The sequence below is a fragment of the Echiichthys vipera genome, assembly GCF_963691815.1.
Source record: "Echiichthys vipera genome assembly, chromosome: 11".
Taxonomy (NCBI): Eukaryota; Metazoa; Chordata; class Actinopteri; order Perciformes; family Trachinidae; genus Echiichthys; species Echiichthys vipera.
In genome coordinates this window covers 27,463,670-27,535,758 of record NC_139836.1, presented here as the reverse complement: position 1 = coordinate 27,535,758, position 72,089 = coordinate 27,463,670, and the positions used below count along the sequence as shown (strand labels likewise).

At 42.2% G+C, this 72,089-nt stretch overlaps 3 protein-coding genes across 5 annotated transcripts; 1 reads left to right on the top strand and 2 right to left on the bottom strand.

Annotated features, from left to right (window-relative positions):
* Positions 1-1,854: 1,854 nt before the first annotated feature.
* ppp1r35 (protein phosphatase 1, regulatory subunit 35) lies at positions 1,855-4,614 on the bottom strand (the record flags this gene model as incomplete). The annotated part of the gene is made up of 5 exons (XM_083922488.1): positions 1,855-2,147; positions 3,082-3,172; positions 3,250-3,365; positions 3,546-3,654; positions 4,387-4,614. The coding sequence occupies 5 exons, from the start codon at positions 4,612-4,614 to the stop codon at positions 1,858-1,860; spliced, it is 834 nt and encodes a 277-aa protein (XP_083778614.1). The 3' UTR covers positions 1,855-1,857.
* Positions 4,615-18,398: 13,784 nt separating this feature from the next.
* On the top strand, positions 18,399-29,563 carry degs1 (delta(4)-desaturase, sphingolipid 1). The gene is made up of 3 exons (XM_083922434.1): positions 18,399-18,603; positions 21,608-22,350; positions 27,767-29,563. Exons 1-3 carry the CDS (start codon positions 18,522-18,524, stop codon positions 27,911-27,913), a joined length of 972 nt encoding a protein of 323 aa, XP_083778560.1. The 5' UTR covers positions 18,399-18,521; the 3' UTR covers positions 27,914-29,563.
* A 4,233-nt stretch (positions 29,564-33,796) lies between these two features.
* On the bottom strand, positions 33,797-71,753 carry nvl (nuclear VCP like). 3 transcript variants are annotated; one of them, XM_083923522.1, is made up of 25 exons: positions 71,648-71,703; positions 70,496-71,005; positions 69,193-69,270; positions 68,729-68,799; positions 67,690-67,742; positions 67,253-67,343; positions 67,082-67,148; positions 64,190-64,435; positions 63,196-63,295; positions 61,560-61,636; positions 61,268-61,402; positions 59,637-59,738; positions 57,571-57,688; positions 55,388-55,532; positions 54,052-54,352; positions 52,328-52,534; positions 50,570-50,674; positions 49,603-49,665; positions 47,076-47,195; positions 45,479-45,578; positions 42,188-42,294; positions 39,005-39,081; positions 38,253-38,344; positions 36,437-36,534; positions 33,797-33,950 (listed from the first exon to the last, which is right to left on the bottom strand). In XM_083923522.1, the coding sequence occupies exons 3-25, from the start codon at positions 69,247-69,249 to the stop codon at positions 33,906-33,908; spliced, it is 2,577 nt and encodes an 858-aa protein (XP_083779648.1). In that variant the 5' UTR covers positions 69,250-69,270; positions 70,496-71,005; positions 71,648-71,703; the 3' UTR covers positions 33,797-33,905. The 3 variants fall into 3 exon arrangements, with proteins under 3 accessions (XP_083779648.1, XP_083779647.1, XP_083779649.1); XM_083923521.1 differs by lacking the exon at positions 70,496-71,005 and having other exon boundaries at positions 71,648-71,753; XM_083923523.1 differs by lacking the exons at positions 70,496-71,005; positions 71,648-71,703 and adding an exon at positions 71,192-71,288.
* Positions 71,754-72,089: the final 336 nt, after the last annotated feature.

Sequence of the window (72,089 nt, the reverse complement as noted above, 5' to 3'; positions counted from 1 at the left end):
GAAACTGGTTGTTTGTGTAGGAAGACGTTTCATGTCTTGTCTTTTATGATGTCAGTATGAATGAATATTCATTGTGGGCGTTTCATTGAATATTTATAGGCATCTATGGGTGTGACATGAAGTTGGAAAAGCTGCACCACATATAGAGTTGATTGTGATTTATAAAGGGAAACCGGCGTAGGACATGTGTCCACACTGTTTTATAAATCCCAATATTTGTATGCGCATGCACGTCCTATGTTTTGTCCGTACGCCACCTTTGAAGTGAATCCTACAGTTTTATAAATGAGGCCCCAGGACATTTTGACTGGGGCGGCGAAGGTGAGACACAGAGCCAGAGTGGGGTGGAAACGACAAGGCAAAGAAACCTGTGCATTATTAACTAATGCAGAGATGATTCATAATTTAATTCCCAAAATCATGTTAGCATCCATTCAATTCAATTCAATTCAAAAAACTTTATTTGTCCCCGGGGGGCAATTCAAGGCACACAGAGCAGCAAATCACGACAGTGCAATTATACAAAAAACATTTTAACCTAACACAAGAATAAAGTGTAAAAGAAGAGTAAGTGTCAGTGTCAGTGTCATTGTATGTTTTTATTCAAGAGCAGGTTGATGAAGGGGGTGACTTGGCTGAGAGCTGGAGGGTTGCTGGTTCGAGTCCCTGTGTGGACCATGAATGGAGCGTGGACTGGTGGCTGGAGAGGTGCCAGTTCATCTCCTGGGAACTGCCGATGTGCTGTTGAGCAAGGCACTGAACCCCCAACTGCTTTGGGCACCGGTCACTGGCAGCCCCCTCGCTCTAACATCTCTCCATTAATTGCATGTATATAGGTCCTGTCTGTGCATGTGTGTGTATTTCAGGCCTGTGTGTGTGTAACATGAATAACAATAATAGCGTGAAAAAAAGAAGAATTCCTTTATTATTTCCTAATAAAGGAATTCTTCTTCTTCTAAAACCTACATTAGAGCAGCACTAACATGCAGTTACCATACTGTATACTACTTTCAATTCCACTTTAACCAAACACAGTCTGGGAAGCCTGAGCGTGATTATTTTTATTCATATTTTTAACGAGTAGTTCAGTTCAGGACAGGCTATTTGATACGTTTCCAGTTGAGTAAAGCCCTCATCACTTATAATAATGATAATTATCAAAAATAAGTTTATATATTCCCCAAAGAAATTTCAGTCAAAAGCAACTGGACTTGGTTATTTGTCTAGGAAGACGTTTCACCTCTCATCCAAGAGGCTTCATCAGTTCATGTACGCATCTGACCAGGCTGGGACCCCCATTATGGTGTTTCATACACAGTTAGAAATGACACCTGGAGACCATTAGTCTGATCATTTATGAAAAAAACATCACCTGAAATTGACTCTACCTTATCATTTACGCGGTTGTCTCGTCTCCCCTCACCAAGGAAGAACAGTCTTTGCTGCTCGGCTTAGAGATCTAGTTGGTCTCATGGAAACATCTTCAATGAGCTAATAATTATAGTAACGTGCTGCATTTTTTGGCAGTATCGTTAACTGCGTTATAACAATAGGAAGAATAATCAATTTGATTACTCCTTACTGAATAAAATGCATGTTTCGAACAGACACTGTACTAGTCCACAACAAACCCTTCTGATGGAAGCATCTGTAGCACAGCATCACTCATGACATCTTCAGTTCAGAGTGAACATGTTTGGAAAGACTTTATTGGGGGGGAGCTCTTCACAGGAATAAAAACACATCCGCTTATGGCAGATAGTTATTATTCAATAACAATACTTAATTAATAAATATATATCATAATAATTATTCAATGACAGCACACGGATAACCGATTCGATGCCTGTACGTGTCTCAGTATCTACCTCTTCTGTAGAGGTCAAAGGTTGAGAGGGCGGGACGTGGCGACGGGCAGGGCTTGCAGTTGACAGGCTCCTCCTCTAGTGGGACGGGCTTCTGTCGGAGGTGGTCAGAGGTCATGAAAAGGAAAAGGGAAGGCCCATCTGCTGCCTTTGTGCCATGGTCAGCCGGGGAGGGGAGCAGCGTCGGCCTTGGCTGCAGCATCTGGCTGTTCAGCTGATTCTCCTGCACGTTGACACCGACCAAGGAGGTGAAGAGAAGCTGAGAGCGCGAGACATTCACTTCTACACAGACAAAGAGAGAGAGACAGACAGACAGTGGAAACTTTAACAAGGTTGTGAAATACAAAATGTTTTTGGACCGACTGGAGTTTAAGTTGAAAGTGAAATCTAAAGAAAAAAAAAAAAAAAAAAGCTATATTGTATCAGGGATTAGTTTACTAATAAACATCTTAATGTTTAACACTTTCTGCTTAAGACACAGTTTGTTACATTGTCTGACTTAAATTTCTGCACAACAGTTGACGAGTTATATTCAAGAACTTTATTGTCATTGTGCAAGCTCAACAAAATTGTCATTGTGTCTTCCTCAAATGGTGTATACTACACTTACTTACAAATGATAAAATAGGGCATGTATGTTCTGAAGAATAAAATATATAGAATAAGGTATGTCTTACAAGAATGAGCTCAAACAAGGCACATATGTATAGTGTAAGCAGTCAAGTACAAAATCAGCAGGTTGAGGTTATCCTCAAAGCAATTTCAGTCAAAAGCAACTGGACTTGGTTATTTGTCTAGGAAGACGTTTCACCTCTCATCCAAGAGGCTTCATCAGTTCATGTACGCATCTGACCAGGCTGGGACTGGCTAATGCTAACGGCTAACGCTAACGGCTAACTCTAACTGCCAGTCAAACTCCTCTGCAATACTTGTTTTTATGGTGTGATTTGCTGGAGGGGACGGGTTCAAACAGGCTCAAACAGACTCCGGTCTTCTGTAGCTACTGGGACGGGTCTGACCAACCTGGCAACCCGACTGCTAGAATTATTTTTTGTTGTTAGGCGTACCCCCCCCCTCCCTGGAAAAGGTGGATGTTTAAAAGTTCAAAGAAACTTTGTGACAGTGAAACCTGGCTTTAGGCTCAGCATACCTCACTAAAACATTAAACTAACCTGCAATAAGGCAAATGAGCAGTACCCTGTTTGTGTTACTGTACCTTCAGTAGCTCTGGTGTTGATCAGGTTTTTGGTCCTCTCTGACCTCCGTAGAGTCTCCTTAATGGCCTTCTGGGAATTAAACTCCACCCCCTAAAGGAAAACAGACAGGTTACCATGGGAATGATGATGATTTATTGATAACCTAGAGATTGATAAACAGTCTGAACCTGCAGTGACTGTAGCTCAGCCTTCAGAGCCAGAGTGGTGTTTAGTCCCGCTTTTTCTAGATAGCCTGGATCCAAATTGGCTACTGCAGCAGGTGGCTTCACCAGCTGTCTGGGGGCTTCACCAGGCATGGAGAGAAAGAAAATACAGTTAGGAACTTTTGACAGAAAGTCATGATACCTCTTGTCCATCACTAGCTGGTGTAAACACTGAAACACTGCAGCACTATGCTGTCAATCTCAGCCGAGAACAGAAAATGGAGTCACATTATAATCAATAACTGTCAGACTCTGGTTACCATGGGGACATCCTCTGCTCCTTCTCTGACCTCTGACTGGCTCCTGGGGCAGGGCATCGCTGCTCTGATCCGGTGTTACCGAGATGACTATTGGCTCTTCAAAACACACCTGGAAGAGACCAGACAGGGGACGCCCTGTTTCAGTAAGTGGGTTTAGGGAAAACTCTGGGTTAGTTCACCCTGAGATGAGAGAAACTCTAGATTCTAAATTTTCATTTCCAGAAAGAGAGGTACGCTGAACTTGTTTCATTTACTCTTGATTCAGTCCAGATCAAAGCATGAATCGAAAAATATATAAAAAAAACATACTAAATGTCAAAGCTTATACTGGAAATGTAATATCTTTTTTCCAACTATTGATGATAATGTGCAGTAGTAATCAGTGGATCGGTGTGTTGTGGTAATGAAAAGTTAAAGTTGGTCATTGCAGAACTGTTCTAAATATACTGGTCAGATTGGTTTGTTACCAGCCCAGAGCTGAAACACTCGGCCAAGCCTCCACAGTTTAGCAGCAGTTGTGTGAAGGTGACATGAGGCTGTAGAAACATTTGGTACCACACACACACAGACACACACACACACACACACACACACACACACACACACACACACACACACACACACACACACACACACACACACACACACACACACACACACACACACACACACACACACACACACACACACACACACACACACACACACACACACACACACACACACACACACACACACACACACACACACACACACACACACACACACACACACACACACACACACACACAAACACAAACACAGACACAGACACACAAACACACAAACACAAAGTCCTCACCTGCATGTTCTCCTTTCTTCTCGTCTGTCCCTCCCTGTGCTTGAGGTGTGTTCGCTCACTTGTCTTTCGAGAGCAGGGCTTCGGGTGTGTGTGCTTGACCTTCGGTGCGGGGCTGAGTGTGACGGACAGGTCGAGTTCAGGACAGAGAGTCAGAGAGGAAAAGGAGGAGAGAGGGAGGGGGGCAGGGTGAGGAGCAGGGAGAGGAGAGGGGAGGGAGGTGGAACTCATCCTGATAGGAAACAACAGTCAGACATTGATTTTCAATGGAATACTCCTTTAAAGAACAATCACTATGACAAATGCTGTAGACATCATCATCACAAAATGACTTACCCCTCCCAACCCCATTCAATCAAAAATGAAGTGAAATAGTAACTAATACTGACTTTAAACTCCACTTTGAATCAGGAAGTAACCAGTGTAGCATGAAAGCATGGTGGCTCATAGATTATAGTATATAGTGTGGTGGAATTAGCAAACTAGCAGCCACTCTTGTCACAGTTATCTTTGCTCGACCACACACTCCCGATCCAGAATCTAGAATCGATTGCTTTTCCTTGGGTGTAAACACTGAATTTCATACATTGAATTTTGCACCTGGATTTGGTCTGTTGAACATGAGCCACATATTCTGGGAGGAGCCAAAATTAGGAACATATTGTTTAATAAAAGAGTGTTACAGTTTAGAACCCTATGTAAATTATAACTTAAGTAAAGGCCAATGACCGCTGTGTGCACAGTTACGCTCCCACTAGCTCTGCAGACAGGCAGGTTCAGTGATCCCCCACAAATGAGCCATTTCAGTAGAAAAGTCTAGAATTTCTGATATTTATTGTGAAACAATTTGGAGTTCCTGAGCAGAGCAAGTTTGTTGAGGTCAAACTATGAATATGAACTAATGTATGCCCATAAACATAAATAACCAAGTAATTTGAAATGAATTATTGTTGTACCGAATTACATTTCCGATGGTAGCAATCTACTTCTTAAGAATTCAAATGCATAAACAATATTCTTAGGGGAAAACTTGCTGACATAACATTCTAATAAGGATAGAAAGTGCTTAATTTGCAACACAAACCCTTATTCATCCCGGACACACCTTTTACTCTTGTGAACACTTGTGTGAAAGACATTTTAGGCAAAAACCATAGACTTTGATCATTGTTTTGTTTTTTCATGTAGCCCACATTGAACCAGGTCCAGAATCAAAACCACTAGGCTATAAACCTTTTCAAAGACATAAACATTCTAAATGTGTCCTAGTTTATTTGCTGTTGCAGTGTATGTCAATAGCAACAGCTGACAGGAAGTTAACAAGGACCAAGGCTGTTGCCTAGCAATGGAATTCCCTCTCAGTTGATGTCATTCACATTCAACGCGACAGGAATCGAAATTGGACACATTTACATAAACATTTTAATGTTTACGTCGACATAATTGCTAGGCAACAGCCTTGGTCCTTGTTAACTTCCTGTCAGTTGATGTCATTCACTTACACTGTGACAGGAAATAAACTAGGGACCATTTGGAATTTTTAAGTCATTGACTTGTCAATGACGTCGGTCTGGTGGCAACTTTGGGTTAATCTGTTCGTTAAAATTTAAAGGTTAACGAGTTGCACTGTATTGTAGTCAGTTAGCAAATGAAACCAGTCTTTAACCTGTTAACGCTTGAATTCAGATAGCTAAAGTTAGCTTAGCTAGTAGTTACACTACCCTGGTAACGTTGGTGAGTAAAGGCAGTTGAGTTAGCTAGCTGAGTTCCTAGTGACCAGTGTAATCCTGACATCATTTAGATTAGTCCTGTGTTAACGTTTGTGTCTGTGTGTGTAAAGTAAACGGTAAATATTGAAGCTACAGTTTGCCTGTAACACTAACACATCCACATCCTTATTCGTGTGTCGTTACCTGATATATCGCGAAAGCAAACGATCCTCGGCAAAATCCCCTCCTCTGTCCTTCTCTGAAGATAAGCTTTAGGTTTTTATTGTCCGAAATCCACTGCGGTCACTTTCTCCTTTAAATTTCCCTCTCTTCTTCTTCTTCTTCTTCTTCTTCTTCTTCTTTCTCTCTCTCTCTCTCTCTCTCTCTCTCTCTCTCTCTCTCTCTCTCTCTCTCTCTCTCTCTCTCTCTCTCTCTCTCTCTCTCTCTCTGTCTCTCTCTCTCTCTCTCTCTCTCTCTCTCTCTCTCTCTCTCTCTTCCTCCTCCTCCTGTTTAACGGCGGGTGGCACTATCTTTAAAGTTGCATTACCGCCACCTACTATGATGGAGGGTGGATCAGACCCTTCCCATTGGAAAGGAAATAGAAATTTAAAAAATGAACATATATAATTGACATCAACATAAAAAATAATAACAATACAAAATGTACTTTAATATTTAAAAAATCAAGTAAGGCTTTACGGTTTTCCTATTTGCCTTTCTTCCTTAACCCTCCCGTTCTACGTAAAAACTCCCTAATTTGCAATCTTGTAAGGTCTTGTGAAAAATGTTGTGTTTTTTGTGTCTTGTGCTTGGACATGGAAAAATGGCTTCCCTAGAAAATTGGAAAAGTAGCCTTGGAGAGGCTACATACACTTTTTTAAAAATAATACAATTTTTTAAAATAATACAAAAATTAAAATAGATATTTTTCCATCTTGAATTACACATTTGATTTTTTTTCAATTTCTGAAAATTAGAAAACTAGAATAGCTGTGTTGGAAAAGTGATGAGTCCCTTTAGAATAACCCTTATAAACATTCTCAGGTATAACCACCTATAAGGTATACCTAAGGTATATAGGTATAAGGTAAATGGCCTCCCCCTGACATCAACTGTGGTGGTTATGATTTTACTTCAGAATAAAATCAGCTGTTCCTTCAGGATTCCACTCCTAGTACTTCATGGTAACACAAAGAATTCACCATGGTTGGAAAGACGCTTTTTAAAAGAGCTCCAGGATAAAGTTGTGGATAGGCACAAGCAGGGCCGGAGTGGGACTCATTTTCAGCCCTGGAGTTTCATACCTCAGACCGGCCCACTTTAGATCACGACCTATTATATTAAAATAATGTAATTATAACTTTATATGTTAAGCATACAATAGCGCACTGTTCTCTAAAGCCTTGTAATTCCTACTGTAATTCTTACTATTACTAATGATCAAAAGTATAACGGGCCACTACTATCATTGGGGCAAAGAAAGTGGTTTTATTGGAACTGATGCTTGCTTGTTCACACACTAGCTCACCTGATTCTTCCTCACCACTGGCTCCTGGCTCTGCCTCTGACTCTAAATCATAAAAATGTTCATAAATCTCGTCACAAATCTCCCCTTTTTCAAGTCAAAAATTCAAGTCAGTTTCATTATTGTAGTGCTGAATCCTCTATCATCATCAATTGCAATCTGGGTCCAATCAGCTCTCGTTTACATCTTCATGCAGTGTTTCTTTACAGCCTGCGCGCAACGTGATTCCCGGCCAAACGTTAGCGATTGGTTATGGCAGATCCAGAGTGGCACTGGGCAGATCCAATAGTTTTAAATTTCAACAGACACCTGCCTGCCAAGTTAGTTAAAGTCTATCAATTGAGTAGGTCCAGACTCTCTGTGCAAATGAAATGAAGTACGAGTCTGGTAGGACCAGGCTAGGTCTACACCATGCTCTTCATTATCTCATCTCATCTCATCTCATCTTCATCCGCTTATCCTGGATCAGGTCTCAGGGGCAGCAGCTTTAGCAGGGGACCCCAAACTTCCCTTTCCCGGGCCACATTAACCAGCTCTAACTGGGGGATCCTGAGGCGTTCCCAGGCCAGTGTGGAGATCTAATCTCTCCACCTGGTCCTGGGTCTTCCCCGAGGCCTCCTCCCAGCTGGACGTGCCTGGAACACCTCCCTAGGGAGGCGCCCAGGGTTCATCCTTACCAGATGATCCTGAACCACCTCAATATTCACTTAATGAGCAATCCTACCTGCACACTCTGGACCTGTGGGCTGATGGCTGGTGCTTGGTGATGCATCTTGTATCTGAAGGGCTACAAATCCCCTAAAGTTTGTGGCCAGTTATGTGGCGTTGCATCATAATAATATTTAAATTATGTAACGTTAGGTTAGACAGGCTATAAGAAATTATTATGTCAATTATTAGTAACATTCAGGGTTGCCGCGGTATGCGGTATTACCAGTGGTTGAGGCCAACACCGAGTTATTTTGTATTATTTTTTTCCAGTAATAAAAAAAAATCCGGTCTTGTGTGGAACGCGGAAGACCGGTTCCACACAGCAACGCCGGTAAACAAACCCCGGGAAGCCCAATCCCTACGAGAGCTCCTCGTGCTACGGCCATCCGGAGGCGCACAGAGCTTTTGGCCGTGATATTATATATAAAATTATATTATACTATTATATGATCGTTATAAGACGCTGTCACCGAGAATTTGCGCGCTGCCAGGCGCTGTCACCGAGTGTGAGAGGAGAGTTGCCGATTTTTGCACATTTGGCTGCATCTGTCTCCAGGGCTTTTCTCTTTTTAATCCTCGCTTTTTCTGCGCCACCCTTGCTCTTTTTATTTTCCATTTTGGGTTATTATTTTCCTTGTACATCTGTGGTTGGAGCTAGGCAAACACCACTGAAGTGTGCGGACTAGTGCACGACACGTACGTTACATCAGGCTGCGTCTGCGTCTGTGTCTTGTCGGTGGGCGTGCCCTTAACCTGCGTCCGCGTCCCAGTTTCATTGGCATGATCTAACAGATCGCCAGCTCCCTGGTATGACCAGCGACAGCGGTAACAGCATACACGTGATACCCACTCCACTCAGTGCCATGACTGAACACCGGCACAAAATAAATAAAAATAATAATTGAACACCGGCCCTCGCGGCCCAAAAGTCAGACCGGCCCACCGGGAATTGTCCCGGTCCTCCCGATTAGCCACTCCGGGCCTGGGCACAAGTTAGGAGAAGGATCTAAGGCTTTAACTCTCCCTCTGAGGACCGTTCAGAGTATTGTCCAGAAGTGGAAGGCATATGGATCCACCCAGACCTGGCCTAGATCGGGCCGCCCCTCCAAACTGGAGGACCTAGCCAAGAAAAGATTGATCAGGAAAGCTACCAAGAGGCCCATGGTGACCTTGAAGCAGTTAAAGTCTGAATGGCAGCGGTTGGTCGATCTGTGCATGTGACAACAATTTCACAAGCTCTAAATGTTTGGCAGGGTGGAGAGAAAGAAGCCTCTTCTGAAAAAATGTCACACTGAGTCTCGTAAAAATAAAAAAATAATTAAGATTCTGATGCCATGGGGTTTGTATGTTTGTCAGAACCCAAACACAGCACACCACCCAAAACACCCCATTCCTACAGTGAAGCCTGGTGGTGGCAGCATTATGTTGTGGGCTTGTTTCTCTTCAGCAGGAACTGGGCAGTTGGTCAGGATTGAAGGGGAAATGGATGATGCAGAGGGAGGAAAACCTGCGCACTCACACTGTTGAAAATGGGCATGTGATTCACCTTCTAGCATGACAACGACCCAAAACACACCTCCATAAAAACAACCCAGTGGCTAAAGGACAGGAAGGTGAATGTCCTAGAGTGGCCCAGTCAGAGCCCTGACAGGGCTCTCTGTGGATGGACAGTTCTGCAGTTCTGCAGGAAGAATGGGGAAATATTTCCCAATCTAAAAAAAGTACACAGCTGTGCTTAAACTAATTTGTGTTTGTTAAAGTTTTTGAATGCAGGAGGTAGAACATGGTGATGTGGAAGGAAATATGGGCACTATCACATGGACACTATTTAAACATTCATGACAAGGCTTTGAGTGGACATCTGAAACACTTGCTGTAAATGTCATGTTTCTACTGTGACTGTGTTGATGATCACAGGGAGGACATTAACAGCCTCACACATACCCTCACAGATTACATTAACTTCTACGTGGAGAACACTGTACCCACCCAGGACGCTGTTTCTCTAACAACAAACCGTGAATTACTCCTTACATTAAGCTCTTCCTAAAGGAGAAGAAGAGGACTTTTAAACGGCCCATCCACACGGAGACGCATTTTCCTGTAACTGCACAACTATTGTATTGTTTTGGCCTTCTTCTGAAACCGGGTCCCAGAGTGGGTGGATTTAAAAACGCCCCCCTTGCCTTGTCGTCTGATGGTGAAGCCACGTACTTTGTTAAAAGATGATGTCATCTCCCGACCTCTCGACCCTATAGCCTTCGACTTCCAAGCCTGAGGCATCACATAACAACAATGTCAACAGTGTCGGCGTGGTGCTGCTGCAAAGAGGAGAGAGGGGGAGGGGGACCTGAGCGGCCGTAGAGTTGGATTACTCTGAGCAGCATGCATGGATCATCTGGTTGATGATGGTGTGTTAATGCGCCACTGGTCTCCTGGCTCCGGTTTTGCGCACCAGTCTGTGCGCCAAATTGTAGTCCCACAGCCATTCCGTCTGCAGGTCTTGAGTCTGGCTCATGACCACAATATGTCCGGCCATTTAGGTGTCAAAAAAACATATCAGCGTATCCTCCGTTATTTCTTCTGGCCGAGACTGAAATCTGACGTCATGAAATTCTGTCGTTCGTGCCACACTTGCCAGATCTCTGGTAAACCCAATCAGGTGATTCCAGCTGCCCCATTAAAACCAATCCCTGTCATCGGAGAACCGTTCGAGCATGTCATTGTTGACTGCGTGGGGCCCCTTCCAAAAACAAAGTCCGGTAATCAATACATCCTCACCATTATGTGTGCTGCCACCCGTTATCCTGAAGCAGTCCCACTGCGCTCGTTGAAAGCCCGAGTTATTGTAAAGGCACTAGTCAAATTTTTTTCCACATTCGGCCTTCCCAGACATATCCAAAGCGACCAAGGCTCGAACTTCATGTCCAAAATCTTTGCCCAGGTCATGATCGAGTTGAATGTTAAGCACCGTACCTCCAGTGCTTATCACCCAGAGAGCCAGGGTGCATTGGAGAGGTTTCATCAGACACTCAAAAGTCTGCTTCGAAAATTCTGCACTGAGTCAAACCGAGAATGGGATGAGGGGCTACCACTACTGTTGTTTGCAGTGAGGGAAACGACACAAGAGTCTCTTGGTTTTAGTCCGGCCGACCTAGTTTTTGGGCACACTGTACGCGGTCCGTTACGTCTGCTCCGGGAGAAATGGCTCTCGGAGAAATCCGACTCCAGAAAAAACATTCTGGACTATGTAAATTCGTTTCGAGAGCGACTGCACCATGCGTGGGAGTTGTCCCGTGCCTCACTCTCAGCCGCCCAAAACAAAATGAAAGTTCGTTTTGATAAAAAATCTGTTGCACGAGCCTTCCAGTCAGGTGACCGTGTATTGGTTTTGCTGCCCATTGTTGGCTCGGCTATGCAAGCCAAATTTTCAGGACCATATCTGGTTGATCGGCAACTCAGTGAGACGGATTATGTAGTCCGAACACCTGACCGCAGAAAGAAAACTCGCGTATGCCACATCAACATGCTAAAAAAGTATGTTGGTCGTGAGGATTGTGCCGACCCGTCTCCCGTTATTGCGCCTATCGTCTCCATGTCTGTCATACAGCCCCCATATAACGCCACGGATGACGGGCTGAATGACAGACATAACTCTGTCCCTTGTGCGCGCCTCCGAAATTCGGAGATTGTGAGTAAGTTAGATGTCTACCTTGAGCATCTGTCCGATTCCGCCAGGTCCGATATTCGTCGTCTCATCCAAGACTTCCCGAATCTCTTTGGTGATATTCCCACCCAAACTAATGTCATCAAACATGATATTGAAGTGGAAAATCACAAACCTATCAAACAGCGTGCTTATCGTGTCCATCCCAATAAACGTGCCATGATGCAAAAAGAAGTACAGTACCTTCTTGATCACGGTTTCGCCATCCCAAGCAGTAGCTCTTGGAGCTCCCCTTCATTACTTGTCCCAAAGTCAGACCAGACCCAACGGTTCTGTAATGATTACCGTAAGGTTAACGCGGTAACTAAACCAGACTCCTTCCCGTTACCACATATGGACGACCTCATTGATCGTGTCGGATCTGCCAAGTACGTAACAAAACTAGACCTCCTGAAAGGGTACTGGCATTAGCGCCTTTGTCACGCCTGATCGCTTCTTACAGTACACCGTCATGCCGTTCGGACTGAGAAATGCACCTGCCACCTTCCAGCGGCTGATGAGCACTGTTCTGGGTGGTGTGGGTAACTGTGAAGTCTATTTAGATGATGTTGTGGCATACTCATCTATATGGACCAAACATGTACTAACCCTTCGCACGATTTTCGGTCGGTTGTGTGCCGCCTCCCTTACCCTTAACCTGTCAAAATGTGAGTTCGGAAAGGCCGTAGTCACATATCTGGGCAAACAGGTGGGGCAAGGTCAGGTTTGCCCCGTGAGAGTAAAAGTCCAAGCCATCCTTGATTTTCCGGCTCCTAAAATGCGTCGTGAGCTCCGTCGGTTCCTTGGGATGGCTGGGTACTATAGGGCCTTCTGAAAAAATTTCTCTGAGGTGGTAGCTCCTCTCACGAGCTTAGTAAGCCCAAAAACCCCGTTCAAGTGGTCGGAGAAATGTCAAGCGGCATTCGAGGCCGCCAAAGCTCTCCTCTGCAGCGCTCCGGTGCTGGCCGCTCCAAACTTTGTGCGTCCCTTTAAGCTGGAGGTAGACGCCAGCGCGCTCGGTGCGGGCGCGGTGCTCCTGCAAGAGGATGAGTGTGGCGTCGATCACCCGATTTGTTATTTTTCTCGGAAATTCAAAAAACATCAGCTACACTATAGCACAATCGAGAAAGAGGCCTTAGCCCTTCTCTTGGCGCTACAGCACTTCGAGGTGTACCTAGGATCCAGCTCGGTGCCAACAGTCGTGTGCTCTGACCACAACCCGTTAGTGTTCTTGAAACAGATGCAGAACAGCAATCAGCGTTTGATGCGCTGGTCGTTATTAGTCCAGGATTTCAACATTGAGATCCGTTATAAAAAGGGGTTGGACAATGTCATGGCTGATGCTCTATCACGTGCGCTGTGAATCAAATATTTATTAGGGGATAAATGTTTGATTTTCAGGTGGGGAGGTGTTATGACCCTGGGTCATTAGTTTGTGTATTGTTTGATGCTGCTCTGTCCCTCCTCCTCCTCCTAGTCTGTGAGCAGTTTGCTCTGAGTGTGTGTGTGTGTGTGAGAATGATTGATAGCAGGTTGGACCTGCTCATTGGCTGGAGCTGCCTGATTACTGCTCCAGGATTGGCCAGAGGCAGGAGAGGAGCCTTTTTGAACCTTCGGCTGGCTGCAGTCTTCCTCTCTCCAACCATTCACCCCCGACCAACTGGGACTAGTGTCTAGCTTGATCAAGTTTTTGTGTTTGTGTTTGTGTCTGTGTTCGTGTATGCTGTTGAAAATTTGTGAGTATGGAAAATTGGTTTTGGTAGCCCAGTAGGAGGGAGAGGCATTTTCTTTAACCCGTTTTTCTCCTGTTTTACCCCATGTAGGAGTTAGGTAAGGTTTTGTCCTTTTGTTAATATTTTTATTTGCATAGGGAAGGTAGGGAGACAGATTCTTTTGTTTGTTGTTTTGCTTCATCTCCCTCTGAAGATAAATAAATGGCTACATTAAATATAAATTCCTGGTGACACTGGCCTTCTTGGGAGTGGGAAGAATGGGGAGAAGCAACATCATGTTCTGTCTCTGGTTCCCCTAGACCAGGGGCGTAACAGAATGAATTAAGCCTACCACATATTTCTACCTGTTCACTGATGGTCTAAATAAGTCGCTTGATTTGTCACTAGTCCCTTTATAGAGATAAAGTAACTGAGAACGTCTGAAACGTCTAGTAAATATAAGAGTACGTCCACATGATCGAAAACAACCTTTTTTTTCTCTGTCGTTCTTAAAAAGTTTTCCGTCCACACGGCCTCGACTCAAGAAATCTCTGCGTCCACATGAAACCAGTGAAACTGACTCCAAACGCCGTAGTACACATGCCAGGCCTGGATGTGGAGCTGTAACTGGCACAGAAATACACCAACAGAAGAGAAGAAGAGACGGGGAGACGCTGTGGAGAATCCAAACATCGGAGAGTTTCTCTCCAAATCTGAAGACTTCCCAAATCCTCCTCCATCCTAGAGACAAATGTGTCACTGTTTCTGGTGTTAGTGGAGACTTTTGTGCTGTTTGGACTCTGATGCACCAATCACTCTGCAGTTAGTGTCCTCACTGGGCAGAGGGTGCTGCTGGGAGCCCCTTCCCCGTCCCAAAGCACTCACAGACGGGCACTTTCTCACTGGATTTAGAGACTTTTCTCACCTTCTTAGAACTTTATTTATAAAAAGAGACTGGCGACCAATTTAGCGACTTATTCAGAGCATCAGGGAAAAGGAGAAATCTGTGCTGGGCCTAATTCATTCCCATGCATGTCGCTCAAAGTCCAGTTCAGTGAACAGTCTCTGGGTCCGTCTCTCTCCTCTCACGCAGTAGCACTGTTGTTGTTATGTGACGCCGCGGGAGTTAGAGTTCAGGGGTGGGACGATGATGTCATCGTAAAAAAGTACGAGGTATGAAGATTTGAAAACGCCACAGGGGGAGATTTCAAATCTTCCCACTCTGGGACCCAGTTTCAAAAGATGCCGTTTTCAGGCTCCGATAATGCCGGCTGTGTGTGGATGATCGGCAAAAAGCATACTACAATTGTGCTGCTACAGGAAAACGTGTCTCTGTGTGGATGGGCCCTATATCCAATGAGAAAGTGAGCGCCTGTAAGTGCTTTGGGACGGGGGAGGGGATCAAGGCAGCACCCTCTGCTCATTGAGGACAGTAACTGCAGAGTGATTCATGCTTTCAAGTCAGAGTCTCCAAAACACCACAAAAGTCTCCAATAACACGAGAAACAGTCGCCAGATTTGTCTCTAGTCGCTTTTGGAAAAAAAGTCACCAACAGGATTTGGAAAGTCCCCAGATTTTATGAAAAAGTCGCCAGCATCTCCCCGTCTCTCCTTCTCCGTTGTTGGTGTATTTCTGTGGCAGTTACAGCTCCACATCCAGGCCTGGCATGTGTACTACAGCATTTTGAGTCAGTTTCACTGGTTTCGTGTGGACGCAGAGATTTCTTGAGCCGAGGCGGCGTGAACGGAAAACCTTTTAAGAACTGGGGGTGGGAAACAGATTGTTTTCATACGATCTGTTTTTCAAACAGTAGGGATCTAGTGTGCCCTAGGGCAGCTGCCTCAGACCTTTGCTGTTCACTGTGTTCATTAATGATTGTGCTTGAGCTATTAAACGTTTTTATGCAGATGATTCATCCTTGTATTGTGCTGCACCCTTACAGTATGTAGGTAGTTAAATGATGTCCTTTATAAGGAACTGCAAGTTGTGCATGACATTAAGGAGCTAGTCCTTAATATTCCCAAAACAAAAAAAACATTTTATTTGGTTCAAGACTTAAATTAATAATTTGACTGCGGAACAAGTGTAGAATGTCAAACTTCTTGGTGTAATATTGGATTCTAGGTTATTCTTTGGTCATCATATTAATCCAATTATTTTAAAGAAGGGAAGACCTGTCGGTGTCTCTTTTCTTTTGTTGCTTGTCCCCTCTTGTGTCAGATTGTGCAGTTTAGTATTGTGTCACCTTGAGTCTGTGGTCTGGGCATCTGCTGCTAAAGGCGAGCTCAGAAAGCTGCAGATTGCTCAAAAAAAGCTTGCATGGTTGGTGTTGGGTTGCTCTACCAGATCAAACATTGACCGCATTCATGATTCCCTCTCATGGCTGACAGTAAAAAAACGGCAATCATTAAACACAGCTGTAATGTTTAAGAAAAGTTTAAGTCAAGTATATAACAAGTTGACAAATTATATTTGAAAGTATTGTGCACGATCATGGCTCTAGAGGGTCCAGCAACTGCCTCATCCAAGAACAAATGCCTTATCACAATCTTTTATCTAGAGAGCCATAACTCTCTGGAATAATCTTCCTCATTACGTCTGTGGTACTGCCAGTAAATAGGTATTTAAAAGGACACTTAAATCTTGTTGTAGGTTGTAAATGCTGTGTGATTTAAAATCATTTCATCAGAAGTTGTAGGATAGTTGTACGATAATTGAGAGGGGTGTTTTGTATATGATGTGATCGATTGTTTTGGGTTTTTTTTTTTATACTTCTTGTGGAGCCCAAGAACACTAGTATGTGGCTACGGTACCAGCTAATGAGGATCCCTAATAACGAAGATACGTTTTCTTCAACAGATTTGATCAGTCATCTGCCCCTCCCCACATGCAGACATCCCTGCTGAGACCATTGTCACCTCTCAGCCTCACCCCCTCCCCTGCTCCCAGCTCCACAACACTCAGCCTTCCCCACACCTCCAGCCCCCAGCCCTCCTTCTACAGCCTCACACGCCCAACCCGCCAGGTGAAGCGAGAACTGGAAGGCTAAAGATGTGGAAGGCAGCAGGACCTGACGATATCAGTCCATGGCTCCTGCCCTGATCGGCTGTGTGGGATTCTCCAGCTCATGTTCAACCTGGGCCGGAAGCTGGGGAGAGTTCAAGAGCTCTGCAAGACATCCTGCCTGGTTCCTGTGCCCAAGACGTCACTCCCCAAGGAGATGATTAGCTACAGACCGGTTACAGAATCTGATCCTCGCCCGTCTTGGTCCCCTGGTGAGCTTGTTGATGGACCAGCTGCAGTTTGCCTACCAGTCTGGCATTGGAGTGGACGAGGCAGTCTTATACCTCCTTCACAGATCCCTCTCCCACCTGGAAACAGCTGGAAGCGCTGTGAGGATCATGTTCTATGATTTCTCCAGTGCCTTGAACACCATCCAGCCCGCACTTCTGAGAGCAGAGCTGGAGCACAGTGATGTAGACCTTTATCTCGCTGCCTGGGTCCTGGACTACATGAGGAGTAAGAGCTAGGCAGGCAGGTCTAAACATCCTCCATCCAGGTGTTGAACATTGACACTGTGGACTCATACAGGTACCTGGACTTTGATATAAAGAATAAACTGGACAGTAAAGGGATGATAACACACTGTACAGGAAAGACCAGAGCAGACTGTGAAGGAGAGGTACCACAGATTTGTCCTTCCTGCAGCAGTCAGACTGTACAATCAGCACTGATTTCATTAAACACACTCACACACACTGTTGTTGACACACACACACACACTGTTGTTGACACACTGTTGTTGATACACACACACAAACTCTGGTGACAACAAACAAAACTGCACTCTGCACTGTTACACCTTTTTTTAATTGTTTATTGTTATATGTATATATTGGTGCTATGAGTAATTTGTATATATGTTGTCATATTTTTATATTTTATATGTATATATTGTTGGATCTATCCACTTCGCTGCTGCGTTGCAACAATGTAAATGTCTTACTTGTGAGAGGCTATCTTATCTTTGTTTGTTTTCGCTGTCTGCTTGCTTTATTTATCTTTTAGTAGGCTTACATTCCTCAACTATTTTACTATTACTTTTCTTATTTTATCCTGATGCTGTGTGGGGATTGTGTTACTGACTTTTATGATGTGGTTTTGTGTTGTTCAACATTTAATTCATAAATACATACAGTAGCCTAGTAGTGGAATTTAACCAACCTAGGCCCTGTTAAATTGTGTGAATGGTTAGATCGGTGTGAATGGTTAGATCAGATTAGATGGTATGTAGATGTCCACTGCCATCAGTGTGAATGTCTGTGTGAATGGGTGAATGTGACAAGTCATGTGAAAGCGCCTTGAGTAGTCAGAAGACTAGAAAGGAGCTATAGAAGTACAAGTCCATTTACCATTTAAATTGCATTAAAAAAGACTGCTGGTTTTCTTATCGGATCCTGGTTAATCTAGCCTAACCTACCGCTGTAGCATACTATTGGTCAAATGGGACGATCTGTTCTGGTTATTCCAGAGAAGCTAATGACTTTGGTAGCATTAAATAACTGCACCAGCCTGCACTGTGAAGCTGGTAGGAGGAGCTGCAGAGAGTGGGCAGACCTGGCTGATGTTCGGTCAGGTCTGCCAGGCGGGACCGAGGAGAGAGCAGAGGAGGACGGAGAGAAGACAAGAAGCAGAGGAGTCTCTTTTTAAAACTGCCTTGTGATATATAGTTTCGTGTTTGTCTAAGAAAGTTGTTTCACACAGTCATCAAAATATGGGGAATCGGGTCGCCCGTGAAGACTACGAATGGGTGTACACGGACCAGCCGCATGCCGACAGGAGAAAAGAGATACTGGGTGAGTTAGCTTATCCGATAGCAAGTTTTCAATAAACTTATAGTTAACTTAGACAAACTATGTTAACTCGGCGTGGTGGTTATGTCGACGAATAATGTCATGGTGCATAAATACTGCCTTCATATCAGCTGACTCGGTTTGCTAATGCAACTAAAAGCTAACGGTTCCATGTCCGCCTGTGTATTTATCTAACACTACAACGTTAGCTAACATGGGTTAGGTTTGACGTGTATGAATAGTTTACGCCATTTTAATGCCACCACCGCCGTGGCTGATAGCAATACATATAGATAGTTAAGTTATATTCGAGGTTTAACGTTAGGTGCAGCTAGTTAGCTTAATGAACGTTAGCCATGTAACCGTACAGCCACGGAAACGGGAGTCATTATGCCACTCCCTGAAATGACATTAGCTAACTCACTTCTGAGCTTCCCACTGTGAGTTAAAGCTGTACTAACGGTTTCGATACTACCGTAGTTACATACGCTTACACCGTAGCGCAAGACTTTTACACGTACGTCGTGTTTTGAGCATTCCCCCCAAATCACTTGTGCGCAGCTCATACTAAGGCCATGTCAGTAACATTATGTAAACAACGAATTTAAATATCTATGGCATTAAGCAAGCTTGGCTAAGTAGATATCGAGAACAAATGCATAAAAACAGTGAGCCGGTCATGCTCAGCACTAGCTGCACTAGCAGAGAAGTAGACTAACATAGGGTGCATTCTAAATTCCACTCTTTTACCTAAACTATTGCATGTACATTATGTTCTGTATCTGCTTTTTCTCATACTTAATTTAAGTTACATGATGTTGTGTACATGCAGCAACCACATCTCTTGTTTTTATGTATGCATCAGTCCATCACATGTAGATTGTAGATATTAAAGAGTCTGAAAGTGTGAGGAACCTATTGTTTTTGAAGAAATGATTATTGGTATGATTAGCTTATTTTTCACAGAAATTGGCACACCGGTCAGAAGTGGCAAAAATTGCACATTTCTGCAGCGATTGACTGGGTCCGGGTGTGGCCAGCAGGCTCCATAGCGGCATCTAACCTATATTATGGATGGGATAAAGGTCCTTTGATGTTCATGAAAGTTGCCGGCATCATTGCTCTCATAGAAGAACATAATTAAAGTTGTAATCTGTAAGACTTGAGATGTGTTGTTTCTAGTGACCGCTTTGGCGGTAAGATGTAACTGCAGGCGCACCTCTGGGACCTCATCTTTAGGGGGGGTATGCATTCAGTCAGTAAAAATGGTGAAAATGGCTGTCCCTTTTCTGGTCCAGTGGTATGCCTGTTGCAGAGCTCACAACCAAGACAACCCCAAACAGAAAAAAATAGATTATTTCCTGTTCAGGCCTTGTATGAACCTTAAAAAGAGCACAATAGGTCCCCCTTTGACTGTTTCAACTGTATTTCTAACCAAAAAAATTCTGAGACATTTTCACTGTGGGCCAGACTTTTACCTGTTCTACTAGCCAAATATTTGACTTGAAGAAGGTTAACTGACGGAACCATCACTGTCATGACAGTGCAATATTTAAAAATAGCAAACATCCATAATTCCTGGTTAGAAACAGTTAAACAGTACAGTAAAGCAGCTGGTGATTCTAATGGACAGGTCACTGCTGTGTAGCGTGCATGCAGGCAGACCTCTATGCTAGGGTCTTAGCCTGTGGATTTAACCACTCAGTAAAATACAAGAGCAGATGAAATTAATGTTTGTGTGAAATCTCAAAAACAGCGCCCATCAGCACCGCCGCTGTACAAGGATTATTAGAGGAACACTGATAAGAATGTATTGAAACATTTTAGAAAAAGCAAAAAAAAAAAGATTATGATGATGATCTTATGGAAACGCACCTGATTTGTGTTCTTTTTGACATTTAAAACTGTCAAAATTATCTTAACAGATGCATTGAACCATGGCTAGTGAGAGCAAGAGAAGTTACATAGTGTTAACGTTTTGAATGTAGCAATGCAGTATGTGTATAGTTAATTTAGTATGGGTCAGTGAAGAAATGCTACAACTCCTCAAGACCCAAGCAATGTCCCCGTGCCTGTACTTGCTACTGGCAGAATAAAGTGAAGGGACCCCTTGAACGTCAAGTTAATTTTATTGAATTGTATTTTCTGGATAGCGTCAGATCACAACAGGAGTCATTTAAGGATCCCTTTCCTATGGAACATCCTCTACTTTGTCCTTTTAGTAAACAAACTAAACAGCCTTATGTTATTTATCTTATTTACACGACAGTATGTATATTCTGTCTCTACATGGTTCCGTGTTTATAATTCTCAAAACTCAGACAGCGTTGGAGATTCACTTGTTCAAAGATCGTTTGTTAAATTGTTTGGGAAGATGCTCCACTTCTAACAGGAAAAACGAAACTGAAACTTATCAGAGATCCTTTAACATTTAGTTTGAGAAGATGATTTTCTCCTACAAAAAACAACTCAAACTGAATTAAACAAACTGAAATTCTTTCTTAAGTTTGTTGTGCTTGAAACTATAAAGTGATTTTTGATTTAACTTTGTTCTGGTTCTGTCGGAGAACATTATTTGGACCTTTTGGACATTAATTATTTAAAGACATTTTCTGATGCTGAGTGTAGCTCATTGTGTGATACTGATTTAAGATGAGTTTGCATTGTGGCTCTGATTGTTGCTGTATAATTGTGATCCTTCTGTCTGGTGATTTTCAACACATTTTAACATCGATTCATTTATCCATGTGGGGATTGACCTTTAATATGAACCTAACCATTGAATTGTCTGATTAAACACCGACTGGCACGCTAACAAAAGAACATTTAGGCAATCTGCTACAGAGCGTTGGAAACACATAAAAACCTTAATTCCTAAGTTTGATGCCTGCCCCTCAAACAATTAGTGTGATTCCCTCATTTAAATGTTAGTTACCTTGTGTAATCAGATATATTTCAGTATGAGTCACCATAGAGTTAACTCAAGTATCTTGTTTTTCTCCTACAGCCAAATACCCGGAAATTAAGTCGTTGATGGGTCCTGACCGAAGACTGAAGTGGATTGTGTGCATGATGGTGGCTATACAGTTTTTAGCTTTCTACATGATCAAAGACTTGGACTGGAAATGGGTTTTATTTTGGACTTATTCCTTTGGCAGCTGTATCAACCACTCTATGACCCTTGCTATTCACGAGATCTCCCACAACACCGCCTTTGGAAACAACAAGGCCATGTGGAACCGCTACTTTGCCATGTTTGCCAACCTGCCCATCGGCCTTCCCTACTCGGCCTCCTTCAAACGCTATCACCTAGACCACCACCGCTACCTGGGTGGAGACGGGGTAGACGTGGACATCCCGACTGAGTTTGAAGGCTGGTTCTTCTGCACACGTTTCCGCAAATTCATCTGGATTATTCTCCAGCCACTGTTCTATGCCATCAGGCCCCTCTGCATCAACCCCAAACCCATCACTCAGCTAGAAGTGACCAACGTTGCCGTCCAGCTCACCTTTGACATCCTGCTCGGTTGGCTGTGGGGGGCCAAGCCTGTGTTCTACATGCTGGCTGGCTCCATGCTGGGGATGGGTTTGCACCCAATCTCTGGTCACTTCATAGCTGAGCACTATATGTTCCTTAAGGGCCATGAGACCTACTCTTACTACGGCTCCCTCAACCTACTCACCTTCAACGTGGGCTACCACAACGAGCACCATGACTTCCCCAGCATCCCAGGATGCAGGCTCCCCATGGTTAGTACAACTGTGTGACTATGACTGTTACCCACAGGTGGAATAGAATGTGCTGTCAGCTGCATTTCCATGAGATTAGAAAGTAAAAAATAATTTGGGTGGAGACAAATGTCTAGGCAGGCATTTTAACAAAATCCGATGACAAACACAGCATGTTCAACCATGTTACTGTGTGAGAATGGTGTTTCTCAGAAAGTCTCTTTTTATTATTGTTCTATGATAACCGTTACACAAACATAGTTTTTGCCCTGCGTTGCGTACGGCCATTATGCACGGAGCTTGCTGGCTGGCTCCTGATTCAAGCTCCTTCTCCTGTATCGGATATTCACTGTTGCTTAGTGCCAAATATACGGAACTCAAAGTGGTATTCAGGATAGCCCTAGTGGTATGTTAATCTGTTAAGGTTTTTTTTTTCCTGCCTGAAGCTCATGAAAAAAAACACAAAATTGTGATTGTTGCGGCAAGCACTTTCCTATCGCTCATTGTTTATTCACCGTGTCCTCGAGTGTGTGTCCTTCGACTTCACGGACAAACACACAATTACAGGTGAATTTATGATTAACATTTTTTATTTTATTATTTCAACAACCCAACAATAACAACAGTAACCCACCCCTAAATGAAACACGAAACCAAAAAACAACATACCCCTCCCACGCCACCACTATCCATGCTGATCCCTTTCTGGTTACAAACATCCAACATTGTGCTCTGTCTTATATAGCTATTACTCCATCAATGTACACAAAACATAATAAACCAGAATAGAATAGAGACATAAAATAACTCCAAACGAGATTGTTACAACACTACATTAAAAAAATAATTGTTAAAACAGAAACAACAAAAGCCAAACAGAATACAAAAGAAATTAAAGCTGCAAGCAGCATTGAACGAGCCCTCGCAACACACGAGCGTCGGGGGGCCGGCAAGTTTCTAGGACCCAACATACATTCTCGCAACCTGGACAAGTTTTCTGCACTTTCGAGTGTAACAAGTGCGCTAACAATGCATTCAAGTGCGCAAAGTAATTGGTTTGAACATGTGTCCACATTTTTGTGCATCCTAAAGGCCTCAAACATGTGTTCGTAAAATGAAAATTATTGCACAAAATCCAAGATGGCTGACTTTCTGTTAGGCAGAAAATTTGAAAGGTTGTGAACAATCCTCAGTCATTAGGATCTGGTTCTTCCAATAAATGTGTGTAAGTACTGCACAGATTCACTCCCCGATTATTAGGGCAAAGTCTACTTGCCACTGTGACAATTTCATTATTTATCGATAGCATAGGCACTGTGCTACTGTTGTTGATAACTTATCTGTGCAATTGCAAAGTGCATATAGATAAATAATGAAATTGTTATAATGGCCCCCACACATCACCTAACAGTCTACAGTCTGACGTGATAGGTGTTGGTTTGCGGGGGCCACAGACTAGTTGACCTTAAGGTAATAGAATAGATTTTGAGATTGTGAGATTTTGAAACAGTAGGAGAGACATTGCTGCATTTATGCGTTTATATATTTAGTTGGCAAAAAGGTAAACAATTGTTTGCCTTCTAGGTAAGAATATAAACACTTATACATTATCAAATCTTAGAAAAGATGAAGAAAATAGGTTTTCTTTCACTAGAATACGCACAAACAGCAATCACTGAACTGACTGAATAAAGGCTACATCAGGGTTATTCAAGTTATGTGGAATTGGGGCCGGTTGATGAAATTGATCTAAAATGAGGGGCCGTAAATATATGAGCATCGCATTAATGGATATTGTAAAACGATACTGTGACATAGGAGTACATACAGTATAGTGTCTTAGTTTTATCAATGTAAATATTAGTCATGACCTCAAAGTGCAACAAGCTTGTCAAAACCAATCCTTGTTAAATGAACAAACCTGGTAACCAGAGGTTTTCACTCAATTATTGGACTAAAGGAAAGTTTGAGGCTCTTGTCCTTTACATGCTACTTTATTCTTCTACTCCACTATAAATCAGAGGAAATATTCTACTTTTTACTCCACTACAGTTGTCTGATTACTTCAGTTACTAGTTACTTTACCAGGCTGACAAGCACATATGAAACATTAGTTTATTTATCAAAAACTGGACTGACACAAATGAACGAGAGTACAGAGCAGAGACAGAAACAAAAACTTCTCTGTCCGTTCTCTGGTGAACTGGCGGTCTTCTGTGTCAACTTTTCTTTTTTTCAGAGTAGAAAGAAATGATGTGGTAAAACCCCCCCCCCAAGAAGAGTGAGAGTGCATAGCGTTGTGGCTACGCGCCTATAGGGCACGCATTGAGCAAGTCTCCCAGCGCGCCGGGATTTGACGCGCTGAGACGGTAGCACTGAGACGGTAGCACTGAGACGGTAGCACTGAGACGGATACGAGAGAAGACAGCGGTCATGAAGGCTTACGCTATGTTGCACCTCATAAACCGAAAGGTACACACGTGTCCCAAACCGTGACATGTGTACTGAACGGGACGGATTTTATTAATAAACCGTTTCACCGCTAGTAGATAAACAGTGTTTTTAAGGATATTCCTTTAAAATGCATACTAAAGTTTAGTAAATGCTTTATGTGTGTATGTTTATACTCTTTTAAAGATTAGAAAGGATTTGATTTACAGATTCCATTCGGCAAAATAAAACCCCAACCACAGTCACGGCTTGCATAATACAAGCAGAAAAAGAACCTAAAATCTTCAGCAGTAAAGATAGGAGACGTTAATAAAACAAGTATTATATGTGACATACAAGAGCTATAAAGACAAGCCGCGTGTGAGGCACATGAGAAAAAGGCTATACAAAGGGTCAAACTCTGACACTATAGTTGATTCACCTTAGAGTCAAGGCCAGCACAAAGTTTTTTTAGGAAGGATTTCCTGTACGAGCCCAAAGTTTGTGCATTTGGTATGTTAGTGTCTGCATTGCCTTAAAGTGAAATTCCAGCGTAAAATCATCCCATGGTCTTTTTCGGCAAATACACTCATCAAATAAGCCATCAAGACAATTATTTTCGTGTAACAACTATTAACGGAGAAATCCAGGAGAGTCGCTAACAGCTGGTCGTGGCTAACCGTGATTAGCTCGGGGCAGTACGGTGAAGGCATTAAAACGTCTTTTTTAACCACCTATACTGCTGAAAATAACAGCAAACCTCTGCAGCAGCATGAGAAGAGTCCCTACAGAGAAAACAAAGCACCAATGTGCTCCTTCCTTTGCGATTGACTTTGCTAATCCACTTGAATGGACTTTACTATGAGAGGAGCTGGTATAGGGGCCTGTAGGTAAGTCTTTAAAACACTCTTTTAATAAACTCTGGGGTCACTAACTACGTTGTTGCTGCTTAGTTTTCTATGTAGGGACTCTTCTCATGCTACTGCAGAGGTTTGCTGTTATTTTGAGCAGAATTAGTGGTTAAAAAAGATGTTTTAATGCCTTCACCGTACTGCCCTGAGCTAATCACTCTTAGCGACTCTACCGGATTTCTCTGTAAATAGTTGCTACATGAAAGAAATTGTCTTAATGGCTTATTTGATGAGTGTATTTGCAAAAAAAGATCATGGGTTGATTTTATGCTGGAATGTCACTTTAAGGGGCAGTAATTTTACTGTTAAGAACCATGTAATGTGCTAATTATTGGCGCAAATAGAATTTTGATGAAAAAAGACTTTAAACCCAAGTAGATATGCAACCATTATTCATTTATTATTGGAAATGTTGTCCATATACAGTATGTTAAATTCTATACTTCCCTGTTACAGTGCACGCAGTAGAGTTCAGCTCTCTTCCAGGTGTGCCACCCTCCCCCCTCCCTAACAGGGAAGAGTAGAATCTTACTCAATTGTTCGTACCAGTAGAGCCCTGCACGGGACTGTTTTCTTAATCGCACACCCACTAACAGTCAACCATGCATACACGCCTGGCTCCACAAGAGTTCATCAGTGTTCAGGCTCCTGTCATCTAGCCTTGTGAGTCCATCCTGATCCCTGAGCTCCATTGTATTTTACTCTCAGATCAGTCTGGTAACGTGCGGCAGAGTTTGCCAAGCGACCAAACCAATCAGTGTTGGTTTTGAGGTGGACTTAAGTGACGAAAGGAGAAGAAACTGAGTGTAAACAACATGGCGGCTTCCACAGATGAGATGAGCAGCTATGGAGCAGCCGCTCACTAACTCTTTTTTCTCTGGATCCTTCTGTTGAATATGGACCGGGCTCCTGAAATTGGGCCTTTGATCTGTAAATTCACGTTACACAAATGGCAAATATCCTTTACATACATGTTGTTTATGTTGTCTTTGCCTCTCTGTTTGTTAGTATGTCATACGCTTCGTTGATCTGATGGTTTATCCAATCAGCAACCAGTATTTCTGCCTCTTTCCAAAAGTTCTCCAAAGGAGAGTTCCCAGATGGTTCTGCTGAGCAAATGCAAATTATGTGAATCAATCCATCTGATGGAGTCAGGTTACCTGTCCCCCATTGTTTTTAGTGATACTTGTGTTTTGATAAAACAGCGCCCTGCAGGCGTAACTGTCCAGCAGAAAATGTGTACAATGCATTGAATTGAGTATTATATGAATTTAATAACTTCTCTGCTTCTGAAATCAGGCATGGTGCCCTGCAATAGAATTAAAATAAGAATTTAACATGTGCTCTTTGGAGAATTATGCGTTTGCAGAATTACAGGGGATGCATGGACACATTCAGCAATCAAGCAATGGTGACTCTAAATTCATTGGAACATTTGGTCAGCAATCAGAGATGCATTGTGATTTCCCTTGTTTTTTTATGGAATTCTGCTGATACTGACACCAGCTCAGTAGGACTGTGCAGGTGGCTGTGTAGTCTGACATAATCTTCTTTACCACTGAACCTGCTCCCATGAGATCCCAATGCAGCAGTCTACCTCCAAGCTGCCAGATCTTTTCAGATTTCAATACACTTCAATTCATTTATTAGGCAACTACAGATTTAGACCCCCAAACAAATGTTTCAAGCATGAAACCATTAAGTCTATCCGGCTGTTAAGACGGGACCTAACGCCCTTTCAAAATGGGATTTCTGGTTCCAAGCCGTCCGGTTCTCCAACGCAGCAGGCGTGTTCCTTGCTGTTTGAACAGATCTGAGTTTTTTTAAAAAACAACGTAATTGTCATTTGATCTCTTTCTTATCAATGAAAAATACGTCTAACTGATGAAAGAGCTGCTCCTAATTGTTCACACATTCGGCCGTTGTCTGTTTTGTTTCAATGGAGCGTTTGGACCCGAAATCATATTTTGAAAGGGTGTTACGTCAAACTGAACAGCCGGATTGACTGTTAAAATGGATGTTTTTAAATCTAAACCTAAATGTCTGTTAAAGGTGTTATTCAGCAGTTTGTTCTTCTGTTTCTTCTTGGTTTCCAGGTGAAGAAAATAGCAGCAGAGTATTACAATGACCTGCCCCAGTACACGTCATGGGTGAAGGTGCTGTACGACTTCATCATGGACGATACTCTGAGTCCGTACTCTCGAGTCAAGAGGAAGCTGATGGGAGACGTCAAGCAGGAGTAACTTCACTGAGAGCTTCTCCAGAACAAAGCTGGTGTCCACTTTGACAGCAGCCCAACTCACCATTTTATAAACTTAACAGCTTCTGCATATTAATAAATTCAGCATTGGGAAATAGGGGTGGGAATTGTGTAGGAGTGCAGTAAAACATTTCAGTTACTAGTAATCGAGGTCGGCAAACGCAAATATGATGTCAGATTAAAAATCAGTTTGTTAGTGTGATTATAGACGGGACATAGGACTGGTTGCACAAAGACTTGGGCTTCAATGTGTGTTTCTGTAGAATGTGTCACAGACATGGAAAATGGATAGATAGATAGATTTACAACACTTTTTCCTGTCTGGAAACATTCAAAAATATGACTCGGGTTGTTTTACTATTTACTCCTGTGTAATGAGTAAATGGTAGAAAACTGAATAGACTTTTGAACTCTACGGTAAGAGGACAAAAGCGTGAATGCGGATTTGCTATTGGTTGACTGTCTGTGTGTATCAAAGTGGACCAAAGTTGAACTCTGAGTGAATCCACTCATCCTTAAAGCAGAAGTTGAAAACTTTCTGTACAAAAAAAAATCTCTAAATTTCACATTTGTGTTACTCTCTGTCTGCTCCTCATGGCATCTGCTAGATTCCACCACGCCGACCTACAAAGTCCAATCAGAGCTGAGGACCCTCTGATGTGGCGTCAGACTGCTCTGAGCTCTGACCAAACTGTGAAACTGGACCGTGCAGATCAAATATGAATCAGGATTCTGTTACTGTATTGCATATTTCTCTGTTTTCAGAAACATATTTCCGTGTACCATAGAGCTGCAAAAGGAGAGTTTTGCTGGCCCTGAGCCATGCGTGCGTGTGTGCGTTTGACTCAACTTGGTCACTATTTCTTTTCATTTTAAGCTAAAGCGTACAGTAAGGTCCCCTGGTTACACCCCCTCGCACAAGAAACACTTAATGCGCGGAATAGGCAGTCGTGATGTCCAAATGAAGCTTCATGAAGCATTTTCAGTCCACTAGATGGAGCTCTCTGTTGAACACAGGGTTGAAAACACTGAATCACACTGAATCACCATTCATTGAGCCTTTTTCTCAAAGCTCCATCTAATGGACTCAACAAATACAACGAATGCTTCATGAAGTTTCATTTGGACACTAATAGATTCCTATTTGATCAGTGCTGCCTAGTTTCACAGTTTGATCAGAGCTCCGAGCAGTCCTTGACACATTGGGGCACCTGCTCGTACGGGGAGCCCCATAGTAGCATTTTTAACAAAAATTTAATATAAAAACATTTCAAAGAGAGTCAGCAGCTTCAGCTTTAAGATGCCTCTGTATGGATTGGATTTGTTTGATAGAGCATATGTTGAGTTAATGGGGAGGCTTGCATGGGTCGCTTTATGTTACATGTGTTATTGAACCTTTTCTGGCCCGTGACCCTTTTCTTTCAAGTGCTCTGCTCTTTAACATGAGACACATTAGCTGAGCGTTGTATTGTATGTCAGATGAAAGTGTGTTAATCATCAGTGCCTTAGAGGTTTGTTTTCATTTCAGTTCTTTTCAGTGTTTGTGCTCTTAATTAAAATGATATGAATTGATTCACTTTAAGGAAAAACTGCCAAGAATAGAAAATGTGTTTAATATTAAAATCACAAGGCTTTAGAACTGTTTTATTATTTACTTCCTCTGCCATGTCCTCCATGTTTTATGTTTAAAATTGGGAGATTTAGCAACCGGGACCCAAACTACATACAGTTGCTATTGAACTTGCTGATTCCACTATCCTTCTCCCCTATTAATGCATGTTTAGCAGGTCACACACCACCCCATAATCATGGTCATTCTGGTTTCCGATTCCCCTCTTCTGACACCCTGCAGTTAAGCTCAGATTTTGTTTTTATGATTCGAATTTCTATATCTTTCTGTTGTGTGTTAAGAGTGTTTTTGACATCCCCCAACGTGCTCGGGAGTCCATCCTAGCCACAGCGATTTCAAATTGTAAATATTAAACGCACAGACAGAGACCCAGGGATGCAAGCAACCAAAGAATCAACTGTGGTAAGCAGGGCAGGACACTTTGCTGCTCACCAGCCACTGCGGCTAGTGGTTTTCAAAAGTTACTAGCCACTCAGCATTCTCACTAGCTTCTTCTTATCTTCTTATCCATATAGAAAAAAAATGGTGCAGGGATGTAGAAGATTAATTAGAGAGATAACTCTGAAAAGAAACTGGCAAGATGACTACAGTCTGTTTAATTACAGCATTTATTAACATCATAATTTATAACAATAAACACTGAAGTCTAATGCAATTCAAATACATACAATTCATAAAACATAGAACACTTAAATATTTTTAATTGAAAGCCTTAGATATCCTGTATATAGAGTAATTACTAAGCAGCAATCACATACAGGTGCATCTAAAACATAAGCCCATCATGACATTTTTCCCCCCATTGTTTCAAATTTAAAGCTTCTATTAGAAATCACAAACAAAACCGCTTTTGCTTTTACCCCGCCGTCAGAAAATGCAATCTGCGCAGTACTTTGTTTTCCTAACGCCATCAAACGTTAGCCACTCTCTACCTGCCTCCACTCTTTTCTTTTTCCACCACATAGATAGTTGCTAATCACGTCTGGATCTACTTCTCTAGTTGTAACTGTGTTTCTCAACTGTTTTTTTTTTTTTTTGTCCATCCAACACGGAAGTGTCGTCCATCACGAGTGCTCATGGGAGTTGTAGTGTCATATCAATTTGCCAACTGTTTATTAACTCAGGTGACCTTTGAAAAGACTTCAAAATTAAATTCAATCAGCCAAAGTTGCTAGCAGGAGCAACTGTGTTAACCGCCACAGCTGAAATTCACCCAAACATGGCGGATGGGCGGGTGTTAATGTCAAGCCCTGGTGGTAACCATAGGTACGATATTAGCGTATATGCCTGACAATGCCCCCTCCAATTTGAGGGCATGAGGAACCCAGTCCCTTCAATATGAGTGTGTAGCTTTTGCCCATGTGTCTTCCCCTAACATGAACAATGACTTGAGGCATGAATTGGTGCAAAAATCTATTCTGATTTATTGAACCTGTTGACCAGGTCAAAGACAGCGAGTGTGGTGGTGCAAGCCATGTACACGGCACCAGGGGGAGCTGGATTAAAACGCAGTCTCAGACAATAATAACTGCACACACACTTCATTAATGCACAGTGTAGCTATACATCTGTCACATGCATCATTAATCAACAACCAGGACATTTCATGGCTGTGATACTCTGATCATTCAGTGCATTTCTCGAAGCCTTGGTAAAACACATCCAGAAGTGTGAACATTGTGAAAATATACAGTCGGAAGGCCTTAATTAATATAAAGTCGTCCTCATTTTCACAAAATGTGGTACCCACACAGATCTCATCATTTCAGACATCTTTAGCATTAGCATTATGTTGGCCATTTTGAATTTTGTGCATTTTTCATGTATTATATGCAACCTTTTTCAAACTCCTAGAAGGATTATCGGATTATTTTGGTATAATCTTCTGACAAGAGTGACGTTCAAATGTGAAGGAATGGTCCATACCTCAAACGATGACGTCATGTGACATGTTATTTTAGGCACTTCACAGGTATGGAACTTTATGAAACTCCTGAGGACTGAACAGATCCATCTCAAATACGGTCTTCAGAATCTAAAGGGGCGGGCAATGTGCAGGATTTACCGTGACACAGGAAGCTAAGGCACCCTGACTTTACATTTCCCATTCTGGATAAGAGTCCAGACCTGAACACATCTACAAGCCCATGATGAGTCGGAGTCACAGCGCCACCTACTGACAACAGGAAGTTAGTCGGGCTGCAATGATTAGTCGACTACAAACAATGATGCAAATGTAGTTGGCGATATTTGTCGGTTCTGTATGGAGGCCCCCAGGTGTCAGTCAACAGCCATGTACTAAATGTACTAAAGCATAATTAGATGCATACAAAGAAATTAAATGAAAAGGCGGGCTATAATATTATATTTCCTTAAAAAAAACTAGTACATTTCTTATTAATAAATTGGATAGACTAAAAATAATTTTTACAAATGTTTGTATTATATTTGTGAAAATATGCGAATAAAAAAAAATAAAAAAACCCACATCGCACCTCACAGGTAAGTCAATATTTACGAGCAGCCTTACAGTTTATGCTGTATTGTGTTTGTATATCATATTATATTGTATATGTATATATATATATTGTATATGTATATTGTCTACATTGACTGTTTTTGTAACATTGCATTTTTTTGTGGTTGTCACGTCAAACGAAATGCCACATTTCATAATCCGTTCCCTCAGTTTAGTACATGGCTTTTTTTTTTCTTGACTGACTCCTGGGGGGCTCCATAGTTATGTCATCATAAGGCTTTGTTTTCTTGACTGACTCCTGGGGGGCTCCATAGTTATGTCATCATAAGGCTTTGTTTTCTTGACTGACTCCTGGGGGGCTCCGTAGTTATGTCATCATAAGGCTTTGTTTTCTTGACTGACTCCTGGGGGGCTCCGTAGTTATGTCATCATAAGGCTTTGTTTTCTTGACTGACTCCTGGGGGGCTCCGTAGTTATGTCATCATAAGGCTTTGTTTTCTTGACTGACTCCTGGGGGGCTCCGTAGTTATGTCATCATACGGCTTTTTTTCTTGACTGACTCCTGGGGGGCTCCATAGTTATGTCATCATAAGGCTATTTCATGCTGTGGAACTGAACAGAGTGAGACATCTCGTTTTCCTCCTATCTCTGTTGGTCGTGACGGTAGGTTAACACCACCAAATCCTTTTCCCTCCTTGGAAAACAGGGATGACAGACAGAGCGACCCCTTGTGTTTACAGACACAGAAACAATATTAACTCCAGGAAAACCTTGCATATATAACTTTGAAAGATCTCCCAAAAACAGGCTAGAACAGACTGTATTTATCTTTTTGTAACAATAGTTAGAGAAAAAAATGGCTAAATATTTAAGTGAGTTAAGTTTATGTAACTGTATATTTATAATTCCTGTCCATAATAGTGTAAACACATGCAATCTTCATTCTGATTAAATGTTTGTGATCATCTTTGGCGTCACATTTAATGTCACCCTGAAAAGTAAACAACTTTAATACTTCAGGTTCAACTGCTGTCTTTGGCACCGTGCCTGTTGAAGAGAAGAAGGTCCATGAACTAATAAATTAAGTCTTTGGGGAGACAAGGATTGAGCCCCATGTTGAGTTGGGACAGTTCTGTACATTAGCTGACCCAGGGGTCACGTGTCATTTTTACATTAAAGGTTGAATATGGAGAATTAGTAGAACACCGCCACCTAGTGTCTCAAGATCGGAGTCCCAACAACAAAATATAATAAGGGAAAAATATACGAGAAAGCTAAAAAGGTGTGACTTATGAGATAAAAAGTCGTATGAGCTTAAAGAAATTCAATTATGAGATTCTGGTTTTTGCCCGTCTCCGCTCACTCAGCTGCTGGGACAAATAACGTCCCCTTCACTGAGGCTCCGAAGCAGCTGCAAACTCCATTCCACCCAGTGCCTCATTGTCAAACCCGTCAAAAAAATGTTAAAATATTAATTCAGACTAAATGTATTTTTTTATGGAAGAGCGATACTTTCAATCTGTACCCCTCATGATGCCCTGTGGGTGTATTATTTAAAAAAAAATATAGCTTTTAATAAAGATTCTACATATTCAACCTCTTATATATCAATTCATTGTCTGAATACACTCCACTACCATAGTTCATAATACTATTTTCAGTTGGATCCTTAACTTTTATAAAATGGCATCACACTATAAACATACACACACAGCCTTTCTACACACACTTTTATTATAAAAACAGGAATCGGGGTTATGATTCAACAACAATAAAATGTGTATCCATACATGACATAATTATTCACCAATAACTAAAGTCAGAACTGAACTGCTGCATGTTGTGTTGGTGGTTCTGGTCTTGTAGTTATCTGCTGAGGGACTCTCTGAGCTGCTCGTACATCTTCTGCTCCTGTACAGGAAACACAGCCACAGTCACCCAATGTTGGTGGTTATCACAAAGAAATAAAAACAGAAAAGTCTGTGCACCATCACAAGGATCTAAAGAAGGGCCCCCCGGGGGCTCAGTGGTTAGAACAAACACCCCATACACAGAGGTCAAAAGTCCTCGGGTTTGACTCCCACCTCTCTCTGCAGTTTCCTGTCAATCTTGAGCTGTTCTGATAAATAAAGCCACGAAAAGGCCAAAACAATCACAAAACAAAAGAAGGATGTCCGACCTAACTCTCTCTCTGGCACTTCTCCCAACAGATAGTCAGTCAGTCAGCTGTTCAGTGTTACAGCTGAGGAAGCACAGATGTCTCTACCTGACAGTCTATTAACAGCCCGAGCTCATATCTGTTTGCTTGTGTTAAGTGTTTTCTGTAACACTAAAATTATTATTTTTTGACAGTTTTAAGATAGTCTGAGTACTGTGGCCTACAGTTTATTATTACTAACTAATTATGTCAAAGTGAAATTCAGGCGTAAAATCATCCCAGGGTCTTTTTCAGCAAATACATTAATCGAATCAGCCATCGAGACAATTTTTTTGTGTATAAAGTATTAACAGAGATATTCCAGGGAGTCGCTAACAGCCAGGCGTGGCTAACAGTGATTAGCTCAGGGCAATACAGTGAAGGCGTTAAAGCAGCTTTTTTAAGCACTAATCCAGCTCAAAATAACAGCAAACCTCTGCAGCAGCATGAGAAAAGTCCCTACACAGAAAACAAAGCTAAGTTAACAAAGCAAAGTTAATGAACCCAGAGTTTATTAAAAGAGTGTTTTAAAGACTTACCTACTGGCCCCTGTACCAGCTCCTCTCATAGTAAAGTCCATTCAAGTGGATTACCAAAGTCAATCCCAAAGGAAGGAGATGATTTATTCCAGCAGAACACATAATCTATGTGGTTTGTGGCAGTTTGGTGAAATATAAGTTAAAAATAGATGTAAAAGGTTTGGAAAAGTCCAAGACAGCAACTTTCCCGCAGCACAGAAATGTCACCCAGGGGGTTGGTGTTGAAGGGGCTACAGGTGGAGGTAGCATCAGACATAGCATCAGTCTCTGTGTGCAGCATTTTTTGGTGTGCCTGTGGGTACTGTGAGCCCATGGGCACAGAAGAAGAATGATTATGCTGCAAACAGAGTGACATTTTTCACCGTGGCCTGGAATCATTGAATACAGCAACACGCTGTGTGACTGTTATGGAGGATTCCCCATCCCTCACAATTGCACCGTACTGGACACGGTTTTTCCATGTCCCCAGAATACACTGGAAGAGGCGGCCTTTTCCTAAATAAATCACCAGTGGGCTCCTTCCTTTTGGATTTACTTTGGTAATCCACTTGAATGGACTTTACTATGAGAGGAGCTGGTACAGGGGCCAGTAGGTAAGTCTTTAAAACACTCTTTTAATAAACTCTGGCTTCACTAACTACGCTGTTGGTGCTTTGTTTTATGTGTAGGGACTCTTCTCATGCAACTGCAGAGGTTTGGTGTTATTTTCAGCAGTTTTAGTAGTTTAAAAAGACGTTTGAATGCCTTCACCGTACTGCCCCAAGCTAATCACTGTTAGCCACATTCGGCTGTTAGCGACTGTAAGCAACTTCCCAGATTTCACTGTTAATAGTTGTTCCTCAATGGCTTATTTGATGAATGGACTTGCCGAAAAAGACCATGGGATGATTTTGCGCCAGAATGTCACTTTAAGTGTGAGACGGGTCGGACTGGTTCTCCTGGCCACTCGATTATGGGACAGTGATCTGACAGTTTAGCACAGAGCTCTCTGCTGTTTATTAATCTGAACACTGCCAGAATAATGGATAAACAATGAACCACTCCATAACACTGTGAGCTATAAAATAAAATAACATCAACAGGGCCTAACTTATGGTAGGGTACATATGTCTATTCCCCTCACCCATTTGCACACTGGAGACAAGTGCGATTACCCCCTCTGACACTGTCAGCCGCTGCGTCTCTTACAATCGAGCGTTCCGTGATGCGTTCACACACCTCATCACCGCCATGGCCCTTTAATCACAGCGTTGTGTCCATTCACTAATGCTATAGTCGGCGTGATGTTGTCAGACGGCACACCTCCCTGGTTTAGTAGCTCGATTATCAAATATGCCCCAAACCTACTAAACCTTAACATTAACACAGAGTGGGGGTACACATGTGTATTTTGCCCTCACTGATCTCCATACAAGAGAGGAGGGACTAAACACTAGGACACATTGTTGGCCCAGATGGGTCATCACAGCTTTTAGCCTCAGTTGGTCACTCGCCTCCTAATGCAGTGTTATAGTACTGAAAGTTTTATTTTCCCGAAAAAGTGACAAATTTGTCCCAAAGTGAGACCAAAATGCTTTTAAGGCAAAGAAGAAAGATAATAAATGAAAACATTAACAAAACAAATACAATTCTCTTGATCTGTTACAGGATAGCTTCCTTACCTTTTTGGACACAGATGGACGAACTTTCATGAAGGCATCTTGAAAGTTCTGTTTGCTCACTCTTATGTCAGTGACAAAGCCAGAGGAGAATGTGTGACCTGTGTGTAACAACGGACAGACTTTTAGTCAAGGAACAGAACAGTCCTCAGACACAGGGCTTTTAGATTAATGTTGCATTCATGTCAAAGTTACCAGTTTACCAGCGTTCAGAGCTGAGCACAGCCAACCCAGACGGACGGCAGGGCTCACGTCTAAATACAAGGACTTCATTATTTGAGACTTTGATTTTATTTAACATGACTATGAAACCTTGTGACTACATTCATAGGTCAGAAAAGACGGAAAAACATGATAGGTCTTCTTTAAGACTGATTGATTTCAACTTTAAATTTGCCTCAATAAAAAAGCCGTTCTTTCATGTTGTTTTGTTTTTTATTTTAAAAGTATCGACATGTTTTAAAAGTATCCTTTTAGCAACGTTATCGGAAAAACCCAAGCGATACCCAACCCAATGCATGCCACACTAGAGTCCTATCAGAGCCCCCTCAGCTGTAGACTGAGACCACCAAAGAGCAACACAAAATACCACAGCACATCTTTTCTACCTGTGGCCATCGAACTCTCTAACCCTTCCCCTTAAAAACGTGAACTGACACATCAGGATGAAAGGCTTCCACTTAATGCTTTGTACTTTTATTATTACTTTACTGAGGACCACTAATTTGCACTTTGCTCATTGGTCACTTTGCGTTACATTGTTTCTGTAATTTTGGAGCATTCTGGTCCAGGAATTTTGTTCAGGATTAATAAAGTTCTATCTTATCTTATAAAATCAAAGGGAGGCAAAGGGCATCCGACACTACAGGCAGGTCCCATGCAGAAGCCCTTGGGGCGCTCAGGCAATGAACTCAACAATAAACTTGTCTTTGTTCCGAACTGTAAACTAGTCAAAAACCAGTCAGAAAAGACTGATTCTCACGCTGCATACGTGTCGACAGCGCTCTGGCATTCCAAATAATATTTTTGACAGGATCTATGCAATCGCTCAGCAGTGGGTCGGGCTCTGCAGCAGTAGAATCCTCCCAGCTGGAGGAAGTTAGGGCAAATGGCAAACCGAGCTGGAAACTGCTGAAGACTTAAAGTGAAATTCCGACTCTTCTCATGCTGCTGCAGAGGTTTGCTGTTATTTTGAGCAGTATTAGTGGTTTCAAAAGACCTTTTACTGCCTTAACCATACTGCCCCGAGCTAATCCCTGTTAGCCACGTCAAGCTGTTAGCGACTCTCTGGAGTTTTTCCGGTAATAGGTCATACACGGACAAAACTGTCTCAATGGCTTATTTGATGTAATTTCTAAAAAACACATGGGATGATTTTACACCGGAATTTCCCTTTAAGTTGTCTTGAATACAGCCCAGAATCTAATTTGCTTCAAATAGGTTGAACTATTTAATTTACCCGATAATCAAATATAAAGATCAAAGTTGGAAGATAACATTTCTAGCACTAGCTTTAAAAGAAGGTGCCAGGATAACAAATCAATCAAACCAACACCCACTGTGCAGGTTCTAGTATACAACTTAATGATTGTTCAAAAATATACAACCTTGAATGCCCCGCGTTATGTAAAAAGCCAAATATGAATTGATTAGATACATTTACACCAAATTACCAACTGTCAGTCTCTGCCTAACAGAACCAGAAGTCCCTAGTTAAGTGTAACCACGGGAATCTTCCCAATCACTAAATCCAGTCCCGTATAGTATTAGAGTTTCATCTTTAAAGAGTAAATATTGTACAGGGTAGGAGTCAAATTACCTGGAAAAGAAGCTGAAGAATTCTGGGACTTCAGGTAGGCCCTCAGGGAATTAACAGATGCTTCCCTCACTAAGGCGGTCAGGTCAGCTCCACTGGAACACACACACACACACACACACACACACACACACACACACACACACACACACACACACACACACACACACACACACACACACACACACACACACACACACACACACACACACACACACACACACACACACACACACACACACACACACACACACACACACACACACACACACACACACACACACACACACACACACACACACACACACACACACACACACACACACACACACACACACACACACACACACACACACACACACACACACACACACACACACACACACACACACACACACACACACACACACACACACACACACACACACACACACACACACACACACACACACACACACACACACACACACACACACACACACACACACACACACACACACACACACACACACACACACACACACACACACACACACACACACACACACACACACACACACACACACACACACACAATAATCTAAATCCGGAGCAAATGTCTTTCTGTTGTTCAGATTTATGGATCTGTGTACCTACCGGTACATTTAGTCACTATCATGGTCAGCAGGAAAACAGACATTGTAACTTAAGAAAGAACGTGTGTAAACATGCCCACCTAAACCACTGTTACGAGCCAGTTGGTATTTCCCCCTTACCTGAAGCAATCACAGCGCTCATCATAGGCAATCTCTTCAAGAGAGACATCCTGCTCCAGCGGAGGTTTGGTTCCTCCCTGGAGAGAAAATCAACAGCTACTTTATCTCTGCATTCAAATATGTTGAGCTGTTGTCAGCCTCATTAAGCACAGAAATCCATATGGAAGCAGGGGGAAACTTTTCATAGTCCCTTCAAAAGGTGAATAATCTGCCTTTACACTGACGTAGACCTACAGTTATGTTCATAATAATAGCAGTGTGTTTAAAAAGGTGAGTAAACCTCAAAATTCTTCAAATAAATTGTATTTTAATGAACACAAATGCATAGGGGACACTGCACATTCTATTTCAAAGCCAGAAAAGTGGAAAAAAGTAATTGAATTTGATAATATTTGACATAAAGTATATATAAATCAAAAAAGTAGAAATCAAAAAAATAGCAGTGTTGACATCTTTCTTCACAAAACTCAAAAATGTACTGCATAAACTAAGAAAGGCTTGAAGATTAAACTTTCCTGAGATTCATAAACTAATATTTAGTTGCATAACCATGGTTTGTGATAACTGCTTCACATCTGTGGCACATGGAGTCGACCAACTTCTGGCACCGGTCAACAGGTATTGCAGCCCAGGGCAATTGTACTACGTTCCACAATTCCTCTGTATTTCTTGGTTTTGCCTCATGAACAGCATTTTTTATGTCAGCCCACAAGTTTTCAATGGGATTAAGGTCCGGGGATTGTGCTGGCCACTCCATTACTTGAATTCTGTTTGTCTGGAACCATGATTTTGCTCGCTTGCTGCTGTGTTTTGGGTCATTGTCTTGTTGAAACACCCATTTCAAGGGCATTTCTTCTTCAGCATACGGCAACATGACTTCTTCCAGTATTCTGATGTACCCAAACTGATCCATGATCCCTGGTATGCGATAAATAGGACCAACACCATAGTACGAGAAACATCCCCATATCATGATGCTTGCACCACCATGCTTCACCGTCTTCACTGTGTACTGTGGCTTGAATTCAGTGTTTGCAGGACGTCTGACAAACTGTCTGTGGCCCTTAGACCCAAAAAGAACAATCTTACTCTCATCAGTCCACAAAATATTATGCCATTTCTTTTTAGGCCAGTCAATGTGTTCTTTGGCAAATTGTAACCGCTTCTGTACATGTCTTTTTTTTAACAATGGGACTTTGCGGGGGCTTCTTGCTGGTAGCTTGGCTTCACATAGAAGTCGTCTGATTGTTACAGTACTCACAGTCAATCTTAGCTCTTCTTTGATCCTCCTGGAGCTGATCATTGGCTGAGCCTTTACCATTTTGGTTATTCTCCGATCCATTCGCATAGTCGTTTTTCTTTTTCTTCCTCGCCTCTCTGGTTTTGGCTGCCATTTTAAAGCATTTGCTATCATTTTAGCTGAACAGCCTATACTTTTCTGCACTTCTTTGTATGTTTTCCCCTCTTTTATTAATTTTTTAATCAAAGAACGCTCTTCTCCTGAACAGTGTCTTGAACGACCCATTCTGCTCTGTTTTTCAAGGACAAATGCACAGCCAGCATATATGCAGTCAATTGCCTTGATCCTTAAATAAGGGCCACCTGTTTAACACCTTTTTTTTTTAACATAATCAATGACCTCACTAATTGAACTCAGCACTGCTATTTTTTTGACACCCCCCCCTTCAGTAAATGATTCAGTTTCACAGAATCAGTAGCATGTACGTCATGCCTGTTGGGTCTGTTGGTTTTCTATACCTTTACTGAAGCTTCTAGAAACTTACTTGCAGTGTAGAAGTTGAAATTCTAACAAAAAAAGTCATTTATCTTGCTAGTGATGTGGGACTGCTATTATTTTGAACACAACTGTACATGTTAAAAGGCTTTCGTCACCACTGTGTGCACAAGATTGCTGGATAAATACTGTACATAAATATTTGTATTATTTTTAAAGATGGTGCCACTTGTTGCTGCTCATGGGGGAATTGTTGGGTTTCTGTAAATCCTGAATAAGTCATGGAGTGTGTTTTTTTACCTGCTCTATATGTAAAGTATCTTGAGATAACTTCTGTTATGATTTGGCACTGTAAATAAAATAAAATTGAATTTGTTGACATTTTAGGTGAAGCGTTAAAACTGTCTGAAACTGACTTGCAAATTTGTGAAAGCTTTATTTGTGAATATGGAAACGAGAGATTTCACAGATTTTGACCACAGGTCTGGATCAAAAACCACTATATGACCTGATGCATTGCACTGTGGGTAGTGGTTGCCATGTTATCAAGCCCCCACCACAGCGACTTCCTGGTTGATCCAATCAGGAACCTCCAATAACTTCAGTTCTCTGAGTGTCCACTAGGGGCAGGTTTCATAACAGAGCAGTTTCTCATTGACCCCCATGTTAAACAGGCCGTTTTCACAGCATCATTAAACCTGTTTAAGACCTGGGACAAAAGAACATTTTAGTATGTATGTTTAGGTCATATCTCCATGACAACACTGAGGGGGGTTAATTTTTGTGCGCGGCTAGTTTTTATTTTATTGGAGGTTAAAGTTTATGAATAATTAGGGGTGTTGCCTCTTGAGTGACAGCTAGCCTCTGGCCCTCACTTCTCCACAGAGGTAAACCTCAGCCAGGTGGACGTATCTCCCTCCCCCCAACGTCACATACATGCCCTTTTTTGGTCAGAGGAAATGAGGCGGAGTCAAAGTCTGACAAGATGGTGACTCCTGTAGGTGAGCACGATTGGATCAAGATGAGAGAACGGACCCTGACGGGGACGCTACGTCCATTTTTTATATAGTCTATGGTCCAGATCAAAAACTATTATACCTCATAATGCATTGCATTGTGGGTAGTGGTTGCAATGTTATCTAACACACTGCTTTGTTTAAATTTGTTCATTCCTTTTCATCCATAAGCACACAGAAACAACAAACTCATGTAAGCAGAAAAAACTATGATGAAACATTATCGAAGTGTCGTGTAGGGGCTCTGTTGCAAAGGCTAACAGTGCTCAGTCAGCATGTTTGAATGCACAGCCAAAATAATATGTGATGAGGGAGTAGGAAGGCTAGCCACCATGCTATCAGCACTGATAACTATGCAAATTATAGACATCTAGCAACATCATATTACATTATGGGTCATCCCCCCCTCTGGTATCTCTGCTAATCATGTACCTTGGTAAGGGTGAGCAGGATGGCATGGCGGTCTACTGGAGGTGGTAGACCCACATACAAGGTTTTATCTAGACGACCTGGCCTCAGGATGGCAGGATCGATGATATCTGGCAAGAGAAAAGACCGTGACACTCATTTAGTTTTAGGAGTAAAAACAAATAATGAATTGGCTTCATTAAAGCACCAGTATTTACTCAGAACTTTCAGTACAGCTTTTTAACACTTATCAAGCACTTCCAAGGTCCCTAAACCAAAAATGTCCAGACCCTCAAAGCCCTTTTCATCTAAATTATTAGTATAAATGCAATTTCAAATAATTTATACCCAAAGCAATTATTTAATGCTTAAAAGTTGTTGCAATAATAATAAACAAGCAAAAATAACAGCATGTCATTTTTAATATCTCTTCTAAATGTACCTGATGGGGGATTTTTTTCAAGATTTTAATACTGTTAGCAACATGAGAGTCGACAAATATGTTTAATTTATGCAAATATATGTTTGTTATTATTTCAATTATCAGAAACCATGACAAATCCTGTCCAGAATATTCTCCAGAATAACCTCAAAGGTACTGCATGCTCAAAAAACTGCTGAGAGGGCAGATTGACCTGAATGTAACAGCTTAGTAGGGCTGGTCATGAATATTTGTATATACGGATATTCATTCGTTGGGTAGATATTCGGTCTTCATTTTGGTATTCAGATATTTGGTGTTTATGTTTTTACTGTTTTATGTTTTAATCAAGCATCAAAATCCAGTCAGCAGCTTTTTTTACCAGGTTTTTGTAAACGACAGCTCAGCAAGTGGCCCCTGCCACGCAGCAGCTGAGCCTCTCACTTAGTTAAGTTATCTAGTTCTAGGTCAGCTTTCACATCCCATACAGAGCAGCACTCCGTCAGCAGTTAAAAGACGCCTCCCTCGATTTCGCTGTCAACTCTGCAGATAGGGCCGTGACAGGATCTAAGCCGCTGACTTGAAAGAGGGTCACAGTTCTCTGGGTTGATGCCTATGCTGTGTTCCAGTGCCGTAGGAGGTGGGAACTTTCGGACCTTCAACTAGGCAAAGTGCACTTGAATGCTTGGCGAAATGGAACCTCCTACTCGCAAACTCAAGGGAGATTAACCAACCCCGACCTCACCAAGATTAAGTTGGAGAACAATGGCGGCGCCCATGGAGACACAATTGGCAGAGATAAAGCTTCAAAGAACAGGCTGTAAACGTTACTTCCATGCGTGTAGTGTTGTATTACACATTGCAATTTTAACACAACTTATTTAGAATATTCTGGCCTGAAAATATGTCGTTATAACCTCTTAGCATGAATATACACTCACCGGCCACTTAAGTGGACCTGTCCAACTGCTCGTTAATGCATGTTTCTTATCAGCCAATCACTTGGCAGCAGCTCAGTGCATTCAGGCATGTAGACATGGTGAAGAGGATGTGCTGCAGTTAAAAAGCAGCATCAGAACGGGGAAGAAAGGCGGTTTATGTGACTTTAAACGTGGCGTGGTTGTTGGGGTCAGACGGGCTGCTCTGAGTGTTTCACAAACTGCTGATCTACTGGGATTTTCACACACAACCATCTCTAGGGTTTACACAGAATGCTCCCAAAAAGAGGAAAGATCCAGTGAGGCGCAAATGCCTTGTTTTAGCCAGGTCAGAGGAGAATGGCCAGACTGGTTGGAGCTGATAGAAAGGCAATAGTGCCTCAAATATCCACTGGTTCCAACAGAGGAATGCAGGAGAGCATCTGTGAACACACACCACCACCTACTTTCTAGCAGAGAGGGAACAGCAGCAGAAGACCACACTGACACTTTATCAAGCAGCAGGGTGGCCACTAATAAAGTGGCCGCTGACTGTATATAATGTATTATATATTATACATACCGTATATTGTATTTATTATTATTATATGAGCTACATTAGTTTGCAGACTTTAAGAATTTACTATTACAGTATATTTTATTCTATACACATTAATGTTTTATTATGAGGAATGAGAAATCTAAATCTCTTGTGTCACAGCAGTGCTGTGCTGCAAAACTGAAGGCCCTTTGTAATATTGTGCCCAGTTCCATTTCATAGCCATATGCAGAGCTTTTACATATACAGCTCCAAATCCATTGATGAAGATGTTTTAGCTGAATACCGCTTTAGAGTCAACCAATGTTATCCAGAGGTGGACAATATGTTTATTAACGTATTTGATGCCGGTCGTCCATGTTTCCTGTTTACGTTCAACTTCAGTTGTCTAGAACACTTTGAAGTCAGAGCGAGGAAACTCCAGGAAGGAGAAGTGCCATGTCCCAGTGCTTAGGAATGCAGCATAAGTTATTGTTATCTAGTACACAGCTGCTAACGCTAGCTAGCTAACGCCCCTTGATTGTGTCAACGTTACCTGTCTTGCCTACTCTCTGTCTGACAAGGATGTTCAAAAGGCAGCAGTGAATTACAGTAAGGTTTTGCTTGTTGTAACGTGGGCTCCACTCAATTACATGAAAGGCACTTTACATTAATTGAAGAAGCCACTCACTATGACAAAACAAACAAAAAACTGCCAGTGCTTATGGAAAACTCTGTGGTCTGATCTGCTGTGGTCTGAGACATCAGTAGAAAACTAAGAAAAATTACGACAATATTGTTTCACTTAAATATTAAAGGATTTTTGGTTTACAAGTCACTGTGCAGATAAAACAACAGATTACGTTCAAAATCAAGCCTTTTTCTGGGACTGTATTGCAATTCAAGCATATTCCTAACCATGGAAACATAACTGTCAAAACTTTAAAAGACTTTATACAAACCCTTTCCAATACAAGTCAAAATCCTGCATTTAATATTCTACTCAGGTAAAAGTTCAGGAGTATTTTCAGCATAATGTGCTCAAAGTTACAAATATTATATATGACATTAAATACTGAAGCATCAATGTGTAAAGCAGTTTTTAACTCCTACTTAGTTAGCTCTTTTAGTCCAGTGGTTCCCAACCTAGGTGTGAAGCCAAAAAGGTTTAGAACCACTGGTTTAATCTTGTTTTTATCACTTTTAAGTACCTTTGTATTTTAGAAGAATATATGTTTTGTAAAGTTTGTAATAAAAAAAAGTAGCATAAAATGTAAACACTAAAATAAGTATATGAGTAAATGTACTGAGTTACTTGTGACCACTGTAGGAAATTGCCCTAAAAATACAGTTCTTGCAGCTGATCTCCTGCTCTGATGAGAAGCTGGAACCATCTTGGCTTCGTTCTGGCTTCAATCGAGCCTGAGGGGTTCAGGTACCTGGTCTGTTGGTAGCAGCCATGATGAAGACGTGTCGCCGAGTCTCTAAGCCGTCCATCTCTGTGAGCAGCTGGTTGACCACCCGCACACTGGCTCCTGACTAAACACACACAAACACTGCTCAGACATAAAGGTGTATATTATGTATATGTCTGAATGTTATCACATGCACTCTTGTTCAGACCACTACAGTCTTTGCTTCTATTAAATTGAGGCTGTGTCAAAAACAGACGAGAAATGAATCTGGATGTAGACCTAGACTTCCTTGTCCCCAAGGGGAAATTCTTTTCCACTTCAACTGTACAGTTTGTGGGCAGAATGCGGACAGTTGATACACACACGGACAAACAATAGAGTAAACATGTAGACAGAAATATGGCAGAGTGAGGCTGTAGACTTTCTTATCTTGCCCTTTTGTTGAGGGCTGCGATGGCTGCAGGCACCAGGCTTTTGCCAAAGCCAGCCCTACTGCACACCAGGGACCTGGTATCTGCATCCACAGGGCATGATGGTGAAGTGGCGGTTGAGTGGGTGTGTGTTGTCCTGTGCCATTGTCGATGCGAGGCGTGAGACGGCCTTGAGGTTGAGCTCTGACAGTGTGGGTGTGGGGAGACTGATTCATTTGGCAGCTATGTTCGTGACACGTGTGAGTTTGACCCTGTTTTTTAACAGTCAGCATGTTTGAACAGGAGAGCAGGACGGACTGGACTGATAAAACAGCAGGAGGAGACGGGGGCAACATAGGGTCCTTTGAGTTTACGGGTGGCATGCAGTCTTTGATGGCTCCTTTTCTGAATGTCCGTTATGTGCTGGTCAAAAGTGAGTTTGTTCTGTTTGAAGCTGTCAACTGATTCAACTGTGTCTTTGTTAATGAGAGTGGGGGGCTGAGGTGATGGGGTACCTATTGTCATCTCCTTTGTTTTGGCTACATTGAGATGGAGGAAGTTATGTTCACACCAGTGGGAGAAAATGTGCGACAGTGTTGTTGTAGGTAGGAAGGGACTGATTTGCAGTATAGTAGGCAAGTACCAGTGCCTTGAATGGGATTCGAGCCACCGCGTGTAGCCAGTGTGGGGTGCAGAGGAGCAGTGTGATCCTGTTATTTGTGTATGTATGACACATTAGGTTAACTGTATACATGGCCAAGAAATCTCGTAGCAACCTTCAAATTGTGAGACTAGCTTAATTAATTATGGCTATCAATATTCATATCTTGATGGGTGGTGCCTCCGAGGTAATTATATTATTTAATATAAAACTCATTGTTTCTGCCAATGTTGACTCCCAAGGCTCTCCTTCACCTTTAATACCAATTTGATTTTGAGTTATTAATTATCATATCATCAATAAATGCTACCATATTCGTTATACTATTTTCCTATTTCCCAAGGTGGATGTGCATCAAGTCTCCAGAAAGGAAAGATCTACACATCATACTGTACCGTGACTGCTTCTGCTGTCTGTGATGTATCTAGTGTGTGCTACTGGCGTCAGCTGACAGGATGCGCCACGATGCAGCTAGCGTGTTGCATTGCGGAATCTGAGTCAACATAATGCTCATGATTTCTTTGTAAGTAATGAAGTCCATTGGTCTCACCTCGTGGCCTGAGCGGCGAGGACACAGAGCGTCGATCTCATCGAAGAAGATGACGCAAGGAGCCGAGTTGCGCCCTCTCTGAAAGACCTGTCTGACGGCCCGCTCACTCTCTCCCACGTACTGTACACACAGATTCATCAGTTAATGCAGATTTGAACATCATCTGTCATCTTTGACAATAATTATCGAGGTTATGAAGAGAACAACAATTACTGGTGGGAGATCATAGAAACAGGCAAAAAAGAAAAAGAAAAGAAATCAAACAAGGGAGCCATCATTAAGACAAAGAGAAACACTAGCTACTGATGCACACTGATGTGTTACCAGAAGGGTTCTAAATTAACACCCACCAACCTGCCAAATGCGGGTAATAATTAATTTTGGCAGGTGTTAATAACTTACTAGCCAGTTTGATCTGTGATGTAGAATATGAGGCATTACATGCATGATACAAGCCTCTGTTCTCGGTTATTTATCCCTGGTGTGGTACTTCCTACATTTCCCATGAACGCTGTGCCGCAATGCTCCGTGATGGCGTTTCATACGCCCATTTGCTGTGCGCAGTTTGAAGTGAAACCAGTGTGAGAAACCATGGAAACAAAGGTGCGTCTAACAGAAAACACAAAGAAGAAGAAGACCGAACGGAGCAGAAGCAGGAAAATAGACTGAACAAGGAGGGAGTTAGCCAACGTATGTAAAGTAAAGTCAAAAGTTCAGATTAAACTAAATGACTAAAGAGGAGGGAGTTAGCTAACGTTAGTAAAGTAAAGTCAAAAGTTCTGATTAAACTAAATGACCAAAGGAGGGAGTTAGCTAACGTTAGTAAAGTAAAGTCAAAAGTTCAGATTAAACTAAATGACTAAAGAGGAGGGAGTTAGCTAACATTAGTAAAGTCAAAAGTTCAGATTAAACTAAATGACCAAAGAGGAGGGAGTTAGCTAACGTTAGAAAAGTAAACTCAAAAGTTAAGATTAAACTAAATGACTAAAGAGAAGGGAGTTAGCCAACGTTAGTAAAGTAAAGTCAAAAGTTCAGATTGAACCAAATGACTAAAGAGGAGGGAGTTAGCTAACGTTAGTAAAGTCAAAAGTTCAGATTAAACTAAATGACTGAAGTGAAGGGCGTAAGCTAACGTGAGTAAAGTCAAAAATTCAGATTAAGCTAAATGACTAAAGAGGAGGGAGTTAGCTAACGTTTGTAAAGTCAAAAGTTCAGATTAAACTAAATGACTAAAGAGGAGGGAGTTAGCTAACGTTAGTAAAGTCAAAAGTTCAGATTAAACTAAACGACTAAAGAGGAGGGAGTTAGCTAACGTTAGCAAAGTAAAGTCAAAAATTCAGATTAAACTAAATGACTGAAGTGAAGGGAGTTAGCTAACGTTAGTAAAGTCAAAAATTCAGATTAAACTAAATGACTAAAGAGGAGGGAGTTAGCTAACGTTTGTAAAGTCAAAAGTTCAGATTAAACTAAATGACTAAAGAGGAGGGAGTTAGCTAACGTTAGTAAAGTCAAAAGTTCAGATTAAACTAGATGACTAAAGAGGATGGAGTTAGCTAATGTGAGTAAAGTAAAGTCAAAAGTTTAGATTAAACTAAGTGACTAAAGGAGGGAGTTAGCTAACGTTAGTAAAGTAAAGTCAAAAGTTCAGATTAAACTAAACGACTAAAGAGGAGGGAGTTAGCTAACGTTAGTAAAGTCAAAAGTTCAGATTAAACTAAACGACTAAAGAGGAGGGAGTTAGCTAACGTTAGCAAAGTAAAGTCAAAAGTTCAGATTAAACTAAATGACTGAAGTGAAGGGAGTTAGCTAACGTTAGTAAACTCAAAAATTCAGATTAAACTAAATGACTAAAGAGGAGGGAGTTAGCTAACGTTAGTAAAGTCAAAAGTTCAGATTAAACTAAATGACTAAAGAGGAGGGAGTTAGCTAACGTTAGTAAAGTCAAAAGTTCAGATTAAACTAAATGACTTAAGAGGAGGGAGTTAGCTAACGTTAGTAAAGTAAAGTCAAAAGTTCAGATTAAACTAAATGACTAAAGAGGAGGGAGTTAGCTAATGTTAGTAAAGTAAAGTCAAAAGTTCAGATTACACTAAAAGACTAAAGAGGAGGGAGTTAGCTAATGTTAGTAAAGTAAAGTCAAAAGTTCAGATTAAACTAAATGACTGAAGTGAAGGGAGTTAGCTAACGTTAGTAAACTAAAAAGTTCAGATTAAACTAAATGCAGCGGTGGTTGGGCAGACTTCTGGGGGTGAGAAGAGGAAAGAAGCAGGGGGTGAGGATCTCGACACAGAAACAAAGAAAAGAAAGTTTGGCAAATGGCTGACGGGTCGTGCTTGTGTTTGATCACAAATATGTCGTCATGTTTTGTCAGGATTGCTGCGTGTACGCAAAAGGAAGTGGGAACTACGGTAGTAATTTTGTTCTATGTTAGATAGTTCATTTAGAACCCTGGTTAGTAGTGTGGTTAAAGGTAAAAATATGATCCAATGGTATGACATGGACATGTTCCTGCAGCTTCATGACTCACCATGTTGAGCAGCTCTGGACCCTTGACAGAGATGAAGTTCAGGCCGGACTCGTTGGCCACTGCCTGTCAATGCCATCATAAACACAGTTAGACACAGTGAGAACATGAGCAGCCTTGCTTTCTATGTATGTTTAACTATTCAGGGCTCAACACTGGCTTTTAAAAGTGCAACCAGGCTACACCTTTTGATTGGTGAAACTGAAAACATGGTTGCCATTTCTTAGTCCCCTTATATTTTGTGTAATTAAAGTACTACACATTAGGGCTGGACCTGAAAAATGGAATATTCTTCATTGGGTGGGTATTTGATTTTCATTTTCAATATTTGGATTTGTTTTTTTTATTTAAAAATAAATAAATTATTGTTTATTTATTTCTTGCTTAATGCAGCTATCAATAAAGGCGAACTGCAAAATACATTTGGCCAGTAAATTCTTGGACTATTTTCAGATTGCTGCAGACCGGCCTGTAAAGAACAGGTGCGTGCGTCCCATTGAGTGCAGCATGATGAAAACTGGTTTAGACTACAGTTCAAATGTTTTTGGAAGGTTGAACAACACCAGCAAATATGGATTGAAGCCTAATATTTCCTCAGATCAAAAAATATGCTATGAATTTTGGAAATGATTATCTATCTGATCTATCTTTTATTAATCACTTTTGACTTTTGGACAATACAACTCTTGTTTGATTCACACGGTTCAAAAACAATCCGACACACTGGAACCAAACTAATGACACAGGTGAAGCCTCATCTATATACTGTGTTTAAACTGAATGAATAGAAGCATTCATGTGTTGATTTAGAATTTGAATGTCAATGTCATAAATGAAGCTTCCAGCTTTCCGGTACAGCCCTGAGATATTGTCAAACATTTCAATTAGCACTACAACTGTTCAAAGATATTACAATGCTGTGTTATTCAGCTAACTAATCAGGTACAATTCTGTTGGTGTGGTGGGGAACCTTGGCCAGCAGGGTTTTCCCACATCCTGGAGGTCCAGCCAGCAGCACACCAGATGGAGCGCTGAGCCCGAGAGCTCTGAACTGCTCTGGAGAACGCACTGGAGCCTGCAGGGGGTACAGACACACACATTATATATATATATATATATATATATATACATACACACACACACATCATACCAGTATAATACTGTACTACAAAGAGTCCAGTCTGTTTATCTTGTACTTGGACTGGCTGGGTTTCACCCAGTATATTACAAGCCCGGCCAAAAAGTACATCCACGCGATCGAAAACAACCTTTTATTTCTCTGTCGTTCTTAAAAAGTTTTTCAGTCCACGCGGCCTCGACTCACGAAATGTCTGCGTCCACAGGAAACCAGTGAAAGTGACTCCCAACGCTGTAGTACACATGCCAGGCCTGGATGTGGCGCTGTAACTGCCACAGAAATACACCAACAACAGAGAAGAAGAGACGGGGAGACTCTGTGGAGAATCCAAACACCGGAGAGTTTCTCTCCAAATCTGGAGACTTCCCAAATCCTCCTCCATCCTAGAGACAAATGTGTCCACTGTTTCTGGTGTAAGTGGAGACTTTTGTGCTGTTTGGACTGATGCACCAATCACTCTGCAGTTAGTGTCCTCACTGAGCAGAGGGTGCTGCTGGGAGCCCCTTCCCCGTCCCAAAGCACTCACAAGCGCCACTTTCTCACTACATTTAGAGACCTTTCTCACCTTCTTAGAACTGGATTCATAAAAAGAGACTAGAGAGCAGTTTAGCTCCTTATTCAGAGCATCAGGGAAAAGGGTGAAATCTGTGCTGGGCCTAATTCATTCCCATGCATGTGGCTCAGAGTCCAGTTCAGTAAACAGTCTATGGGTCCGTCTCTCTCCTCTCACGCAGCAGCACTGTTGTTGGTATGTTACGCCGTGGGGTCAGAGGTCCAAGGTGGGGCCATGACGCCATCATTCAACAAAGTACGAGGTTTCACCATCCAGATGACAACTTTATGGGGGAATTTTTAAATCTTCCCACGCTGGGAAGTTACGCGGTTACAGGAAGACGCGTCATAAGTTGACTGGGCTTCAGCATCGGGTTATTAAAAAAAATACTTTTGTCATCTCTGCTCGCACTGCCGAACTGTCCTCTGTATATGTTGTCAGTGAATAAACAAGACCCGACCCAAGTCATTGTGTCTTTGCTTGCTACCAGCTGATTAAAGTGAAGGCAGTTAGCCCCAAACACAACAACAACTACAGCTCAGGCTCCAGACCGGCCTTTAAAGCTGAAAGCACCAACGTTCTATGAAAAAAATGTTGTTGTTTTGCCTCATATTTGATTTCCCCACAATTTTTTCAACAACATGAGATTGAAGAGAAATTATGAGTGAAACATATATTTTGTGTTTCCTTTATCAAATTAAAGAATAATAATTTCTGAGGTACCTACAAACCAGTGCAAATTTCCTTAAAATAAACTAAGCCTTGGCCTGTATTCCTAGTTTGGAAATGAATGTGTTTTAAAAAGCACATCTCCATGTTCAGGCAGAAGCTGAGATCTCTGCACGTTCACACTGTTACTGAATGGAACCTTCCACAGGTACAGAGGTGGATTATAGTAAACTACAGAAAACAGCCTAATTTTAACACCAATGCACCTTGTGAGCTCGCTGGCTCTTGCACTAATTTTGGTGAGCGGAGTTGAAAAGCGGCTTGTCAGCGTTGTGGATGTCAAACGTGAAGAAGCCTGGTGTGTTTACCAGTATGGCCATGGTGAGATCCTCTCTGATGTCCTGCAGGGCTCCCACATCCTCCCAGGTGACATCAGGTATAGTGGCGAAGCCTTCCCTCTTGGCCGAGGGCTGCATGCTGGCCAGAGACGCCTTGAAATCTGACATGAGGATAGACAGGCTGGCCAGCTCTTCTTCTGTCAGCGTCTCAGTGTTCTTCAGCAAATGCAGCAGGTGCTGGACACACAACACAACTCATTAGAATAACACAGAGAAAGAGGAATTTGCCAACACATGCGCTAAAAAATCACCCAAACATGCGGAATGATTGGGACTGGTGTGCTATTATTTTAGCAAGCTACCAAGCTTAGTGGTAGAGTGAGTTGTCCTCCATTTGAGAGATCGGCAGTTTGATCCACAGCTTCTCCGGTTAACATGTCGAAGTGTCCTTGGGCTAAACTGAACCCTGAATTGCTCCCAGTGCTGCGCATGGGTGTGTAAATGTGGTGTAAATGGTTAGGTTAGATGGTCTGTAGATGTCCACTGCCATCAGTGTGAATGTCTGTGTGAATGGGTGAATGTGACAAGTAGTGTTAAAGCGCCTTGAGTAGTCAGAAGACTAGAAAGGAGCTATAGAAGTACAAGTCCATTTACCATTTTCACGAAAATCGCAAAAAACTGCGCTAAATTTCCACATACACAACGAACACAATGAAAATGGTCGTTGACCAAGCACAAAACCACACCTCTTTGGGACCACACCGATTGGCAATACTTTAACAGAGAGAACCGATTAAAAGTTCAAACGGGTCAGAAGATTCGTAACTTCTTTGGGCTGAAAGGGCCTTTTGATATCAAGCATGGTTCTCTCTCCATGCGTCTGTTCTCACCTGCAGCAGAATGGGTTTCCACATGTCTTCAGGGACCACTTGTGATCTGATTTCACTTCCCCGCTCTTGATGTAAATAGACACGTACATCATTTCCATTTACATATGGATAGTCTCCATATTTGAATGTAAACCCCATTTTTTCTTACTGTTTTGTTGTGTGTAAACCCAGGTACTTTTGAAACCGTGTGTTTTTCTTTCTGCACAGTTTGGCCTTTTAAGGTAAGGCCTTTCTTTGTAACCAGTCCAGGGTGAACTTTTTGGAAAAGTCCAGTTTCAGCAGTCATATGTGGACAGGAAAACCGAGGAAAACCATATCTTCAGTCAGTTGTATCCATGGAGACGTGTGGAGCAATCTAGATGTGACCAGCTGACGGAAAACGAGCTTGTTTATCGCCGTACTTAGACTGACACTCCCAATCCTCATTTTCCTGTATTTTGCTGATTTTGAATTGATGAGTGACAGTGAGAAGTAACTTAACTTCACTGTCAGTCCACATGAAGTTCAACATTGTTGTTTTTCCTGCATGAATTTTTCCAGCCTTGTGATTGGTTAAAACGGCCTTCCTGTTAGGAGTGCTATCGCCACCTACTGCTTTGGAATGTGCATGACTTTGATTGAGGTTTGAGGTGGATTTTGTGGTTTCATGTGGACGGAGATATTTTTTATCACACCGGGGGTGTGGACGGGATCTTTTTTTTTTCTTTTTAACCAGGGGCCATAAAAGTTCGGTTTCAAAATACCCGTGTTCGTGTGGACTAGGCCTTAATCTGATTATCTGAAAACTAAGCAGAGGTCATCTTCCAAAGGTACACTATCAGACTGAGTGGGATTTGTGTGGTGTACTGTTGGAGCTCCTCATACCTGCAGATGAGTCTGTCCTGACTCTTCCTGAGGTCCTGGGCTGATGTCTGTTGTCTGTTGCTCTGTGACCTCTCTGTCTGTCAGAGCAGCCTCAGTCGGAGCTCTGTTTGTTAACGGCTCTTTAGCAGCGCTCTGGCTTTGGCTTCGTATTTCCAGCAGAACTCTGTGTACAGCACTCATGGCAGCTTCACGGCACAAAGCCATGAGGTCCGCGCCCACATAGCCCGGGGTGAGCCGAGCCAGTTGCTGGTAGTCAAAGTCCTCCGACAGTTTGAGCTTTCGACACAACGTCTTCAAGATCCTGACGAATCACAAAGCATTTTGTTTCAGTATTCAAACTGTGTGAGTATCGACAAGGTCAGACACTGGGCTCAGTGGCAAATGTGTAAATCCTTACAGTTGGCAAATGTCCCTTTGTTCACTTCAAAGAAAGAAGAATCTACTGTACACAGGATTTGGATGCACTTCAAAGAGAGTAACATTCAAAGTTATACTATATTAAACAAATATTATAGCAGCAAGTGGCAATGCTGTCTTCAAATTCAAACTAAATTTCTAAAGAGGCTTTTTGTCGAGCACTTTTGTAGATGAGTTTAAAACTTCAGGGTCCAATTATCGCTGCCAGCCCTGGCCCGTAATAATTCAAACAGTTATACCAACTATTCTGCACAAACATGTGCAAGAGTGCTCGAGTGTGTGTGCATTTTTACCTTAGAGCAAAGTACATAAATCAAACAGGCAGATTACAATGACACATTTTCTGAGCCCATTCATGCTCTCCATGAGGACTAACTATTTCCATTTTGTTAACCCCATGATCTCTCCTGTCACACCTTCCCCAGGACAAACTTTATACTGTCATTTTCAACTTAAAAATATTATTTTCTTTAAGCAATTGAAATGTTAGTAAAGCTTATTTATACAGCACATTTCATAAAACAGGCATAGACTCAATGGTAGCGGTAGTTCTAGACAAAGAAAAGCCCTGCACACTGTGTTTGATGACATGAGTAAATGCTGTATATGTATATGTATGCAACACTGGGATTGACTTTAAAGTTAAATAGATACGTAGTAAGAATTATAATCAGGCTGTAGTACAGCTATCCTCTCATTTCACAGCTGATGCTGTTAACGTCAGCAGTGAACTGTGAAGAGTTTCAAACCTCAAAAGACAGAGGAAATGAGGAAGGACGATGAATATGGAGCTCTGCCAAATCCAGTAAGTAAAGGAGTGCAACTAGGCATTTTTTGTACGATTAATAATTTGATTATCACAACTATGTGTGTCATAATAATGTAGATCCTCATTTCTCTTTAAGCATGTATGGCTGACCTTAAACGTGCAGCTTCATCAGGGATGCCCAGGCAGATTTCTCTGTCGAAGCGTCCAGCTCTGCGGAGGGCAGGGTCCAGGGAGTCCGGCCTGTTAGTGGCACCAATGACCAGGACCTGAGCGGTCACTGTGAGACTGTTCAAGTCTGTCAGGAGGCAAGACCCGGTACAGTGTCATTCACAGTCCCATTACAACAACTACTTTGACATCAGGCCATTTTTCACATCAACTCGGATTATTTTTACTAGCAGTTTGGTTTTCACAATATCTTGCGACTGGTGGGCACCAAGGTGTTTTATTTTACGTGTTTCTTCAAAAGGCAGACTTTCACATTTGTGCTGTAGAAGATAATCCACATTGTTCATGGTGACCACAGTTGCTATCTCCATTCAAATAAATACTAACTTTTGCCAAATACAAGTGTAGCAAACCCATTTTGTTTTGTGTTTGCTGTTTCTTGTTTTGTACACCGAGGGGCATCCTGCATTGTGTGCAAGTTGTGATTTGTGATTTCTCTGCATATACATTTCATGATTTGGAGTTGTTTCTAAGAAAATGTAATTTCATCTGTTTTTATATATGTATTCTTGCCTGTTTTGAAGATTATGTCTCTGTTTTAAATAGTGACATTTTATTTTGAAGACTACTACTTCCTCCTTCCACCCTGTGCTGTAAAATGTCAAAGGCTGAGTGTAATTTCAGTCGAGTCTATTACCATCTTTTGGAGGGTATGTTACAACAAGCAAATGACATCAACAGTAATTTGTGTGGTTAGCATACACACTGTACTTTGTCAAGCACTCCAAAGATTGTAAACAAATGTAACAGAGGCAATATGCTCACTCGTCTATTGGACAGAATATTGAACAGAGACCCATGTTTTCAGACGAACCAGTTTGGTTGTTTGGTTCCACACCAAAGTACGAATGAGCTGTGAAAACACCCGAAATTGTAGAATAGTAATGATTAACAGCAGCAACCAAGGTTTTTTTGTTTACTGTGCATGAATCCAGAATTATATTCATTTCTAAATGACTGAGTATCACTTAAACCACACTTCTTTCTGCTGCCGGCATGTTGGGCTTTGCCTACCCAAAGGCTCCGTTCACACTGCAGTTCACAGTGACCTGTATCTGATTTTTTCCCTCATACATGACCCAGATCAGATTTGCTTTTGACAGTGTGAACAGCTCAAGTCCCAGGTCACATTTAATGTGTCTTTGATGTAATTCTGACCCGCGCTGCACTGTTTTGGAAATGAATGACCAATAAAGTTGATTGGGAAAAAAAAAGTGGGCCACGGGCGGGAGACAGGAACAGAATAAAAAAAACATGGCCGCATCCAAAGACTCCTCTGTACGGATGTTTCCACTATTGCTCGGCATAGACCTCAACATTCAAATATGAATTTTCTTTCTCCTCTTCCTCCTTCCTGATTTCGCCCGCTCACAAATTTGCCGGCTGCTGCCACACAAAGTCCTACAATACCGGTTGCCGTTGCCACGTTTGCTTCCGTAAACACCGTTGTGGCGTGATGTCATCCATGATCAAGCGCGCATGCAGGTCACTTCAGGAGCGTGAGTTGTTCACACAACAATCCGTAGACAGGCCACATTTAAAGACGTAATGTGAACAGACAAACAAAAAATCTGATTTGAGCAATTAATCGGAATTGTGCATTAAGAGCTGCAGTGTGAACGGAGCCTAAGTGACACTTCTCGGTGATAGCCTGGTGGAGTTCTGGATGCCACACTGGCATAACATGCACTCACTGTGTAGATTTGACAGCATTCTGTTTGCATCGGTTGTACACATGCCAAAACTGCATTTTGCACATGCAGCTCTTTACCAGACAAGCTTAATATGTCACACTAATTCCAAACTATGATACAGAGTTTAAATAATAACGTTTTTTCAAATGTTTTTCTTGTCAATTGGCTATAAAAGATTCAAACATTGGAAGAAGAATGGCAGGGGAAGTGTTCCTGTAAAGTATAGCTTCAATGTTATGTTATACTTTTTGAACAATGACACCCAACATTTCATCATGTTAAGCTCATAACCATGCATTGTACTGCCCTGACAGTAATTAGTGCTTAATCAAGATGACATCTGCTGATTGGTCAGTGTCAGGTGACAGTTACTTAAATGAATTACATCAGTCTGAAGGCAGTGTATCTTACCGTCCATGCAAGTTAGCAGCTGGGCTACAATCCTCCTCTCCATGTCTTTAGACGCCACCTCTCTCTTAGGGGTGATGGCATCGATCTCATCTATGAACAGGATACATGGGGCAGAGTTCTGCAAGTGGAAAGACCAATTGTGTTCAGAGAGAAAGATATGGTATAAAACATATATAACATATCACACACATGTCAGTATTGTTGAGAGGCAAACTGGTGGCATACTGTTGAAAACGATAAGAAATGAAATACTGAAATTTTTGTCAATAACTTTATATCAAATCACTTGGCACAATGTCAGCACAATTCAGTGCTTGCCAGGTGGATTTCTGGATGCTCTCTGAGGTTTGCCTACATATGCCAAGACATAGAGCTGTGAGGGGCAGGAGCGTGGTGCTGTGAGGGGCAGGGGCGTGGTGCTGTGAGGGGCAGGGGAGTGGTGCTGTGAGGGGCAGGGGCGTGGTGCTGCGGGGGGCAGGAGCGTGGGGCTGCGGGGGGCAGGAGCGTGGGGCTGCAAGGGGCAGGAGCGCGGTGCTGGGAGGGGCAGGAGCGTGGTGCTGTGAGCATGGTGCTGTGAGGGGCAGGAGCGTGGTGCTGTGAGGGGCAGGAGCGCTGTGCTGTGAGGGGCAGGAGCGTGGTGCTGTGAGGGGCAGGAGCGTGGTGCTGTGAGGGGCAGGAGCGTGGTGCTGTGAGGGGCAGGAGCGCTGTGCTGTGAGGGGTAGGAGTGCGTTGCTGTGAGGGGCAGGAGCGTGGTGCTGTGAGGGGCAGGAGCGCTGTGCTGTGAGGGGCAGGAGCGTGGTGCTGTGAGGGGCAGGAGCGCGGTGCTGTGAGGGGCAGGAGTGCGGTGCTGTGAGGGGCAGGAGCGCGGTGCTGTGAGGGGCAGGAGTGCGGTGCTGTGAGGGGCAGGAGCGCGGTGCTGGGAGGGGGAAGGGCAAAAAAAACAATAATACTACTTATAATACTCGCGGAATGGCATTCTTCTTCAAGCACGCCTTCATTGGGTTCTTTGGCTGTTTAAGAAATTATGAAGTCTTCCTTTTCAAAATGTTTTCTGCAGACACGGCGTCTCAGTGTCCATATTGAAAACAATAAGCCACTGGTTTATCAGAGCACGGTCATCGTACCGCAATGGCAACCTATGAAAAGTTTCTGGGTTGGAAGCTTTCATTTTTGTTTCACAGCCGGGAAAGATACAGACACCAACCATTCTGTTTCTCTTCACTTCAAGTTGCAGGCTAGTCGGCTTTACCTGTGCCTGCACTCACACATGCTGTGTGTCTTCCGATAACACACAACCCCCATCCCCTGAGAACTCGGGTAATGTTTCCCCGCTGCAGGAGAGTTGCCCTCTGGGACTTTTATAAAAATGTAACCATCTATTATTAACTTATATTTCACCAAACTGCAAAAACCTCAAAGTTTAAGTGTTTTTCTGGAATAAATCATCAATTGGCTCCTTCCTTTTGGATTGACTTTGGTAATCCACTCGAATGGACTTTACTATGAGAGGAGCTGGTACAGGGGCCAGTAAGTAAGATAAAGCTGCATTCATACCGGGAGCGACAGACATGACAAACGCGACAGGATGACATACAACGTCAACGTACAACGTACAGCGTCTGTCGCGGTGTGAACGCAGCTTAAGTCTTTAAAAGACTCTTTTAATTAACTCTGGGTTCACTAACTACGTTTTATCATGCTACTGAAGAGGTTTGGTGTTATTTAGTGGTTAAACTGTTTTTACTTCTTTTGACTGGTGACCTCCTGAGGTCCTGAGTAAATCTACGGATATTTCCCACTTAGTTTGTTTTTTAAAAGCCGTTTTAATGCCTTCATCTTGCTGTCCCGAGCTAATCCGTATTAGCCATGGCAGGCTGTTAACGACTCTCCAGAAAATCTCTGTTAGTAGTTCATGGCCCAGGTCGGGACCTTTTTTCCACGACGTTATAATGCATCAGCAGAGGAACATCACTTTGGTATCTGGTCACATATGTGTACTACCTGCTCCAGTCTGATCTTTTGGTGAGACTTCTAGATTGATTTAAAAGAAGAAAAACACTACTGACCAAAGCCAGGTCAAACAGCTCTCTGAGCTTCTGTTCAGACTCCCCGGATACTCCAGATACCAGTTCTGGAGCAGACACCTTCAACATGGGCAGCTGCAGCTCCTGAAAGGCAAAACCACATCACTTTATATAAACCAACCCTGGACCTTTCTCGTTTACAAGTAACTATGTATAAACTGTGTTTTTAAAACACTGTATGTGAGAAATAGGCAATGCAGTCACAGAATATACATCAATATTTGATCAGTGTCTAGTTTCACAGTTTGATCAAAGCAATTATTAACACTGTGTCAGAGACTCCTCGGCTCTGATTGGTTGTTGGTCAGGTGCAGTGGATCTTGCAGATGACATTAGGAGCAGACAGAGAGGTAGAGATGATGTTTCATTGTGCTGTCAGGATATAGTGACAGTTTAAGCAAATATGAAAAAAACATATTTCTTCCAGAAAGTTTCCCACTTCCGCTTTTAGAACATTATGTCATAACAAAGTTAACTTGCATAGCCTTTGCAAAAATTTTTTTAGTTTCATGGACATTTAAAAAGATGCTGCTGAAGGGTTTGCGGTGGTCACAGTACTACTATTACCATATAAACTAACATTTGCTTCATTGATTCATAGCACTACAATGGGTTTTGAATTGACTGGTTAACGGACACTTTGTGTTAGAAACCAGTCGACCTAAGTATAGTGCATGAACAGTCAGTGTGGTCACAGATGATCCGTCTGCCTCGTGTTTTTAATAGAGATACTATATGAGGTATGTTTTACTAGGCCGGAGTAATGGGTACAGGGATGGTGGAGCACTGGCTTCATCTCTTGACTTTTGTTTATTTTCCCACAATGGTATGACTTCAAATCCCATTAAAACACCTTTTTTATCGTTTCAAAAGTGGCGAATAACTTTTTTTTATGTAACATGTTTATTCACTCAGGCTTCATGGTGAATAAGTGGTTTGAGAAAATGAATCATGGATATTATCAGAAGAGGAACTCGCTCTCTTCCTGTTTACTGAAACAACAAGCAACAGCTAAAGCTCCACTGACACATTTACTCAAACAAAACTATAAAGACTGATCACGGAGGGGACGTTATGTTTAGCATTCATGAAAAACTAAACAGAGGCATTCACAAGGACAGCTACGCATTCTATTCCTGTTATTAACATCTGCCGTCACTATGGCAACCACAGACGCTTTCAGCTGAAAATGGCCAGTTAACAGGGTTACTCTTGAAACTCAATTCAACCGAAACATCTGTAAATGTAAATATCCAAATATCACGCAAACAAACTGCGGGTTTTTTTGTTTTTTAAAACTGAAAATCAAAAATACTATGCAGTTTGTTGGTTTCTCCGACTGGCTTTGAAACACAATAACAAAAGTACAAACCACAAATGGATTGTTTCTGTTAAGTTTTTTTTTTTCTTAAAAAGGAAACATTTTTACTTAGTTTCAGTTCATGACAATTTTTCATTGCTTATTTTCTAAAACAAAGGTTTTAGTTTATGATCGCACGCGCAGACACACACACGCACGCACGCACAGACATACACACACACGCAAGCGTGCACAGGTTCCTTACCCCTGAGGAACACAAAACACTATTCCCAAAGCATTGTCCAGTACTCACCCCAGCCACAGCTTGGGCCAGCAGGGTCTTTCCACAGCCAGGAGGGCCATGGAGGAGAAAGCCCCTTGGAGGAACCATCCCCAGCTGCTGGTAAACCTCTGGGTGACGCATGTGAATCAGCAGCTTACACACTTCCTGCAACAATGGCAAATTAAAACAAGTGAAAACTATTAATAAGCTAATATAACATACGCTTAGCACTGTGAAATTAAAGCGCTATTGTCTAGAATTGAACAACTTCTGTCAATAGAAGACAGCAACAAATAAAGCATCAAAGTTAAAAGGTACTAACCGTTAACGTCTCTTCATTCCCTCCTATATCTTCAAACTTCAGAGCGGGATACTGCAGCTCTAGTGACTTGGAATTTGCTGAAAGGGCATTTACACAGAAAACAAATAGTAAATAAATACTAAATAGTGGAAGACAGCACTGATATAAATACAATCCCACACCTGCCCATCATGGGGGTCTTTCTCCTCCAAGCTCAGGTCCTCTGTCAGAGGTCTGGGAGCCTGAGGGTTCTGCTCAGACTCCTAACTGTTCCTAGGACTGCGGTACAGGTACATCTGTGCCCAGTATGGGCTGAAGTGGGAGGCACTTCCAAAGGTGACTGAGAAAGACAGAGATCCCGTGGGACTTCCACATCCAGACAGATAAAATGGTGATAGCTGACCAACCAGACATCGTGGGGATCAACAAAGAGCAGAAGAAGGCAGTTGTGATTGGTGTAGAAATCCCAAGAGGCAGCAACATCAAGAAGAAATAACAGGAGAAGTTGGAAAATGAAAAAACTAAAAGAGTAGCTAGAAAAGATGTGGAAAGTGAAGGCAACAGTGGTTCCAGTGGTGATTGAAGCACTTGGGGCTGTAACCCCCAAACTGGGACAGTGGCTCCAGCAAATTCTTTGAACATCTGAGATCTCTGTCCAGAAGAGTGCAGTCCTAGGAGTTAAGATACTGGGCAGGACCCTCAGGCTCCCAGAGGCCTGGGAGCCTGAGGGTCCTGCCCAGTATCTTACACAAGCTTGGAGGGTAAAGACTGCCCAGTATGGGGCGATAATGCAAAATGTTTCAAGCCTTTTTTTGTTTTCATTTCTATGATTGCCGCCTGCAGCTCATGAAAATCACAAATACATTATCACAAAATATTAGTATGTACTGTGAAAAACGGTGTCTGAATGTTAAAAAATTATCTCAGTTTATAAGGAAAATAAAGAAATAATTTTGGAATAAATAAATAGCATTTTTTAACTGATCAGCACAGGGCATTACAGTGATAAAAGGCATCCAAACGTCTTTTTTAACCACTAATTCTGCTCAAAATAACAGCAAACCTCTGCAGCAGCATGAGACAAGTCCCTACACTGAAAACAAAGCACCAATGGGCTCCTTCCTTTGGGATTGACTTTGGTAATCCACTTGAATGGACTTTACTATGAGAGGAGCTGGTACAGGGGCCAGTAGGTAAGTCTTTAAAACACTCTTTTAATAAACTCTGGGTTCACTAACTACGTTGTTGCTGCTTTGTTTTCTGTGTAGGGACTCTTCTCATGCTGCTGCAGAGGTTTGCTGTTATTTTCAGCAGTATTAGTGGTTAAAAAAGATGTTTTAATGCCTTCACCGTACTGGCTCGAGCTAATCAGTGTTAGCCACATCCGGCTGTTAGCAACTCTGCCGGATCTCTCCGTTAATTGTTCATACACAAAAAAAACTGTATCACTGGCTTATTTGATGTATGCAAGTGCTGAAAAAGACCATGGGATGATTTTACGCCGGAATTAAACTAACATATGAAAATAATAGTCAGTTGCATCCCCACAGGCAATGCTTGGCAAGCTCAGTACACATGACATTGTTGTGTGTTGTTCAATAACGAGGTTAAGAATCTATACTTTATAGCTTGACTGGTAAACTATTCAAAGTAGTACCTTTCTTATTCAGGGAGCCAGTGGTTTCTTTAGATATCTTTGTCCTTTTTCTTGACTTTTTGGGATATTTATCAGGCTTCAGCGTGGACACATCCGCCTGCTGTTGACACAAATATAAAAACAGGCAGTAAGTGAATGCGTCAAGCAATGTCAGTTGCCTGCAGTCAGAGGGTCAGATTATCAGGCAGCCACACTAACCCCTATATGGCTACGTTCACACTGCAGTTCCAAGTGACCCTAATCTGATTTTTTTCACTCATATGTGACCAATATCTGATTTGCACAAGTCCCATTGAATCTGACATTTTCTAATCAGAATTAGGCCACTTTGAAAATGTGCTACTGAATCAGATACGTATCTGTGACTGCAATCAGAACAGCCAGGTCACATTTAATGTGTCTTTGATGTCATTCTGACCCGCGCTGCAATGTTTTGTAAATAAATTACCAATAAAGTTGATTGGAAAAAAAAAGTGTGCCACAGGCAGGAGCCAGGAACAAAATCAAAACAAACATGGAGGAGAGCAGTGAAGCAGGCAGACAGTGAAGTTTTACACCTCATCATTCAAATATGAATTGTCTTTCTCCTCTTCCTCCTTCCTGATGTCACTTCAGGAGCGTGAGCTGTTCACACAACAATCTGTAGACAGGTCACATTTAAAGATGCAATGTGAACAGACAAGCATAAAATCAGATCTGAGCACTAAACGGGAATTGTGCATTAAGACCTGCAGTGTTGTTGTATTTAAAAAAAGTACACATGATTTGACTGACACTGTCATTCGTGGATCACAAGGACAGACCAGCAAAAAGCAGCAGGGCCTGCCCAACACACCAGCATGGCTGGTATCATTGAGAAATACTGGGATCACAATACATTTCTAAGAACTGACGGCATTACCACTAACAATGCTTTTGCCTACTTAGTTGCAACGCCAGCATATAACAGTCCTGCGTCCTTCAGGACACAGACATGCAGTCCACTGGAACCTACATTTGTTGCTGTATTAGTCGGATCCTCTTCACACAGGTCGATGAAGATGTTACTCTTCTCTGTGCCTCTGCCTCTGTCAATGAACCAGCCTCCAGCGGAGACCAGCGTCCCTGCACAGGGAGGGGGGTTGGCTATGCTAGCAGGACTGCAGGCTGCGGGCTGATCTCTCCTGGGTGAGCAGCTGCTAGAGTCAGGGTTTCCCTTCCGGTACAGAGATGTAAGAGAGCTGTTCATGTGGTTGGTAGGCTGTGGATGGTGAAAAGAAGCAACAAGGAATGGTTAGATCTCACTGTCAAAAATGGCTGTGCAAATAATTTTAATGAACAGTCCAACATTTCTGAAAATGTTCTTATTAATAATCTACCCCAGAGTTAGATGACAGGATGGATATTGGTTAATCTCTGTGTATCAGTACACAGATAAGTCCAGGATAGGTTTAGCCTACCATAGCACAGCTAGAGAGAAAGGGAAATTGTGAGCCTAGCTCTATCAAAGAAGGATTCACAAACTTCCGGTCTAGCAGGCGAAGTGATGGCAGCAAAGGCTCCCAACTGAAAAATTTAAACACGGCCCCGCCACGACTCCAAATTCCTCTGGGACGAGGAAATATAAATGCAAATGCAACGGGCCAAAGATGATGTCCAGGAAAGCCAAGAAAAGTATCACGCAAAGGAAGGAGAACGACAACGTGGAAGAAGATAGACTGTCTCAGGCTAGCGACAACAGGCTAGCAGACGCGCTGCCGACTGACCCGGAACAGAGCCATGATGCTAATCTCGTATTTATCTTACAAGAGCTACGAGAATTTAAAAAGGACTCTAGCCAAGAGAGGGAGGAGCGCATAGATGCAGCAGAGACTCGAGTCCAGTCTTCAGAGGTGGTTTGGGCTGAGTTGGTGAAATTTCAGGCTCAAACAGAAGCTAGATTGATGGACTTGGAGGGGCACTCCGGACAGGAGAATGTCAGACTACATGGGGTGAAGGAGGGAGTTGAAGAAGGCACGGAAGAACTGTTAGTTAAAGGCCTGGAGCTCCTGTCCTCTGAAGCCCTGAATATTGAGAGTCTAAGCCCCGCCAAGGTCCATCAAGGTCAAATTCTCCAGCTTTAAAATGAAAGAAGAGATTCTCAAAAAAACATGGCAAAGAAAAGGATTCAACTTCTAAGGGAAGAAGATACATATGGACCAAGACTACGCGCTGGAACTGTTGAGAAAGTGGAGGGACTACACAGAACGAAAGAAGCATTTGATTTCAGACCCCATTCCCAGCCAGGTGTACTACAAGGAAGGCACGCTGACCTACAACTCGGCAGAGACAGCAACGGCAGACATGGAAGAGAGGGGGATACCGGTGACGGTTCTGAAAAACCCAACCTCTCTTTTGGATCAGATCAGCCAGCTGTCATGGCGGCCCAGCAGAAGGCGAGGAAACCGGGAGAACCTGAGCGCCAAACATTACATATATATTTTTCCTTGTGACTTGAGAGTCCCATGAAAGAATCCTATACTAGCGAACATATCTTCAGTGAGGTTGTGTGTGTAATACTACAACTAATAAGTAGATGATTTTAAGGGCATAAGGAATAAATGTGTGAAGTCGGGACATATTACTGGACACTGCAGACCTGTCTATCAGCTGTGAGGCTGAAGAGGGCCTCTCTCATCGCTAGATGGAAGAGACTTTCCCTCTAAACTCATGTTCCATCTGAGTTACAAGGCCATGAAAGAGGCCTCATCATTGGAACTCACTCCATTTTGGTTCTGTTCTCTGTTTGGTTGTAGCTAACGGTTGTGTTGGTGCTACTGTTACTCACAGCACCAGGGGCGATTTCCCCCTTTCTTTTGTATCTAGGCGTTCAGGGCATCAACTATCGTTAACTGATATATAATGCAAAACACCAAGTCGGTTAAGGTCATTACATATAATGGAAATGGTCTAGGCAATCCAACCAAGAGGAGCAAGATTATGGCAAAATTAAAGAGGAAAGAAGTGGAAGTAGCTCTCCTCCAAGAGGAACATTTATCAAACGCGGAACATGAAAAACGTATAAAATGGCGATTTAATCAGTACCCGTCTGGGGTGGTAATCCCAATTTCTAAAGATTAAATTTTGAGTGAATCAATGAAAAGAAAGACTTAGATGGGAGATTTGTTCTGGTCCGAGGTTATCTACAGGGGGCTTTAGTTCCCTTCTTTAATGTCTACGCTCCTCCATCATCTGAGTGAGTTATTAGTCTCGGAAGTGCAGGCTACCCTAATCTGTGGTGGAGACTTCAATGTTACTACACCCAACCTTAGACACATCAAAACCCTGCTACACAGGAGAGAAATATAAAAATGATGATGAGGGAGCTCAGTCTCTCAGATACTTGGAGAGAATTGAATCAGACAAAAACTTCACTTCTCACCCACATTTGATTTATTCTAGGCTTGATTATTACCTTATGTATCAAAGGGACGTGTATAGGGTTACAAATTGCAATACTGAGACAATGGATTTATCCGATCCTGCTCCAGTCTACTTAAATGTAACATTAGACTCCGATAAAAACATATTTCAACATATTCAAAATTAAAAAGCACTATTAATAGACCAAAAGCCAGAGTGAAAATAAATGGAGCAATTTCAAACCCATTTGGCCTGGAAAGAGGGACCAGACAAGGCTGCCTACTGAGCCTGAGCATCACAATAAATTCCTCCCTAACAGTAAAGACGTTTTCTCTCTTCTCCCGATTGACTTCAGCATGAGTTTGATAGGCAGATGGTTCCCCCAATCACATGCCAGGTATTTTTGTCTGCCCTTTCCCAATCAGTTCCTAATGAAGCCTTCTCAGACACTTCTGTGAAACAAACGAGTCAGGTCATCAGATTTCACCTTCACATCATTTCTTACCGTGTTCTCCAGAATGAGGTCCTCAGTGTCAGAGGACTCCTCTGAGGTGCTGCTACAGCTGCCATCCCTGTTGACACAGGTTTGTACGGCATTAGTCGCACATTTAAAAAGACAGCAGGTCAAAGACAACCTTGGGCGTTGAAAGCAGACAGTTAGCAGAGTGTCCTTTACCTAGTGTCATCGTGGCTTTGCTTGGCTCTCTTAGCTAAGTGCTTGCTCTCCAGGTCATTTGGCCCAGACTCCTTCATGATTGCCTCATACACTAGGAAAGGCAGATGGAAAAGGCAAATCAGACCTCCTCACATATATCAAATTAAAAAGAATTTCATCATGAACACTGGAAAGGATTGGTTGTTACACGAGTCTGGAGAGGTCATGTGTGTTTGATTGAAGAATATTTTATCTTGACATGAGATTTTTTTTTTTGGGGGGGGGGGGGGGGGGGTTTGGTGATTACATGATGATAATTCCATTATCACGAAACTAAATCGAAACAATCCTCTTTATCCGCCGTGGTCACGTTTCAGCTTCAGACTACCCCTGAAAATACGTGTCAGCCAAACTGCTGTCGGTGTGATACAGCATCAACCTGGTTTTGCCCCTCTTACCTTTCTCTACTTGAATCCTGAAAGCTATCTTGTTTCTTCTGCCGTACTCCATTCTAATGAGTAAAAAAAAAGACACTTCACCACTGTTCATTTGCATACAGACACACATATATATATATATATACATTCACTCAGTGTCCAGTCTAGTTCAAACAAATGCAGTGTCACTTAAAAGTTATATTCATCTATTTAATTGTCTGTTAAAGTGTAATTCCTGTGCAAAATCATGCTATGGTCTTTTTCAGCACTTACATCCATCAAATAAGCCATCGAGACAGTTTCTTTCGTGTAACAACTATTAACAACTAAATACGGTAGAGTCGCTAAAAGTCTCTAACATTCGGATGTGGCTAACACTGATTAGGTCGAAGCAGTACGGTGAAGGTATTAAAACGTCTTTTTTAACCACTAATACAGCTCAAAATAACAGCAAACCTCTGCAGGAGCATGAGAAGAGTCCCTACACAGAAAACAAAGCACCAACAACGTAGTTAGTGAACATGGAGTTTATTAAAAGAGTGTTTTAAAGACTTACCTACTGGCCCCTGTACCAGCTCCTCTCATAGTAAAGTCCATTCAAGTGGATTACCAAAGTCAATCCCAAAGGAAGGAGCCCATTGGTGCTTTGTTTTCTGTGTCAGGACTCTTCTCGTGCTGCTGCAGAGGTTTGCTGTTATTTTGAGCAGTATTAGTGGTTAAAAAAGACCTTTGAATGCCTTCACTGTACTGCCCCGAGCTAATCACGTTAGCCATGTCCGAATGTTAGCGACTCTCCTGTTCATAGTTGTTACACTAAAAAACTGTCTTGATGGTTAATTTGATGGATGAAAGTGCCAAAGAAAGACCCTGGGAGGATTTTGCGCCCGAATTCCACTTTAACATCTAAAAGGAAAAGACATACTTAATGTTTATAATCCAGTTCCTTGGTTGATTTTGTGACTCCACAGGTCAGTGTAGGACGGATTACAGCAAAGTTAAGCAGAGTCATCACCTTTGCTTTAGTTTGACCAAGACCAAATCACTGTTGTGATGCACTTACCTGTAGAGTTTCTGAAGCTCCAGGGCCATGGCTGAAAGGTCGACATATTCACTGGCGCTGGTTGACATGTACTGAAAACAGAATTCCATGTCAATTACACAGGAAAAATAACATGGAAATCACAGGAAATTCATGCAAGAACAAGATCAGACAGGCAGTTACATTTATGGGACATCACTGGTTTTGTCTCCCTCATGATGTCCTCCGACGACAGGACGGTCACCCTATTGTTTCGTTAAGAAATTTACTTTGAGATAAATGCTATACATTTAGTTTTAATATTGCTAGTTTGAGTTTGCTTGGTGAATGACTGACTGATAACAACTAAAATCATAAGAGCTGTGTAGATTAATGAGGGATAAGATGAATTTTATTTAGTCCATAATGCAACATAGTTTGGACTTTCACACTCACTTTCTCACACACACACTCACACGCACTCGCACGCACACACACACATGTACCTGCTCCACTCTCTGTCGCAGCCGACCGTCCTGACTGCCACCACTTCTGTTCTTCATGCCTGTTCTTCTTCTTTGAGCCTGGGGCAAGATATTCACAACAAGACTACACTGACAATTGGAATCACATTAGCTCAACACTAGTTTAAGAAAAGAGGAACACCCCTAAAATGACTGCTTCTCAAAAATGCCTTTCATAACAGACAAGCAGGTTACAAGAGTAACTTTTTTTTTGTTCACTGTACAAATGGCTAAAGAACGTTGAAGTTTTTCCAGCCACTCAAAAGAGAAATAATACCATTGTTATTATTTGGCTGGAGAGAGCGGCACATCTACCAACCAATGGCATATTTCACCAGCGTTTGGCCAGTGGATGGTGCTTACTTTGTACGCTGCAGACAAGTGCATAAACTGTAATAACTTACAACCTGTGTTTTTCTATTCAGCTTAAAGGTTGAATATGTAGAATCTTTATTAAAAGCTTTATTTAAAAAATAAAGTGTTTTGAGGGGATAAGAATGAAAGTATTGCTTTTCCATAAAAAAATATATATTTAGTCTGAATTAATATTGCCAGGGTTGTCTGTTGTTGGGTGCCGCTACTGTAGGCTGGCACTGGGTGAAATGGAGTTTGCCAATCCTGCAGCTGCTTCGGAGCCTCAGTGAAGGGTCCGTTATTTGTCCCAGCAGCTGAGTGAGCGGAGACGGGCAAAAACCAGAGTCAATATAGGCCGAGCATTCACTCCATGGACTGAGAGAAAGGAGAGAAACGCCATTCAAACGCACGCCCACATGGCTACGCTTCTCCTTGATCGCTAACATCCCTTTTATCTTTACTTAGCTGGAACGGCTAACACTAATGGCTAACGCTAACTGTCAGTCTAACTCCTCTAATACTTATTTTTATGGTGTGATTTGCCAGAGGGGATGGGTTCAAACAGGCTCTGGTCTCCTGGAGGCTACTGGGCCGGGTCTGACCAACCTGACAACGTGACTGCTGGAATTATTTTTTGTTGTTGCGACTGCGATCTTGAGACACTAGATGGCGATGTTCTGCTCATTCTCCAAATTCAACCTTTAAACGGTTAGATTAAAAAAAACAACAACATTTAAGCTTCTCTGGGGATTTTTCCCGGACTGTTTTACAGATGGTAAAAATCACCGAATAAGGCTTATGACATGGGGGTCTGTGCGAGCCTCCAATGATAAGCCTCCCCGCCACTGCGTCCCCAGACTCTCTTGCCCGACACATGTGCTCAGTGTGAACCTGCTGTCAGTTGTGAAGAGAACGGGCGCCAAAGGCTCACCTGTCCTTCTCTCTGAATGCCAATCGAGCTGCACGGTGCTGGGCTGAGAGCAATGCGGATTCCGTCCTGGACGTGGAACAACGGACCTTCCCGGTGGGGGTTGGCCTCTGCCAGGGGTGCGCTTTGTCACCAATCATGTTTGTGATTTTCATGGACAGGATATCGAGGCGTAGTCGTGGTGGGGAGGGGTTGCAGTTCTGTGGGCTGAGGATCTCGTCTCTGCTTTTTGCAGATGATGTGGTCCTGATTGCATCATCGGTCAGTGACGTTCAGCACTCGCTGGATCGGTTCGCAGCTGAGTGTGAAACGGCTGGGATGAGGATCAGCACCTCTAAATCAGCAGGAAACCGGTGGATTGCTTATTCCAGGTAGGGAATGAGTCCTTACCCCAAGTGAAGGAGTTCAAGTACCTCGGGATCATGTTCACGAGTGAGGGGAGGATGGAGCGTGAGTTTGGCCGGAGAATCGGAGCAGAGGAGGTGGTTTTGCAGTCACTCTACGAAAAGAGAGCTGAGCCGGAAGGCAAAGGATAAGCGGTTGAAGATGAAGAAGACCCCTCAAAACGCCCCTTGGGTGTGTTTATTTTTTTTTAAATATAACTTTTGATAAAGATTCTACATATCCAACCTCTCTATCCTACCTTAGGACTAGACTTAACTTGACATAGCCTGTGACAAAAAATGACTCGGGACTCACCTGAGTTCTGGACCAAATGACTGGAGTTGTACGTCTACTGGTAACACCACATGACAGTGACACAAACCTCCTTAAAGGACAATAATATCACTGTACTCCTGAACAACAGCTGGCTCACCAGTGTTGAATATACGGCTTTTGATCGATTAACAACGAGTGCTCCATCTACATCACCCTATTGGGACCACTGTCAGTTATCATGGCTGATATGGCCACTGTTAAACATGAGGGAAACTGTTAGCAAGCGGGAAAAAACGTGACCAAACTCAAAACGGATTTTAGGAAATAAAGAACAGAGTAACTAAGTGTAACGCTGCTGGAGACGACCCTGCCTCTTAAACTGAGAGAGTAAAGTGGGGGACAGGCAGAACTCAAGCCACACTAACACACTCCCACTGAGCACTGGTTTAAGTCAAACCCAAAAGTCCAGCTCTAACGTCGCATGCGGTTCCTTACCTCCACCCAAACACTACCACATCTACCGAGTCCACACTGTGTTCCTCGGTGTTTACGTCCAGGCAGCGTGACGAGACATGGTGAAGACCCCGGAAACGGACATGTGTGTGAGTGTACTCTTCTTCGAGTCCATGGCAGACGGCTATGAAACTTTAGGTCCACATACCGCCATCTACCGGACTGGAGTGTGTAGTACAGGCTGTAGTTTTACATTACGCTGTGAAAAAGAATATATGATACAAAAAACTACAAAAAATATATATTTTTCATATATTTATATAGATGCATTTATATATGTTAAAATTTTATTTATATATGTAAAACTAATATATATAAAAGGCTAAATGTACAGAAGCCCCAAAAGGTCATACATTACATATATTTTATTTCCTCTGTTTTTACCGTTCCCTCTCCGGGAACCATCACCTTATCGTGGTGGAGA

Excerpts from the sequence above, each read along its gene's own strand:
- degs1 (XM_083922434.1), top strand. The coding sequence starts at position 18,522 with ATGGGGAATCGGGTCGCCCGTGAAGACTACGAATGGGTGTACACGGAC. Across the intron at positions 18,604-21,607 it reads CAGGAGAAAAGAGATACTGG|CCAAATACCCGGAAATTAAG; the intron begins GTGAGTTAGCTT and ends TTTCTCCTACAG. Across the intron at positions 22,351-27,766 it reads CAGGATGCAGGCTCCCCATG|GTGAAGAAAATAGCAGCAGA; the intron begins GTTAGTACAACT and ends CTTGGTTTCCAG.
- nvl (XM_083923521.1), bottom strand. The coding sequence starts at position 69,249 with ATGAAGAACAGAAGTGGTGGCAGTCAGGACGGTCGGCTGCGACAGAGA. Across the intron at positions 64,436-67,081 it reads ACCTCATTCTGGAGAACACG|CCTACCAACCACATGAACAG; the intron begins GTAAGAAATGAT and ends CACCATCCACAG. Across the intron at positions 55,533-57,570 it reads GCTGCTAACTTGCATGGACG|ACTTGAACAGTCTCACAGTG; the intron begins GTAAGATACACT and ends GCCTCCTGACAG.